At 38.1% G+C, this 60,948-nt stretch overlaps 6 protein-coding genes across 9 annotated transcripts in view; 5 read left to right on the top strand and 1 right to left on the bottom strand.

Annotated features, from left to right (window-relative positions):
- The window catches only part of LOC147862791 (OVARIAN TUMOR DOMAIN-containing deubiquitinating enzyme 4-like), a 3,206-nt gene extending 3,065 nt beyond the window's left edge, over positions 1–141 (top strand). For all 3 annotated transcript variants that reach the window (XM_087321900.1, XM_087321899.1, XM_087321898.1), the window contains exon 6: positions 1–141. This exon is cut by the window's left edge and continues 522 nt beyond it. The gene's annotated coding sequence lies outside the window, so the exon portion shown is untranslated.
- Positions 142–16,406: 16,265 nt separating this feature from the next.
- On the top strand, positions 16,407–18,946 carry LOC147862792 (uncharacterized). Its single transcript, XM_087321396.1, has 3 exons — positions 16,407–16,862; positions 17,098–17,454; positions 17,700–18,946. Exons 1-3 carry the CDS (start codon positions 16,434–16,436, stop codon positions 18,756–18,758), a joined length of 1,845 nt encoding a protein of 614 aa, XP_087177522.1. The 5' UTR covers positions 16,407–16,433; the 3' UTR covers positions 18,759–18,946.
- Positions 18,947–21,180: 2,234 nt separating this feature from the next.
- LOC147862793 (Thioesterase/thiol ester dehydrase-isomerase superfamily protein) lies at positions 21,181–29,625 on the bottom strand. 2 transcript variants are annotated; one of them, XM_087320816.1, is made up of 6 exons: positions 29,480–29,625; positions 27,381–27,795; positions 26,633–26,810; positions 21,917–22,395; positions 21,678–21,806; positions 21,181–21,499 (listed from the first exon to the last, which is right to left on the bottom strand). In XM_087320816.1, exons 2-6 carry the CDS (start codon positions 27,774–27,776, stop codon positions 21,308–21,310), a joined length of 1,374 nt encoding a protein of 457 aa, XP_087176942.1. In that variant the 5' UTR covers positions 27,777–27,795; positions 29,480–29,625; the 3' UTR covers positions 21,181–21,307. The 2 variants fall into 2 exon arrangements, with proteins under 2 accessions (XP_087176942.1, XP_087176944.1); XM_087320818.1 differs by having other exon boundaries at positions 27,381–27,784; positions 29,480–29,613.
- Positions 29,626–34,740: 5,115 nt separating this feature from the next.
- Positions 34,741–42,284, top strand: LOC147862794 (WD-40 repeat-containing protein MSI4-like). Its single transcript, XM_087321339.1, has 15 exons — positions 34,741–34,973; positions 36,238–36,301; positions 37,598–37,684; positions 37,776–37,838; positions 37,971–38,036; positions 38,819–38,893; positions 38,984–39,059; positions 39,267–39,459; positions 39,561–39,642; positions 39,824–39,897; positions 39,984–40,095; positions 40,517–40,591; positions 40,961–41,046; positions 41,211–41,310; positions 41,769–42,284. Exons 1-15 carry the CDS (start codon positions 34,855–34,857, stop codon positions 41,868–41,870), a joined length of 1,374 nt encoding a protein of 457 aa, XP_087177465.1. The 5' UTR covers positions 34,741–34,854; the 3' UTR covers positions 41,871–42,284.
- Positions 42,285–47,071: 4,787 nt separating this feature from the next.
- Positions 47,072–50,710, top strand: LOC147862795 (uncharacterized). Its single transcript, XM_087321880.1, has 7 exons — positions 47,072–47,781; positions 48,146–48,381; positions 48,596–48,769; positions 48,872–48,960; positions 49,052–49,101; positions 49,191–49,265; positions 49,843–50,710. The coding sequence occupies exons 1-7, from the start codon at positions 47,108–47,110 to the stop codon at positions 50,450–50,452; spliced, it is 1,908 nt and encodes a 635-aa protein (XP_087178006.1). The 5' UTR covers positions 47,072–47,107; the 3' UTR covers positions 50,453–50,710.
- A 1,926-nt stretch (positions 50,711–52,636) lies between these two features.
- On the top strand, positions 52,637–60,403 carry LOC147862796 (F-box protein 7-like). The gene is made up of 11 exons (XM_087321533.1): positions 52,637–52,820; positions 54,061–54,198; positions 54,896–55,008; positions 55,114–55,230; positions 55,355–55,451; positions 55,541–55,614; positions 56,219–56,272; positions 56,397–56,498; positions 56,595–56,653; positions 59,694–59,895; positions 60,103–60,403. The coding sequence occupies exons 2-11, from the start codon at positions 54,135–54,137 to the stop codon at positions 60,160–60,162; spliced, it is 942 nt and encodes a 313-aa protein (XP_087177659.1). The 5' UTR covers positions 52,637–52,820; positions 54,061–54,134; the 3' UTR covers positions 60,163–60,403.
- Positions 60,404–60,948: the final 545 nt, after the last annotated feature.

The raw sequence follows: 60,948 nt of genomic DNA on the forward strand, positions 1-60,948 counted from the left end.
GTCTGTAACCTCTTATGTTACCAGTATTAGCATATTATGGATTCAATAATTTTGGAAGAAAATGGGGGTCTCTCTTATCTGGGATGAAATCCAAGATAACTCTTTGAAAAAATCACCAACATCTCCTTTACATTCATTAAATGTATGTCATTTAGTAATGGTGGTTGTGAAAACTCATCATCGCATCAAAAACCCAAGTTATTGGGTTTTATTTAAGGTTTTTGTATAAACTTTCAGTAATACATGGTTGGATGTGCATGTGTTGCATGCACATAGTTTTTGAATTAATGGCATGATTATAATTATAAGTCAAAATGTGTAAGGACCACGATACATAGTTGTGCGTGATTGACTCATCTATTCTATTACTGTTTATGTAAGATTATGGATACATATATGAATAAAAGGATAATGATGTAAGACATTTGAGATGATAGTTTCTTAATCAATATGAATGCCCTTGTCTTCTTGAGTTTCCAAAACTTACAAGAATATTTTCGTTTAGTTCATTCAATTCCAAACACAGATGCACATCTGAAAATAAATTTGGATGGATTATATTTCAATACAAGAAAGGTATAGGTGGGCTTGCAAATATAGACCCCACGATTACAAATAATCTTTGGTTTTCGATGGGCTAGAGAAGATCGAACATGTTCAATGAGATTGAAGGTTGATAAAGGGTGCATATGCCTCAATGATCCTTTGCCTCCTTCAATCACTTTGGATTGAGACATAATCTTATCTCACATTGAATGTCAATCTTCCTCTCTGAGGTAACTTCCCTAGCCCAAACCCCAAAATTTAAAACGAACAAGAAAGGACCAAAACTCCTCACCTCTAAGTAACACAATAGTGTAATTCCTACCCAGAATTCGCTCTAGGCACCTTGTTATTGTACTTTGGTAAATATGGAGCTGGCTTTTCTAATAATGTATTGGAGCCTAGTTTGATGTTCCGAGGCTTCTATGTATTCTGTCCTCAACGATTGTGCATGTGGCAACAATTGTGGAACAAATTGCCCTTCATGTTTTCCATTGTCCACACCACAACATATTAATGTGACTTGCATACTTGACAAAACCCACAAATTCTACATGTCTTGCAAACACAACATATTCAGTAGTGAGATCAACTCCAATATTAGCCGAACTTGCACTCGACCTTTAGACACGAGCCATCTCCAACCTGTGCATAACAACAATTGACTTTACCAATTAAGCTAGCTCAAGATGTTATCCAATGTTTCTACCCATTCCTTCTTTAATTGTTCCTCCAATTGTTCAACTATTTGTTTTGAGCAGGAAACTAAATTCCCTTCATGTTTCCCCTTTTGAACACATCTCAACATGATAGTCTAACAAACATCACAACCCACATAGACAACAACCTTGCATGCCCAACCTCTACAATAGTGAGATGAGATTCAAACATAGAATTTGAAGTTGACCATTTTACATGAGGACTTGATTACATTGACTTACTAACCCAATATAGCAATTGAGAAATTTAGTGCAAGGAGCTATGAATGTGGTTTATGTCAAGTCTTTGATTTCCCATATGCAAGATTCCTAACGCACGTATCATTCTATCGTTCAGTGGTATCATGACTCTCCACAACAAAGTTGTTCACCGAAGCCATTTTGACTTCTACAATAATATAGGTAGTACTGAAGGGCCCGAATTATTCCTCCTTCCTTTCTTGAGTTTTAGGACTTCTTGAGCATGGTGGGAGAGTGAAGTCTTGGGCCACTTCTCGTACCTCGTTTTTTGTGTTGTTTTCTAAGGGTATAGTTTTAGAACTTGTGGGTTTACATTTCTTCTTCTTTTTCATTCAATCTACCATAGTGAGTTGGGGGTGAGTTTTATAGAGAGAGGCTGGATATCAATTTGCTTGGTCAAGGAAGGAAGCTTGAAGTGGCACAAGAACCCTAGCATGAGAAGAGGTAATATGTCCATTAGTCGTACGTGGGCCTTGTTAAAGATTGCAATCCTTACCGTGAACCTAATCTTTGTTAATCATGATTGTAATTCCTTTGTGGGCCTTGTTAAAGATTGTGATCCTTATACTGAGCCTAATCCTTGTTAATCATGATTGTAATTCCTTTGTGGGCCTTGTTAAAGACCGTGATCCTTATAGTGAGCCTAATCCTTGTTAATCATGATTGTAATTCCTTTGTAATTACATTGTACACATTGTAAACCCTATGTTGTAAGGAGATTACTTGAGCCTTAATCTAGAACTTATTGTGTTGAATGGGTGTAATTAGCCCTGATCCTGTGTTAATCACTTGAGTGCCACTATGGAGTGACAATGACATTGAGGTTGTGTCATGACATTAGCAAAAGAGGAAGTGATTTCATTGAGGTAGGGGGGATTCCTCGAATCATGGCATTCCTTGAGTCGGGACTTTCGTCGAGATCCAGATATTTCCTTGGGCAAGGGCTCTTCCTTGAGCCGAACATTTCCTCGAGTAAGGGCTTTCTTTGCGTCATAGGTTTTTCTTCAAACCATGGTTTTAAACCACAATTCCTGGAGCCTGGAGTTTCATCGAAAGAGATCATTCTCGAAACTGGATATGAGGGTTACACACTAAGGGTTTTAGGTCCTCTTTTGAGGCATTTATGTTTTATAGGGCTCTGAACCTCATGCAAATAAAAATAGTATATCTCCCATTATCATGTCAAACATTCGGAGAAGCATATGCCCTTCTTAGTCATGAAGATTTTTATATAAAATTACTTGAACGTACCAAAGACTATCATCCGAGCAACAATCTAGTGCTTTTAAAATTATTAATGATCCTATTATGGAACCCGATTTTGGAAGCCCCAAAGTACCTTGAATGTGATCAATTGTGTTGGGACCTTCTCTTTGACCTCAAGCGTAAACCCAAGTTGGTTGTCAATTATTGGTTTTTGAAATCCAAATATTGTCATAAACTTGGAGATTTTGAGACAATGGTAGCCACTTGTTTCTTTCGACTTTATAGCAAGTTTGGCCACTAGTTGTGTAGCCTCACTTCCAAATTGGTCTACAAATGAGTCGCCATTAACATTGTTGATTTCCTCTACTACTTCTCTAAACTCTCACAAAACCCATACATCTTACCACTCCTACTTGTTCAAATTCGATGATATGCACTCCCACCTTCACCTCACCTATATTTTAAGCATCACATACCACTCTCTGAGTCCACCCCCTCCTACACCAAAGTCTTAACTCCTTCCTTTCCAACTCCTCTTGTTGCTCCCGACCATTTTCCCCCTACAATCTTGGTTTCCACGTAAGCATTCCAGACCAAACATAGTGTGCCCATGTGGTTGTACTCATTAGGTTGGAGGGAGTGTTAACCTTACGTCAATCCCACACCTACCCAAGCCAAAAGGTTGAGTGACGATGTATATCCCTTTTAATATTAAGTTGATTGTTGAGTGCCAAAAGTGCTCTATTGTTGGTAGCATTGTGTTTGTTGATTTCATTGGTATTTTCCATTCTTTTGTTAAACATTCATTACAGTGATTAGTACATGCTAACAATTCGAAGCTCTTTGTTAGAAGTAAGCATGTGTAAGATCAAGAGAGAGAATAGGTGAGACCCTAAGTAATATCGGAATGCTCAACAATGATTGACACCCACCATTGTCTACCTTGCCCCTATTTGTCCAATCCCCACAACAATATAACATGAAGGAAATTGTTAATTATCATGTTGACCCCGTGAAAAGGAACATGAAGGCTAGTGGCACAACTTTGTCCTTCAAAAGTTGGGTGTGATGGAATAACCTAACCTTCAAGACTGGCAATAGCTAGTTGACAAGGTTTGATGAAGTTAACAACCCTTACTTCAAGTCACTCAAGTACCAAGTGGAAGCCAACTCAAGGAACACCATGATTGAGGCAAGAGTCTTGCCTCATGGGTTCTCTTAAATTTGTGCATCATAGGATAGGAAGGATTAGTATAACAATATAGCTATTGTACAATTCCACCTAGCACTCAAGTTATTTATTTTGCCGCTATAATGATGGAATTTGAACAAGAATGATTGATATGGGCTCCAAGAACTTAGCGAAAACCCTCAACTCATAATTCTAACTAATGTAGTTCTTATTGAACCTATAAGAAAATGAGAAAAAAACATATTTGATGCACAAAGAAAACTAACTGGCCAAATCTATTAACATGTCTAGAACCACAAACTGTAAAATTTTCAAGATTAATATGTAATTCCAACCCCCTAAAAGTGCCGAAATATCACAAAAAAGCCAATCAACCCCTACCACGATGGGTAAACCCAAAATAGTCCAAAAATACTTAGTCATCCACAATTGTTAAGCACAAGTGTCCAACCCAAGACATTGACAAACACCACGTAGGTTCAATTTCAACTTGTATCCCTATGTTCACAATGCACATTTCAATTTGCAACCGAGTTTTTTCATTTGCATGACTTAATTCAAATTCAGCTTGATAGTCCTATTTACTTTTTTATCAACTAATGTTTCTTGAAGTAAGAGACCTTGTTAGCGTTTGAAATTCAACAAAGCAGAAAGTAAGGTTTGATACCATAAACACAACCTATAGAACACTAGCATTCAGCAAACCATTTGCACAAGATTCATCAAATAAAGAATATTCATAAACATGGGCTCGCTGATTTGTTACTATCAAGTATCAATAGGACATCTCAAACCAAATGCAAAGGTCCATATATATAAAGGTTCCTCATAGGCACTAGGAAAACATTCAGAAAATCCTTAAAAGTAAAAAGATATAAAGGTAAATGTAATACCGTTTAATCTAAAACAAGTACAAAGGGGGGGGAGCCTATAAACCTTTTAGAATGACTTCCTTATTCTCTCATCTTAGCCAAATATTAAGCCTTTCATTCTCCTCTAAATCATATGGTACTCTTCAACTCTTCAAACCCTTCCTTAATTCTTGTACTCTTCCCAAACATGAATTGATTGCATTTGAGACGTTTGGTGATCTCTTGTTTATTTGGTCGTGTGATTAAGTGTGGTTAAGTCTCTTGATGTCTTGTGACAAGTTCTAATGATGTGATTGATGATAATAATGTTAATTTATAGGTCATTGATCAACATCATGTTGAGATGGAATTGGAGGAAGAACAAGCCTCTTCTAAGCAAGCAAAAATAGTCATTGAATGGTTTATCAAAACCCTTGTGGACAACAAACTCACATTTACTCTTCAAGGTAAAACCCAGTCAACCAATCAACAAGCTGAACCACATTATGTGCATCATGCTTTTATCCCTGAAATTTGCTTTTATCTCTTCAGGATGCATTAACACATGATCGTTGGGTTGAAGCCATGAAACCCGAACTCGAGTCTATCCATAAGAACGACACTTGAGAGTCACATGATCTCCTAAAGGTGGAAAAGCAATTGCCACCAAGTGGATTTATAAAGTCAAGCGTAATGTGGAATTTGTAGCCTTGATTGTTTTAAAGCAAGACTCATAGCAAAAGGTTGTTCTTAAAAAGAGGGGATATGTCATGAAGACACATCTTGTCTTATCATGACATTCATCTTGGCGAACCAGGAATCGAACCCATAACCTCTTGGTTTACATATTGTACTTTAACCATTGTAATAACATATGTGAGATGTAATCATAATAATTATATGTTTAGTTATTACGAGATATTTAGAACATTCTAGATTATTCTAGAATGTTCTTGAATATTTCATGATTATATTTATTATTATTATTATTCATAAATATCTAAAATATTCTAGAACATTCTAGAATACTCCATAAGGGCCTATAAATAAGAGTCCATACACTCATCACAACTCATTCGGTTCAACACCAGTCTTTAGCCCTTAGCCTACTCCTTGTAATCTTCTTTCTCATAATATAATCGCATTCCCATTTCTTATCTCTGACTTATACTTTTCTCTCTTTCGCACTCTCTCCCTCTTTCACTCTCTTTTGCTATCACTATCGCTATCTCTACCACTCTCGCCATCTCTATCGTTATCGTTATCTCTATCGCCATCGCTCTCTCTCTGCTTCCTACTCAAGAGTCACGACAGTTTGAACCGAATAATTCTTTTCCCTTTCTCCAATAACCCTAGCAAGCTTTCTTCTTTATCCTTCTTTCTTTTTCCCCCGCGGTTATGGAGTCGGTCAGCAAGCAAGAGTATATGCGTGTCCTTTCGGAGCTCGATATGCTCACCACTAAGTTTTTGGCATTAGAGCAAGAAAATCAAAGGCTACTCGGGGATCTTCAACAAGTCAGTACTGAGAAAGCTCATCAATATGAGGAGTTATCACAACGGGTTCATCAACTTGAGGCTACTATATTAACATTACGAGAACAAGCGGCGGGGGTTCAAAACTCCCCAAGGGAACCAAAGATTAGCCTCCCTGCCAAGTTTGATGGTACCAGATCTCTCTTTCGAGGTTTCCTGAATCAAGTTCGTTTGGTGATTCAGTTACATCCCAATCGGTATCCAACTGATGCTGCCCGTGTGGGATTAATAGGAACCTTGCTAAGCGGTACAACGTTAGCATGGTTTGCACCACTTCTTGAGAAGAAATCACCATTACTGGAGGATTTCGAGGCATTCGTTAAGGAGTTTCAAGCTAGTTTTGGAGATACGGATAGCACTAGGACTGCAATAAACAAGATTCGAAGACTCCGACAAGGAGATCGTCCCGCTTCAGCTTATGCCGCAGATTTCCGTCTCTTGGCATGCGACATCCCTTGGGATGAGGCAGCCTTAATGGATCAATTCCGTCAGGGTTTGCGTAACGATGTCAAAGATCTTCTTCTTACTTTCCATGAAGATCCAAAGTCTCTTACTGAAGCTATTAGCCGAGCTGTGCGATGTGATAATCGCCTATTTGAGCGACGTTCTGAACGTCAACAAATGTTACGCCGCCAACCGGAACAGACATACGCTTCTATAGTCGCCACACCGCCACAAGGTTCTAGACCCGTTACGAGGGATGGTCCCACTCCGATGGAAATAGAGTCGACACAACGTCGAGGGCCCTTATCAGATGCTGAGAAACAACGACGTCGGGCGCATCGCCTATGCCTCTACTGTGGTGGTCCAGGACATATAGCTGTGAATTGTCCACATAAACCCAGGCGTCAAGTTTACCAAGTAAGTGCACATGACAACCCTACATCAAGTTCTACTATCACTTCTAATAACTTAAGTACTAAGCCTAATAGCCCATGCCATGAGAATAGATTTGATGTCTTGAGCCAATTAGAGGATGTGTTAAACGAATAAGTCCGGCCAAAATAGGAGCCATTTGGTTGGACCATCCTAGTTATGTAGAGTCAGTACCTAGTTGTGGTTCCATTTCATCAAATCAAGTTAGTAGAGTTTTTTCTGCACAAGTCGAGCTTAGCACATCTACAGGTCATCGCGCCCTAGCCTCTGCCCTCCTAGATTCCGGAGCCAATTCGTGTTTCATGGATCGCGAGTTTGCATTGACTCAAAACATCATCTTGAAAAAACTCCCAAACCCAGTAGCTGTAGGAGTCATCGATGGTCGCCCTATAGCATCAGGAGATATAGTCGAAGAGTCTGAACCAATTCGTGTAGTCCTAGGTAATTTGGCTAGTGTCATCTCATTTAACATCATTAGTAGTCCGGAGCACTCTCTAGTTCTTGGTCTTCCTTGGTTTGAGTTACATAACCCAACCATTGATTGGAGAAAAAGAACTATTGAAGAGGTCACCGTACAATCCAAGTCTCTTGAAGCTCCAACTAAGGATCTAGGATCCCCCACAATTTCAACAATCTCTATACATCAATTACGAGAGGATGGAAGAAAGGAAGACATGATGGTATTTGCGGTTTTAGCAACTCCCTCATCTAGCTCACAAGAATTGGGGGTCCAACTACCAAAGAAGTACATAGAATTCTCCGATGTGTTCGATAAGGTGAAGGCTAATAGACTACCAGAGCATCGACCATATGATTGCCCAATTGATTTGCAGCCAGGAAAAGAGCCTCCATGGGGACCAATTTATAATCTTTCGCCCACGGAGTTAGAGGTTCTTCGAGAATATATCAATGAGAACTTGGCAAATGGTTTTATCCAACATTCAAAATCTCCTGCTGGTGCACCCATCTTTTTCGTTAAGAAGAAAGATGGTACGCTTCGTATGGTCGTGGATTATCGAGGCTTGAATAAAGTGACCGTTAGAAACCGATATGCTCTCCCATTGATCTCAAGCCTTCTAGAACGCCTCAGTGAAGCAAAGTATTTCACGAAGTTAGATCTTCGAGGTGCCTACAACCTTGTTCGAATTCGTCCTGGGGATGAATGGAAGACGGCGTTCCGCACTCGCTATGGTCATTTTGAGTACACAGTGATGCCTTTTGGCCTCACGAATGCACCAGCAGTCTTCCAACATATGGCGAATGATATTTTTCGAGACTTCCTCGATATCTTCATCATTGTTTACCTGGATGATATCTTGATCTACTCAAAAACTCAAGAAGAACATGATATACATGTTCGCCAAGTTTTGCAACGGCTACGAGAGTATGGTCTCTATGCAAAATTGGAGAAGTGTAGTTTCGACCAATGTCAAGTGGAGTTTTTGGGGTACATAGTCTCTTCAAATGGCATCTCTATGGATCCATCAAAGGTTCAAACAATTTTGGATTGGCAAACACCACAGTCCGTGCGAGATGTGCAATGTTTTTTGGGGTTCGCAAACTTTTATCGCAAGTTCATCAAAGATTATTCAAAAATTGTGTTGCCCCTCACTCAACTGACGCACAAGAATCGATCATTTGTATGGAGTATAGATGCGAACTCTGCATTTGAGGGTTTAAAGCAAGCATTTACATCCGCACCAATCTTAATCCATGTCGATCCAACGAGGCGCTTTATACTTGAAGCTGATGCATCGGATTTCGCACTCGGAAGTGTACTATCCCAAATTGGTGATGATGGTGAACTGCACCCGGTGGCTTTTCACTCACGAAAATTTGAAGCCGCAGAAATCAACTATGAGATTCACGACAAAGAGCTTCTTGCCATTGTGGATTCTTTTCAACAATGGCGTCATTTTCTGGAGGGTTCTTCTCAGCAGATTATTGTCTACAATGATCATAAAAATCTAACATACTTTCAAAGTGCTCGAGTCTTGAATCGACGACAAGCTCGTTGGGCGCAGTTCTTAACTCGTTTCGATTTTGTAATTCTATATCGCCCTGGGATGCAACAAGGAAAAGCAGATGCTTTATCTAGACGTTCGTATATGGAACTTCAACCTGGAGAGGCCGCATTTGAAAGCCAAAAGCAAATCCTCTTAGGTCCTGATCGTCTACGAATAATGGCAATGCATACCATCAACACACCGGGAGATTCAAGGCTTCTTGATTCCATTCGTGAGCAGATTGCGACTGATGCGTTCGCCCAAGAGGTTTTGAGCCATATTATCCCAAATCGTGCATCTAGCTCCCAAACTCAAAATCCTCGTCTAGACTACACCCAGTTTAGTTGGCATGATGGGTTACTTTTTCGACAAACTCTCTTGTATGTGCCTGACGGTCCTTCTCGACTCAAAGTCATGCAACAATGTCATGACACACCAATGGCGGGACACTTCGGCATCCACAAGACTTTTGAGTTGATTTCTCGCCGATATTGGTGGCCACGGCTTCGCCATTTTGTTACGGATTATGTTCGTAGCTGTGATACATGTTGCCGATCAAAAAAGCCTCGACATCATCATATGGCTTATTACAGCCAATGCCTATTCCGGAGAGCCCATGGAAATCTATTTCCTTGGACTTTATTACGGATCTTCCACCTTCCAAGGGATTTGATTCGATTCTCACGGTTGTCGATCGTTTTACGAAGATGGCACATTTCCTTCCATGCACAAAGACCATTACTAGTCAAGAGACAGCTGATTTACTCATGCGGGAGGTGTTTCGCCATCATGGTCTTCCGGATGATATTATCAGTGATCGGGGTCCCCAATTCATCTCGAAATTTTGGCGGCACATGTTCAAACTCTTACATACTTCTTGTAAACTCTCTTCCGGCTACCATCCAGAGACTAATGGGCAGAGTGAGCGCACCAACCAAACAGTCGAGCAATATCTACGTTGTTTTGTCAACTATCAACAAGATGATTGGGTGGATTTACTACCTTTGGCAGAATTTGCTTATAACAACTCCGAACATTCTTCTACTGGATATTCCCCATTTTTTGCAAACATTGGGTACCATCCTCGTTGGACGATGCTTGAACATCCTGAACTCCCAAAAAACCCAGCTGCTGAAGATCGGCTCACTCGACTCCAAGAAGTTCAGGATATGCTTTTGCATCATTTATGTGAAGCCCAAAACACTCAAAAGAAGATTGCTGACCGTCATCGGCGTGATTCATCGACTACATTTCAAGTAGGCGATCGTGTATGGCTCTTACAAGGTAGCATTAAAACGACCCGACCTTGCTACAAATTGGATTATCAACATTTTGGCCCATATGTCATAAGTGGTAAGATCAATGATGTGACATTTCGTCTTGATCTTCCTCCTCATATGCGTCTTCACCCGGTCTTCCATGTTTCACTTTTGGAGCCCTACACAACGAGCTCTATTCCGGGTCGTGTTACACCTCCCCCACCTCCAATTGACGTTTCCAATGGCTCTGAATATGAGGTTGCCGCTATCCTCGACTCCAAGATCATTCGCAACAAACTATACTACTTGGTTGATTGGTTAGGCTATACACCTAATGATCGAACATGGGAGCCTGCCGAACATCTTGCCAATGCCTCCGACATGGTTGTTGCATTTCACAACCAATATCCTCATAAACCAAGTCTGAACTCTTTTCTTCCGACTCGTGCAACTCGTCATCGAAAAGGGGGGATAATGTCATGAAGACACATCTTGGCTTATCATGACATTCATCTTGGCAAACCAGGAATCGAACCCATAACCTCTTGGTTTACATATTGTACTTTGACCATTGTAATAACATATGTGAGATGTAATCATAATAATTATATGTTTAGTTATTACGAGATATTTAGAACATTCTAGATTATTCTAGAATGTTCTTGAATATTTCATGATTATATTTATTATTATTATTATTCATAAATATCTAAAATATTCTAGAACATTCTAGAATACTCCATAAGGGCCTATAAATAAGAGTCCATACACTCATCACAACTCATTCGGTTCAACACCAGTCTTTAGCCCTTAGCCTACTCCTTGTAATCTTCTTTCTCATAATATAATCGCATTCCCATTTCTTATCTCTCACTTATACTTTTCTCTCTCTCGCACTCTCTCCCTCTTTCACTCTCTTTTGCTATCACTATCGCTATCTCTACCGCTCTCGCCATCTCTATCGTTATCGTTATCTCTATCGCCATCGCTCTCTCTCTGCTTCCTACTCAAGAGTCACGACAGGATATACTATAAACCATATTACGTAAAATTCGTGTATGTCTAGTATAACATTCGTTTTCCTACGTTGGAAAACGAATGTGAATGTTATTCAAACATTCTTGTGTTTTTTTTTTGTTTTTTTCCCACTTTTAAATTATTATTTTTTGTTTTTTTTCATTTTTTAGGCTTATTTACCTCATAATAAATAGTTAATCCAAAAGTATGGTATTTATCATTCTTTGAGGGTGTTTTTCTTACGCGAATGATTCAATCATTTGCGAATGCGAATGCACATATGGTACGTATGGCTCATACTATGCTATGAACAAACATTCACCCCCACTTCAAGGATGGTTGCAATCATATCTATGGTTTGCTACAACCACAAATAAAGGATGGAAGTTTCACCAGTTGAATATTAAAACCACCTTAAATGGAGATTTAGAAGAAGAGGTTTACGTAACTCATCTTCCCAGTTTTGACATAAATGGTGTGCAAAACCTAAAGTTTGTAGGATATTTAAAGCTTTGTATGACTTGAAGAAAGCACCTCGAGAGTGGAATGCAAAGATCCATGCTCATCTTCTTTTGTGAACAACTAAGCTGAAAGCACTCTCTATATCCAAAAGGATGGAGAAAATTTACTCATTGTTGTGCTTTATGTTAATGATTTGCTAATCACAAGACCTAATGAGCCAGAAATTGTTGATTTCAATGTTGATCTTAATAAGACAATTGAACTTACAGATCTTGGTCATCTCCATATTACCTCAACATTCAATTCATTACCATTGAGGGGTGGCATTTTCTTGAGTCAATGAAAGTATAGCAAGAAGTTCCTACAGTTATTCAGGTTTGAAGAGTGCAAGCCAATCTCCATTCTTGTTGAAGTAGGTTTCAGATCATCATATTAAGATAGAGAGTATATCAAGTTTGATATAGGTTGTTTGATATTTTTGTGCAACACAACCTGACATCCAATATGTTGACAACTACTCTTGCCAACAAGAGAGTAAATCGAGTTTCATCAAAGGTTCCAACACAACTTATACCTTGGAGTGTTGCACTTCAAGGATCATTATCGATCCTAGAGGGGTTGTCTCCCTCATAGTGGGAACCAAGGGATTGGGAGGGTCACTTTCCAATTAACAAAGACTATGAAATCATACATCAACATATAAAAACACTTATCACTTAACTCCTTGCAACCATGGAGGCCTCAAAATGTTTGCTAAGTTTAAGTACTACACCAATACATCAATTAAGACATTTTTTGTGGATTAAGTAGATATTTAGTGGATAAGAAACGACTAAGATATCTTAATTCAATAAATAACTACAAGCATGTATAGAATGGAAATGCTACTTATAGGAAAGTGTATCTTGGTTGATGAAAAGGAGAAGAGAATGAGGACCAAAAGGTGGCCTCAAAGACCTTTTGTATATGAGAGCTTTCACCCTTTTATACGAGTTAGAATCCCTAAATGGTACCTTTCACATAAATTGAAAGGGGACTGCGTTTCTTATATATCTTTGGGCATTAGCCATTACCACCTAATTGAAAAAGGACCACGTTTCTTATATACATTTGATCTATATTACAAGACCTTTAGCAATTACCACCTAATAAATGGTAGTTCCGCATAAATTGAAAAAGGACCACGTTTCTTATATACATTTGGTCTATGACCAATATTCTATATTAGAAATATTGGGTCTCATAGGGTTGTTAAAATCAAAGAACACTAAATTATTTCCCTTAACAACACCTCTAATCAATAATTGTTAATCCGTATTTATGGGAGTCTGAGGGTAACTAGCTCTCTTCATTAAAGCTATGAACATTACTAGTTGATCATCTCTTGATTTATCCAATCAATTCCTACATATATAATACATCATAAAGAGGGAATCATCATCATCAAACAAGCCCCATGCTAACCAATTTCGGTGACGTGCATTTCACATAAAACTATTAGGAATAGCTAAGAAACTTCTACACAAATTATTGGTACCTTTTGGGAGACATCCATTTGTTATTGATCTTCACTATGTATATCAAGTGCCATATTCAATTTTGTATTGCACAATATAGTGCACTTTTAAAAAACTCGTACTCCATGAGTAGCATCTTTGTCACCAATTGTTTCTTTGTCACCAAAATAACTTTCATATTAGTTAAAGTTTCGTCATTTTGTTTATCCGCCTCATTTGGATACTTCCACGAATCCATTACTTCAAGGTCTCCAAATATGCAACTCCATCTAAACTTCGTCCTTAATCAAAACCTTCCCTTCTAGAGTAAAGAGTTGGAACAATTTGACAATGGATATGTGATACTTCTTGTATCTTTTTTATGCTTCATCAAGTTAAATCTTGAACCCCATATGTGAACATGACAAGCAGAGGTTTCCAAAAGTTTTGACAATGCATTTTGTAGCGATAGTTAATCAGTTGCATGTGTTAGAATCATAATCTAAGATCATTCACTCTTTCAAATTTGAATTTGTAGGTGGTTATGTCGTTAACTTGAATTCAAATTCCTTTCGTCATGACCAGAAAATTGATGTTTCTTTGTCGTTGTGTCACTACGGGTAGGTGCATAGTCAATTTGAATTTGAATGATATCCATCTCAAAAAGATGATGTCTTTTAACAAGCAACCTTTACGAAGAGATAAAAACAACCAAAATAAAATGGTAAACACACGAAAATAAGGAAAAAGTTGTTATCATTGTAAGGTGAAAAAAGCTCTTTCCCACACTACAGACAATACATAAACTACTTAAATGCTTTTGTTGATGCTGCATTTTCATTTATGAATGTGGTGGTTGATGCTACATTTTCATTGAAGGTGCAAAATACTCTATACATTTTTCTAATTAATATAAATTATCTGCACACGATTGAAATATGATTAACAATTTTCTAAGCTTCATCTTAAGCATAAAATTGTCCCTCGAGGAGAATAATTGGTTTAAAAAATTATGCACTCTATTTACATTTGGCTTATCCATAGAAACTTTTGCAAGCATAACGTTCAACATATTCTATAACTTGCTACCCTACATGCGGGCGACTCAAATCTAGAGGGAAACTTAATATATTCTATGTTCCTAGAATCCTAGTAAAACATTGAAGTTTTCAGTTCACATGAGAAGGAATAGTTTTACGTGCCACCAAATTCCTATCCTTTAAAATTGCTTGGTCTCTCTATGAAATCTCATAAAAAAATAAAAAAATATGAAGATGAGCATGTTTCTTCGCCATGCAGCTACCACATCATGTTTCTCAATTGTCTTCTTACAATAGCCTAAATCAATAGTGTGGGCTGCTCCTCAAAAAACATAATCAAAGCATTCGGGAAATGATAGAATAATGTGTGCAATGTTAGAGACACCAATGAAAAAGTTCTACATATTGCCAGTCAACTAGGCTAGCAAAAATAATACCTTTTGTTTATCACAAGATCCAGACTCCCCCACTCCCCACATGATTCAGACTCTCCCAAACCCCCACCCCCACCCCTCATGAAGAAAATAATTGACCACACTTTTCACAAAGTGGGAGGTCTCCTACTTAGCTACGCAAGAAAAGTTGTAGCTGCCACTTCTCGTTGGAACCAATGATCCAAGGGGGGGGGGGGGGGGGCAGCATCGGCCTGAAGATTCGGATTGAAGCATGGGAGGGAAGTGGGGGAGAGAAGAGATGAGAAGGGGTGTGTGTATAAGGCTTGAAGCGCATTACTAGCGAATCGGTATGGGCGTGCAAGGAGACCGATGCATGTGTAGATGATGGATGGATGATATTGGGTACCCATGTTCAAGTGGTTGGTTGGTTAGTTATTGGGTACCCATGTTCAAGTAGTTGGTTGGTTAGCTATCGGGTACCCATGTTCAAGTGGTTGGTTGGTTAGCAATTGGGTATCCATGTTCAAATGGTTGGTTGGTTAGCTAGTTCTAGTTTAGTTTTAGTCACTTGAGTGAGAGTAGAAGGGAGTTAAGTTTAAGGGGCGAGCTCTTTTTCTTTTAGTGTTTTAGGGGGGGGGGGGGGGGGGGGGGGGGGACAAATATGTAAATAAAAGTAGATAGAAAGATCATACATACACGTATATAAATCAAAAAAGTAAATACGAAGGCGGCCCTTAAAAACGCTGCAGGCGGTCAGGGGTACGAATTCGGCTCAGCCCCAGCCCCCCCCCCCCCCCCCCCCCGGCTCCGCTAAAAAAAAGCCGACGCCGTCACATTTGGCGGCGCCGCTAATTGTAGCCCCTGGCCGCAAAAAAAAAGAAACGAGCCGAAGCCCTCAGATTTGGCGGTTGCCGCTACTTGTAGCCGCCGCCCCCTCCCCTCCCTCTGCTACATTTTAGCGACCAGGCGCTTAGCCGGACGGACGTTAAATCTAACGGTAGGATTTTGACGGCCGGGGGGGGGGGGGGGTCTTCAGTCCTGACCTATGTATTATGTACATACCTAACCTAACCTACCTACATTCAGCCTTTTGGAAGCGCCGTCAAATGTAGCAGAGATTTCTCCCCCTTCCTTTTCAATGCCTTTCAATTTGCTTTCCTTTCTTTTTTTCATTCATTCATTCGTTTTGTGTGTATGTTATAAACTTTATATATATATATATATATGTATATACTCTGCTCCCCCATCCCTGCTTTTTAATCTTCGCTTTTTCCCCCTTGCACTCTGTCTCTGCTTTCTTCCTGGTGAGAAGGAGACAGGGTGTTTTTTTGGTCTTTCCTGTAGACAAAGAAAGAACACAGCTAACTGGAGATTTTCTTGATTTATGCACATTCACATACATATATTGCCTTTCAAGCAAACACAAAATCAGCAGGAGGAGGAATAGCTTTTACTTGAAGGCCAAAGCTTCAATGGGCCTCTCTCTGTCAACAACCCTTCTTACCATAAAAGGATTCCCGCTTCTTTGTTATTAGCCCCAAGGAAAAGCTACCTTTTTGGGTACGATTAACTGTGCTGATTCTAATCTCAGCAACCCAATGGCTTCTCGAATGATGATCTTGAAGAAGAAGCAAGCAATTGGATTAGAAGAAGAAGGGGAAGCAGAAGAAGAGTTTAAGATCATGCAAAGCTACTGTGGATTCAGTACTCCTCTGAGTCCGTTAATGGAAGGTCCAACCCCACAGAGATTTGAGAATGTGGGTGTTATGAGAAGAGGTCAAGGGAGGTGGGGATGGCTGAGATTGGGGCAATTGCTTGGATATCCTCATGGTAATAAGCCAACCTACTTATCGACTTCTCCGAGAGGCTTATCAATCAGCTTGAGAGGGATATTATCGATCCGAGGCACACCTCCCGACCGCTCTGATCTATGCCTCTTATTGGGTGTTCTCGGTGCCCCACTCGCCCCAATGCCCACCTCCTCATCCCATCCCATCCCATCCCTTTCATTCAAGACCATTTCCATGGTAAGGACCCCATTATCTTCATTTACATACATTCAATGGACTCAATTATCAATTATAACCATCATCATGTATGCATATTTAATGGGCTTCCCTCATGCATTTTAAACTGACATTAATTTCGTTTCAACTGGCACCCATTTCATGCTTATTAAGATCCTTTTGTACACTTAGATTAGTTCAATTACTAAGAAAAGCCCCACACATATTGATTTGGTGTTACGGACCCTCCCCTCAGGCGACCTCATCAGCACAATACATTATCCAACAATACATTTGTGCAACAGGCGTTTTGAAGCTCGGTAATGTGCAGAATTTGTATGCCATGGGAAGAGTGAAGATGTTGGCATCAGAGTTCGAGGCTGCGGCAGCAGCAACCATACACATGGCCAAGGCCAAGAGCTCGTGGCGTGCGGCTGAATCTGGATGTTTTGTGTTGTGGCAAATGGCCCCAGACATGTGGAATGTAGAAATGGTAGTCGGTGGTAGTAAAGTTGTGGCCGGGAGCGATGGACGGCTCATCTGGAGGCATACTCCGTGGCTTGGCTCGCACGCTGCCAAGGGGCCCGTTAGACCCCTCCGACGAGCCTTGCAAGTAAGGGAATCTCTTGAATTAATCGACTCGCCAGGCTTAAATGCGAGAGTGTCATGTTAGAATAGCATGGTTTTTGCTATGAGGATTGTGAGTGGTTAGATTGCAAGATTCTAAGTGTTGAATTTACTGGATTGTTTGTGGGTAAATTCATTTGGAAAAACCAAGTGAGGAATTAAACTGGAAACCTTGGTGGATAATTTGATGTGGGAAGAGTATATGCTTAGATGGATTCTGATTGTTGGCAGGGGTTGGATCCAAGGCTGATAGCAACCATATTTTCGCGGGCGCGATGCATTGGCGAGAAAAAGATACGGGGAGAGGATTGCTTCATCCTGAAGCTATCAGCCGATCCAGGAACTCTATCAAGCCGGAGCGAGGGACCTGCCGAGATAATACGCCACATAATGTCGGGATATTTCAGCCAAAAGACTGGGCTGCTGATCCAGTTGGAGGACTCCCATTTGACCAAGATTCAGGCTACATCAGCTGAGGAGGCTGTATTCTGGGAAACCAACATAGACACTAGTGTAGAAGAGTACCGAGCTGTGGACGGCATCAGTGTAGCACACTCGGGCCAGACAACAGCTACCCTGTTTCGGTTCGGCGAGGCTGCAATGAGTCATACCAAAACACGGCTTGAGGAGGAGTGGGTCATCGATGAGGTGGCTTTCGGCGTGCCCGGCTTGTCGTCCGACCTTTTCATCCCACCTGCTGATATCGTTCGCATTGATCCACGTGGTGACACCAGGCCTGATGAAACGACCAACCGTAGACGGGCTCGTGGTGACAACAGGCCCGATTGTCCATCGCGTGTTAGGCGAACACGCGGTGCTGGGCCCGACCCATCCAGTGAGAGCTGTACACGTGGCGTTGAGCTCAATACATCCAACGAGGGGTTGACATGTGGCAATTGTGGGGAGGTGAATGAACCCGATTTGTGCAATGAGAGTACAACATGTGTCGGAGGGAACAATTTCGATGATCCGAAATCCAATGAATGGCGGGCATGCAGTAATCGGAAAGAGGTCTTGGGTGGGGCGGTAGCATCGAATGAGAAGTTGTTGACGGGTGGAGGAGGGCACCGGGAATTTTTAGCTTGCAATGAGAGGCCAGCAGTTAGTGGACATGAGAGACAAACACTTGGGTTTGCTCTGTCTTCCGGTCAGAGTCGGACGCGTGGTTACGAAAACAACGGCATTAAGGCATACAATGAGAGATCAAAACTTGACAAGGTGGGAAATCCTTGCAAGACCAGACATGGTGACCTTTGCCTTGACAACATCATTTGGAGGGTGGAGGTCTGAAGGTGACTATATACATACACCAAACACATACCCAACACACACACACACACACATATATATATGGCCACTTGGGTTTTAGGATTTGGAGAATATTATTAATGTAAACCAGAAACAAACATTTGAAATCTCTTCATGTGGATACATTTTATTTCCATATTGTGTAAAATATATGCTGAATTGGATGTGTATTGCCCCAAACTTTTGACAAAACTTCCAATAATTTTGAAACACAACACCATACATGTCTCTAAGGACTTGCCTTCAACCCACAACTTTCCAATTGCACAAAGCTTTACCACTACACCACTATGTTTATATATTTCAATCTTAGAATTTCAAGTATATTTAACTTATAACTTATAAGGTGACACTCTCACATTGTGTGCCATCAACATGACATGCTTAGCTATTCATTGGCTTGCTACAAACTAACATACTAACCTCTCCTCTCAAGCAATCAAGCAATCAATAGTTTCTGCACTGTGTATCAACATTACATGCTTAGCTGTTCATTGGATTGCTCTCAAACTAACATATTAACATCTCTTCTAAAGCAATCAACTGTCTAACACTTCCACACCAAATGTTTCGTTGCCAACAACAATTAGGACATAATAGTGGAAGTGTAGTACAAAAGGCAAAAAATGGTGATGTTGCTTTTGTTGCCTAGTGTGAATGGACTTCCAAAAAGCAAAAAACTTTAGTTGGATAACTTTATTTTTCTTCTCATGCCTAAATATGATTCATAATGCCAAATTTACTATTAAATGAGAATTCAATGTTCTTTGAGTGCAAGTTTTGCGCTCAAAAGGATATTCAAGGTTATGTCCATTAGTCTATTTGTTTGTCCTGGATCATATTAATCATTTGTTGGATTACAAGTTTTGTCATTGTCTCATCTTTGTCATAGCCTATTATTTTCTGTCATCATCCGAAATCCCCAAGTCTCTTATTTGAACCAAGGTTCCTATGGATTTAGGCACCATTGGTAGAAAAAGGTGCACATTGAAAACATGGTTGAAAGCTACTTTTTATCATCATAGAAATTGGTAACAACAATTGCATTCCTATCTCTCTTTACCTTTTCACATCGAATAAGTAACTAATCAAAATACCAGAAAGCTATGACTCTTTCACCCGAAATATTTCATCTATCAAGGTACTTCCCTAGGCATAAAATTGCGTGGCCAAAGCTACACAACATATTGTTATTGATAAAGAAATGCTGTACTATCTATCACATCTCTTTATCTTTTTCACCAATAAAGAAATGATGTACCCTTTGTCATCTCTTTACCTTTCTACATTATCTTTTCTCCTTTACATAAAGAACTAATCAAAACAAAAGTGATGTATCTTCTATTCTACCTCGAGGGTACTTCCTAGACAAAAAAAATAGTGTGTTAGGAGATGTAAAGACGAGAAATTATTACTCTACCTAGAAGCACTAGCCCACATGTTTACTGTAAATCATTCCAAAGTTTTTAACATTACTTAAATGTTTGTTTAAGTAATTGATAGCCAAAAGATAATATTTGACCCTTGGTACTTTAGCTTCATCAATTTAAGTAATGGATAAATAAAAGATAATATTTGGCTCTAGCCTAAAGTTGGAAAAATATTTGAAAAGATCAAGAAAACGAAAAGAATTGGAAGTGCCAATGGTCAAGCTAAAGACCATGGTTGCTTCCATAATTCATCCATTGAAATTCTTGTAAGTAGATTTAGGCAATGTGGGCTCAATCCTCATTGGGTGCACCATGGATACAAACATTATGTTCACACTAGTTCATGCAATGAAGGGGATACCTCCCAATAGAACGGTTTGTGAAAAGGACTTCACATTTGTCTATTTCTTCAAAAAATTGAAGTGCTTACAAGCTACAAAAAGCGGGTTAAATAGAGCACTCTTGAAATAACCAAAATATCAGTTTGCCTTAATCTTGGAATTTACAAGATGCATTTCCTACTCTACGATAATTGAGCAAACCAAGAACAGGGGTAAAAATACCCACAACATGACCATGTGATTATACCTACAATACTAGATAATTGTGTTCTTGATGACATACCTAAGGTACATTGGGTCCACAAAATATATATATACATATGTCCAAAAAAAGAGCAGTTTCAATCATAAAGTTGCCAAGTGGTCATACAAGCCAATAGAATCCTTGTTTGTAATTCTTACACCCAAGCTCATTTATTATGTGAAAGAAACATACACATGGAACATATTGGAGAAGAAAAAGAAATTTTACTGTCATGTTCACATAAGCATCACGCCATCACCAAATTTCATTTTGAGCAGTTTCAAAACCACTGAATTAGGCAAGACAAATATTGGGCTAACCAACCCACAAATTATGTGGCTGACCAAAAATTGTATCACCATCCAAACAGCACAAATTTAAAGGCGTGATAGATCATCGTATTGATTGTATTTGTTAAGAGATTCTGTATATATAGTATACTTAGTAGCTGTTCGAATTCCATTTATTTATATTATACAATGTGGAGGTTGTGTATGTGAAAACAAATACAGACCATCAAATATTTCCCTCTAAAGGAGCTCTCTTATGACTTGCTGTAACAATTTCTCCATCATGATCAGCATCATACCGTTGAATAACACGGCGAGCCTCTTCTTCAGTAGCAGGGACGACTTTCCGAACCATGAAACCAGGCTCAGTTGTTGCCTCAGAGTGAAGCGTGAAAGTAAAATAGAAAGTGTTTGATACCTGAAACAGCAATAAACCACATACTAAATATGCCTGAAAACTAATTTTAGAAGTGTAAAGACAGTAGGATATTCTACATAAAGAACAAGTTTTTAAATGGTTAGATACTACTAAAATTCTTAATATGTAGACTATAAACTTAATATAAGTATGTGAAAATATGTGATGTCGCTCTAACCTCACTTGTCCGACCCTCTGGACGAGTAACATGTGCCACCACTTCGACATTGATGAGGGGTTTATTTGGATCATCCAGTTCAGTATACAGGACACAAGACTTGAAACGAAGAAAGTCACCCACATCCACCTGAGGTACATTTTCAACAATTCACATTAAATATCTAGTTTCTTCCTACTATTTCCTTTAACTTCTTATCATTGGACATTAACAAGCAGCTTAAATTCCTTTTCACTTACTGGCCTAAGAAAGTCGATGCGATCAACCTCTATAAACAGTGGTCGACGACCTACAAATAAATAGCAAGTTGAAAAGGCAAGTTGATATGCCATTCGCATAAGGAACCCTCCAAATATACGACCATGTATATTCCTTTGTTGGGGCTGACAAATGTAGACATTTTCAAGGATAGTGTCACGAATCAATATATTATTTTTGTCAGCTAACGCTGGCATATCCGTCAAGACTCGACCTTCAGCTAGCAATGCTTGTTGCCTCTCGAAATCTTGTGGAGATTTGCCGCCCTTAGTAGTAGCATTATCTTGCATTCTTCGTTTCTTCTGCCACTCATCATACTGTTGTTCATCAGCATATAGAATTTTTTCTTCTTCAGTCTGGGGAGCTAGCTGATTGATGGGTGCTGCTTTACCTGTCTTTGAGTCACGTGCTACAAACCTGAAATTTGCCACGAGTGCAACAGCGTTCTCCTCAAGGCCCACTGTTAGGTCAAGCTCCAGTCAGAAAGAAACAGTATAATCATGTATTGTTTTCTTACGTTGGTTTGTCATCTGGCACCGGCATTCTTGGCATTACTCTTGGTCAAGTTCCATTTTCATGCATGAAATAAATGCTTGAGAATATTTTCTTTACCAATCAGCTGGTTCTTTCACGCATAAAATAATAGGAAACTATGAGAAAAACACATCTAATTTATAGATGAAAGAACCGAAAGTTCCTATGGAAAAAAGTATATCAGAATCAAAGGTGGCTCAGGTTTCGTTCTAGGATTATTATTCTTTGTGGGTCAAATATGGCACGTGGGAAGGGTTCGTGCACCTGCAGACGAGTTTGACGAAAGGAATTGATCTTGATACCAAACTCGTCCTTTCAATGACTGCCCTTAATCAAAGAATCAGACGCCCATTTTCTGGATGCTGAACACAAATGGATGGGTGACATTCTATTGGCAATAGAAGCACATCACATTATGGCACCAGGAATCTAGTAGAAAATGTAAAATTTCTATCAGACTTCATTTCCTACATAAATATTTACAACCACCAAGTTCAAAACCAGTACTTCAGTGAATTGAGGCCACCTTTTCCTGAAAACTAGCTCTAACACATTAAAAGCCTTTTGTTCTGGTCTCACTATCTAAGATGTACGATTTCAATTTGAACTTGTGTTTTTCCTACATTACATCCGTGAAAAGTTGAGTTGGCCAGCCCAGACTCATATTGGGTTCGCCTCCGTCAGCCTTAACCATATGGTCACTAAGCCATTTGCCAACTAGTTGGAAATATTCATCCTGATTTAGAATTATATATAGCAGATTACATCAGAATCCTAATAGAGAGTTTCATAAGGACTGCAAATGAATGGCTGGTTCATCCATCATCAATGGGAGTCTAAAATAATATGGACATGCAATTAACGGTGAATGTGGAAATTTCTTGATTGCTTAGTTGCATTTTTTCTCTGCTTGGTGAAACATACCTTTATGTTGATGTATCCCTTCTCACATTTATTAATGGTGAAGATGGTCAATCTCCAGAAGTTGCAAGAAAGCATATAAACCAAAAAGACGCACCAATATGTACTCCAACCATAGAGAGAATGAAGAGGCAGAGATTCTAACAGCAAAACTCTTACTGAACCAGCAGCCATAACCCTTAGTTGTCTGATGTCGTATTTGCAAGGAAGTGCAAGGGGATAATATAAGATGAATGAATAGAAAAAAAGGGAATCATTGCAGGCCTACTGTCTACTCATCAAACTTACCAATATAATGAATTGGCAATTTGCTGCAGTTAGCCAGCAGGTGGGGAATGTGATAGGTTAATGACAGCAGAACGAGCATCAAATTATTTAGACAATTTGGTGTATCTAATCAGTAAATCATCACACATCTAATAGATTGATATATTTGAACCAAAAAAAGAGATTGTAAGTTGACACTGAACACAAAAACTCGTTGATAGATAAGCCAAGGTGGTTGATTGCCTATAAGGATAACTAAATCTACGTGAAGCTAACCGGTTCAATGATAAAAGCACAGAGTAGCTCTGTAAGCTACCACAAAGAACAATGATAGAGAAAATACAATGGGAATAAAGAGAATCACATGGTGTGCGCAATTAAGTACGGTTTGGGCTTGCAGACATATCTGCAGAATGTCTAGAATTTACCTAATGAGAAAAATGGAACACGAATAATTCAACTTAAGAGTGATAAAAACCTGCCTTTAGAAGATTAACTTGATTTCATCTTTCATAGTTTTCAGCATAGTATGAACTATACGTACCATATGTGCATGCGCATTCGAGAATGTTTCAATCATTTGAGTATAGTAAACACCCTCGAAGTATGGTAAATACCATACTTTTGTATTCATTATTTATTATAAGGTAAAAAGTGTAAAAAAAACCATAAGAATGTTTTGATAACATACACATTCGTTTGAATTCGTATGAAAAAGAATGGTTGCCAATGCATTTGAGTATATTAAGTACTATGGTTTTAACCATAGATTGACATATTCGCATTCGTGGGGCCTGCACCACGAATCCATACGAATAGGAATACGAATGCATGTAAATGTATTCATTTTCTTTTTTTTAAAAGTAGAAATAAAAAATAAAAAACTGTTTTTTTCCTGTGAGCGAGTGAGGAAGCCTCACCCTACTCCCTCCCTGTCCGTGCTGCCCTCACTTCCCTCTGCATATTGTTCTCGGCCAGAAAATTAGGGTTTCGGCTGAAAACCCTAATCTATGTCTTTCGACAATATTATTTCTTTCTTTTGAGCCCACGTCCGTGACTCCCTCTCATGCTCTATTCTAATCCTACATCCTGTTCTCAGCTCCAAACTCAGGCTTTCACTAAAACCCTAAGTTTAGCTAAGTTTAGTAGAAGCCCTAATTAATTAACTAATATTTTTCAATTAATTAATTACTTTTTTAATGAATTAAGATATGTCTACAGTATTAGTAAATTAATTAATGTATTAGTGAGTCAATTAATGTTTAAGTGAATTAATTAATTATGATATTAGTGAATCAATTAATGTTTAAGTGAATTAATTAATTATGATATTAGTAAATCAATTAATGTTTAAGTGAATTAATTAATTATGATATTAACGAATCATTTAATGTTTTAAGTGAATTAATTCATTATGATATTAGTGAATTAATTAATTATGATATTAGTGAGTTAATTAATTATTGATGTATGTGTGTATATACATATATGAGTGATATATGTGTGTGTATACACATGTATGTATGTGTGTATATGTATATATCATATACATATGTATGTATGTATATGTATATATCATATACATATGTATGTATGTATATGTATATATCATATACATATGTATGTATGTATGTGTATATATATATATACATATATCATATATGTATGTGTGTACATGTATATGTAAACGAATGGTTTTATAATATTCTTGGGGCCGTTTTATATTCTCGAATATTGCGAATATTGCGGATGTCGAATACCACGAATATTACGCATGGGTCAATCTATGGTTTTAACTTTTCAGTATTATCACAATGTCATCATTCTGTGGCGGTTACTGGGGAATACTTATACAATGATGATTGATTCAAAAACTTCGTCTCCTGCAACCTTTTACGTTCATTCCCTCATTAAAATATGTTTTACCTTTTTAAACCTCCTCTATCTTCAATACTTATCATTCAATTAGAAGATCTGTTTAAACTTATGTCAGTTCATCCTTGTAGTCTCGGGCATCTCTGACAAAACATCGTTACTTCAGTCTTTCTGTACTCTGCAGCTACCTTCTGCAGACTGCTTTGAGTTGCATCTATAGTCAAAGCCTTAGCATGCCATCTTATATTATCATTTCCTTGTGTTCATCACATCAGACATTATGTTCACTCTGTTGGGTCATAAGGATGAGGAACTACATTAGGTCATGTGGAATAGAGATGGCTCCACTGCAGTGCCTGGTTATGTGTCATCCTGTGCTGAAGCATTTTGAATCTACCTCCTTTTCCTTAACTCTTGTGGCCATCCAATCTCTCTTTCTGCTGTGCTATACCATCTAAACTTCATCGCTGTCCCACTGTGCTTATTTTTATGGTTTCTTGCATTCACACTTTCTCTCTTCCTAAAAATATCAGCCAATAGTGTTGTCACTGCTAATTTGCAAGAAGTCATAGGGTAAGCAGTCAAAATTGCAGTCTTTTCTAGTTCATTGCCAATATTTACCTGGTAAATTGTGCCAGAAACAAAGAAAGCATGAACCTCGTATTCTTACTCCTGAAGATCAACCATGAAAATAATGCATCCAACAAGATCTCTCAATTGGGACGTGAGGGCAGCTCAAGAAAATTACGTTAAGCCATTTTTAACTGACCGTTTATATATTTTGAGACTGCTCTTTTTACTTTCCCAATTGCTTTCAGTTTATTTTGCACCCTCTTGGAATTAGTCATGGCTACATAATTAAAAACAGATTAAAATATGGGGCATTGGGAGTACGGAAACAATGCCTATGTGGCATGGGGTTCCTGCAATATGCAATATAATCAGGCATCTATAATATCCTATGTAAATTTAACAACTATTCTTTAATCTTTCAGCGAATATTGAAAAGTAATAACAAAATTTCAAATGCTTGTCATAAATATTTATTTCTCATATATGACATCCACACAAGTCAAGAAACATTGTAACTACTAATGTACCTGCACTTGGCTGCCGAATCTCCATTCTTATCACCATAGATGAGCGTCCTACCCAAACGACAGAACCAGACATTTTTACATCCTCATCAAGTGTTATAAGTTTCCTCAAGTGAATCTTATCTACTGATGCTGTCACCAACAAAAGTGGTCTCGTTGTTGAATCATTATCCGAGCAATGCTATCATTAGAAATACTTGGTCATGATATGTTTACAAAAAAGTAATAATAACAATGATATGAAATCTGTCACATGAATGATATGAAATAGACCACCAAAAAAACACTCGACAAATTAGAAATCCACAGATATATGCAAGTCCAGGAAAGCAAATCCATAGAAGGTGTGGGGCCACCCATAGATGAAAAAACGCTAGAGTTTATATTTTATATAAGACAATGTTCCTCTAAGAGGGATTTTTTTGGAGAAAAATGTGTTGCCTCTCTAAAGAAGCAGATTAATGTTTTCAAAACCGTAGTTTCATTATTGTAAAGCAAATCTTCCAGGATGAAAACTGGCTGTTCTTGCATTATAAAAAACTCTCTCTCTCTCTATGGATGCTAAAAATATTTATCTATCTTACACACTAGTTTATAATTCATCAAAACTTTTGCAAGGGGCAGTTCATTACGTTCTGCTATACAGTGATGCACAGAAAATGTATTTGGAAGTTTTTCTTTAGCTCAAAATCTCTTCATTTACAAATATATTGAAAGTTTTATTTTTATTTCAAGAGAAACACCTTGTTACCTTCACAGCAATTGTTCCTGCAAGTGCGTCTAGGTCTTCCATAACCCTACCAATCTGGCATTCATTCCAAGCATTGCGATACTGTTCCCGGAGGATATAGTCCGAGGTGAAATTATAGGTAATGCTAACACGGCTTTCTTCAGGGGTACGGGTAATGATTTTTTGCTGAGGCGGACCATCCAAGGAAGGAGGTGGCCACAAAGACTCAAATATGCTAGATCTTGCCTTCCAGAGGGCATCAGTTACAGGGGAGTGGTACATACCAGGCCACATGCTGAGTGGTTTTCGATGTGGGCTCTCAGGTGGTGGCTCAAAAGGTGAGGCCACGGTTGGTCGCACAGGGATAGTAATTGATGAAGCTGATGGCGAAACATTGAGAGGAGTAACTGGATCCATTGGTGAGCCTGCAGGACCGCTGTAAAAGTTGGGCATATCTCATTGTTGAAGTTGGGCAATTCTTCTTTCTCTTATTATTACAAAACTCTCTTTAATCTTCACTCCTATGGATGTTAATATACCATCACGGTCGTGGTCTTCATCATCATCTCTCCCTCTATTTAGAGAGGAATTTTTGTATTATAAATGATAAAAATGCAAAGTGCATCAGCTGCAATAACTGTAACTAGAAACATGGCAATATATAAAAACCATTACAAAGATGACAAAAGAGTCTCTACATGGTGTATACGAGAAGCTATTGTGGAGGGCTATAATGTCATTCCCTCCCTTTGTTTCATATTAGGGTCCTAACCTAGTTGCGAGCCAAATTTTTACCAAATCATGCACCCTGGTTCAAACTATATTACATGCCCTACATTAGATGCAGAATGTAGCCACTGAATGCATAACAGTTCAACCTGTCAATTGAGCTACAGCCACAAATTTGTGGGCCAAGTCTGGACAATGGATCTGGAGACATCTCTGATGGATGGGGAGTTCTCTTATATCCATGATCTTCAGAATGATATAGGGCTAACCTGACCATACCGAACAATGTTATCCCGGCTGAAATGGCTGCACCACCAATGGTTGTAGATGTTCTGGACGGGTCAGTGTTCTTTCTTCATGGTATATAAAGAGCTTCCTCGATGTAGATATTTGGCAAGGGAGAGCGATGCTTCATGTTGGCATGCCTAAATGGCATTGTGGTTATGCATTTGTAGTATGTTATGTTCTGAGGACACTTCCACTACCTCTTTAGGAAGGGATTTGGATCACTCTTCTGGGTCATAGGCTTCTATAACAAAGATATTCCAGGTTGTCTCTACCAGAGATCCCATACGAAGTTTGGATCCATGGGAACCTTTGGTGGTCTGGGAGCCTAATGAGTTCTACAATATTAAAGTGAACAGCTACTCTCTCTAGAACCCCTTTTATGAGCTTGATTGGCATTCATGAGTTTTGGGTACTCCCAGGGTAAAGGTAATCATGATAATGATTTCTTTCAGCATAAACAGAGCATAATAAGGGGATACTCAATGCCAGTATGTGGAAATAAAAGGATGATGTCAGTCTCAGGCATGAGTCTAGATGTCTCTTTCCAATGCAACATGGATTGTCCCCATCTAGACATTGCTTGATCAAAGATAAATAGACTGATTAGAACAAATATCATTCAAGCTGTACACGAAGAGGACATCTATCGACCATTATCTGCCACTTGGTAGAAACAGTGCTCACAGACAGTCCCTCTTTGTACACCTGTACAGAGATGATTTCGTTGTCCAAACCCCTACCCACCCATCTGTCCCATGCTCCTATTAACCTTTCTGTATCATATTTCTTTCATTGTCCATGTGTTAAACTTCAGCGATTCTCATCACTTTTCTGTATCACTAAAAAGGCTTCAGATATCTAGCTACCCAGCTCTCATCCAATTCACGCTCCCACCAGGTCGAACTATTATTGATTCAACTTTCTGTTCTATTCAACGTAGGCAGGGTTTCCTTCCGCCTTTCTGTTTTCTCAGGTAATACCGGCACTGCATCAGATCGCGCAGGTCAATGTAATTCCTTTTCAGTCTTCTTGTAGGGGTCATTTAGGGGCCTCTCGGTGGATCGCTCGCTCTCATTCTCACTCTCGCTCTCGCTCTCACTCACCTTGTTCGACAGAAGCTTCGTGAATCCTTGGCTATGGAGGAGTGCGCAGGGAGAAGAGCGCGATGACAGAGTATTATTGGCGCGATTGATGACGATGATGAACACAGAAATGCGCTGCTGCTGCTTCCTCTTCTTCTGCGTAGTAGATGTGGTAGTCGAAGTTGAAGAAGAAGAAGTAAGGCCATCATCAATGATCATCATCTTCGTGTGAGTAATATTTTGACCTAATTTATATATATGTACATATCAGAATGTATGTATGTATGTATACAGTATAAATTATCATGTATGTATGTATGTGTATTATTATTATGTATTTATTGTCACAATTTCTGGGAATGGGAAAAGCATGAGTGATTTTGAATGAGTCCCGATTCTCGTTTTGCATGCACCCGACACTTGAAATTTCAGGAAACTTCTTTTGCCCGATAAAAAGGTCCATGTGACACGTAACGATTCCGTATAAACAATGGCCTGAGAACTGTGTGTGTCACTCGCAGAAAACATGGCTGGAGAACTGTGCTCCGAGAGACTGGATTTTTATCGCAAAGAAGTTGTTCTGATGATGACCAGTGATCATCTGGTGAGCATATTAAACACCTTATTTGAGAAGAAATTGTATTTTTCTTGCTGACAAACATTTGTGGGATGTCCAAAGGCAATGCTTTCGTGATTGTCAGTTGTTGAACACAATATGCCAAGCTTTTTGTCCATTGATGCATGTATCAACATTTCTAGCCTTTCAAGGGTACATATTGCCCCCTCAGCCTTGAAACACTTTCTTGTCGTATTAATTAGCCCTTGACCACTAGAGATTTATATGAGGTGTTATGTCACACATATACAAGTCTATGACTATCTTTTCCTTGTATCATGCCTATTTACTTAAGGATTACACATCGTTATTTGAACATTCCACATGGTTGTCAAATGGCAAACATGTATGTCAAATAGGTGGCCAATTGTATGTTAGTCAATTGGTGAGCATAAAATACAACTAAATGATGAGCATGCACAAAACAATAGCTTTTATATATAAAGAAGTTCCAATCTAATCAAACCATTTTTGTTTTAATCGTATTGGTTAAAGCCAATAAAAAAACTAAATTGGAAGAAAGGAAGGAAAAGGACCCCTTATTTATGAATGAGAAAAACAATAGAGTTACAACATGTTCGAATACATTAGTCAGAAAGAAAGAAAGATATATTAATGTCTTCGAAGACCAAATTTGGCCCATGAGACAATTGGGTTACAATAAAAATGGGGTATTTACCCATTCATCAGAGATTATTTCATTGTTCAATATCATTAGCAACCATTCACGCGTGCATTCTTGCATCGAGATATAAAGATCAAGGAAAGGAAAAATAAATAAATGTGTGTTATAATATCAACAATTTCAATGGCTAATTAGAACATCGCCCAAATGTTGGTCTTATAAATAGTGCTTTGAGTCTAAAACTACTTTTACTTTCGTTCAATAAAACCAAATTCTTTGGCTACCCAAGATTCTTAACCATTTAAAGAAGCTAGAGGGATAGGAATTCAAGTTTATATCAGATGCAACAATTTGAGGATGTTGTGGTTATCGTTTAAATCATATTGGTCGTACTAAGAATGTGACGGGTCAATTACATAGGGAGGATGGATCATTAACATCGGATCATGCTAAGACTCTGTTACGGGCATGACCATATAATATCCCGTGGTAAGAATTTACCGTAGTATTCTATACACGTGGATAAGTGCGGGCACTTATCCACGTGTATAGAATACTACGGTAAATTCTTACCCCGCACTTATCCACGTGTATAGAATACTACGGTAAATTCTTACCACGGGATATTATATGGTCATGCCCGTAACAGACGAGGAGAATTGTATCGTACTTTTGTAAATCTCTGCTAACTAGATTGTCCTTCATGCATGAGCAATTAGCCTTAAGTCTACATTATGGTGTGTTATCAAGAAGAAAGTTAGTTAAGCCTTTTAATGTTCATGAGGTGTATGTTGCAATTGAGGCCTTAGGTAAAAATGCATGTTTTTGGCGTGGATGGTTTCCCTCCTAAATTTTTTCTATGTTATTGGGATCACATTGGAATCAATGTAATAGAAGCATTACAATACATGTTTACTTTGGGTGACATGCCTTATCAATGGAATGCAGGGTTGATTTTTTTTATTCCTAAATTGGAGGGAGTGGTAGTTGACATTAAGAAGTGGTGCTCGATTACTATTCTAAATATTATTTATAAGATTTATGCTAAAATTCTTTCATTACATATGCAACCCTTATCGAATTATATTATTCATAAATCACAAACGAGTTTTATCCAAGAGCATACTATTTTTTATAATATTTTCATGTTCTGGGAACTTACAACTTTGGCAAAAGAGAAGGATGTTGATCTAGTGGTGCAATTGTTGAACTACGGAAAGGCCTATGATAGAGTCGATTGGTCTTTTCTCGAGGAAGTTATGTTACGGCTAGGATTTCCAATGGCTCAGGTAGTGGCAATAAGAGACTTGTGCATATAAGAATGCGTCTAGCTTCGTATATGCGGTGGGAGAAGTTGGTACTGTTGGGAATGACCGTCTAGTGTGGAACAAAACCAACGATCTTCTCATGAAGATCTTTAAGTAGACAACATATAAAAAATGTAATAATGAATTTAATACCACAACAGACAACTAAATCAAGACAAGATCGAGAACACAAGTGCAAAGAGAAGGCAATAGAGTTAGGCGCAAGACTATATAACTGTATTATTGCTCTCAAAGTTACAATGGCACAATATAGCAATGAACAAGGTTACAAAAGTCAATTTAAATACTAATTGACTTAGGGCAACTGCCCTTTCCACTATTTTACAGAAAATCATCCAAACCTAGTATGTCAAATGGGACAATGTGAATACGTCCATTATTTTCCCATATTCAACAAGTACACCCTTCTCTATTTAAAGGTTGGTTAGGCAAGGGTGTCCCTTGGCCCCTTTCCTGTACTTATTAATAGTTGAGGCTTTTCATGTGTATTTTAATAATCATGGTTTAAGAATTGAAGGTTTGCAATGGGGATTAGATAATAAGCACGTGCTTGATAATGAATTTGTTGATGACACGACATTATATGTGGATGGGGAAGAGCAGAATTTGCATAATGTTCAACGCGTGGTGCAAGAATTTTGTGAGTTATATGGTGATATTATCAATTGGAATAAGAATAAAGAATAATGGAGTTCCATATTGGTTGCCCCATCTGGAATTTCAATGGCTTCAACATGGGAGGTCAATACGATATCTTGGTTGTCAAGGTTATGTTGATATTTCACACGATCAACTTATTGCCCCTCTATTGATGTCATTGAAAAAGAAACTGTTTTGGTCTTCTAGGCCTTCATCGTTTGTTGGAAGAATTGTAATTGCTAGGCTCAAATCAGTTGAATATAGATGCTACAATATGGGCTACTTTATCATCAATGATTTTGTGGAATATGTATATGGATAGCTAGATGCAAAAAAGTGTTTTGGCAAATAAAGCAGAATCCTTTTCATTGTGTGAAGGAAAGTTGGTTGATGCTTATTTCAATTTTAAAATGTCAAAACGACTCCTTCACTATGTTATATTCACCTCCACTAGATTGTATGCTTTGTATATGCTTATTGGATTGGTAATGGAAACGAAGGTTTAGTTTGAAAAAAAAAACACGTTTATATTTGATTTTTTTTCTCTTGTCGTACAATAACACAATCAAATCTATGAAAAACATGGAGATGCCATGCTTTTTTATCTCTAATAGTGAAATTGTGTTGATTCTTTATGTGAATCGAACCATTACAACTCAGTTTTGGACACATTGTCTTAAATACAAACTTCAATAAAAGAGTACGCACAATGCAACTTATAGTCCTAATGGATGTGATTCTCATTGGCAAATTTCTTTCAAAATAGTTTGAAACTTCTTGCTTGTCAACTCAAACAGGCCATTAGGGTGCAAATAATGTGTTGTCTTGCCCTTATGGAATGCGTATTATTGTGCAAGGTTACGAGTCATGAGTGATCAAGTGGTTGCATTGATTACTAATCAAGTCAATAGAGACACAAGCGTGCACCAAATGCTTTCATATAAGAAGCACACCACTAAAGTAACTACATTGTCAATGAGCAATTTCATAACCCATTTTGTACAATAATCCATCACGGATGTTGTTATATACCACTATTCATGTGAAAGGTTGATGAAAATAAGATCCTTTTTCACCACCTCTATCAAATGGTTGTTTGCTTACTTCTTTGGTCATCTTCACCCATGTTTGCATTTCCTTATTTACGTCACCTTTAACTATGGACATGCATTTCCACTACTTGTCCTTTATTTTGAATCAACTTTAATAACTACCCCTTCAACCGTATTCAAGAATATCTCATCATTTAGGTATTGTTGAATCTCATCCTTAAGTTTTTATGTTCAATTTCTTTAGGAAACTTGTGATATCGTTATGTATGGCTTCTAATAACTCCATCTTCAAAGAGGCATGCAAACTTGTATTTCCAGCTTTGCTTATCTCCTTTTCAAGGATCTTACTGTATCACCTTTCCTCCATTCAACATGTTATGCAACATGCATTTTTAGGTGTCTTATGCACCCCTCAGGCACTACTTCCATCCTCTCCTTTTCTTCAATGCTCTTTTCTCGGGGTCATCCATTGATTTGGTCCCCATGTTTAGGGGTGTCAAGATCCATATCATCCATTCGAAGTCCATGGTGTTTCGTAGTTAGGAAAGTGTGTACAAGGATAAAGTATAACTAAACCTTTCAGAAAACCGGACAGGGCAGGAAAGCCAAGGTTAAGCAACATTGTAGAAACATAGAGATTGGGTCAAGAGTTTTAATTAGAGATCGGGCTAATTAAAACGAACAGAAGGCGGGACACATGACAGGAATAACGGAGGCTAGGCAAACATTGGAGAAGACACGAGAATTCATCGAACGAAGAAACAATGCACCAATATCGGAAAACACGGGGAGCGGAACAGCCAATCGCATCGTGCCACGCCTACACAACGCAACGAGTTCACAGCGAATCACATCGTGCCACGCCAACGTAACGCAACGAGTTCGCAGCGAATCAGATCGTGCCACGTGGGGAGAGGAGCACAGACAGAGAGAGAGAGGGGGAAGAGAGAGAAAGAGACAGGTTTTAACAAAAGTCCCGCCTGCACAATCATTTCCTGGTTGAGCAAACGAGAACCCTACTCTTGGATTTAGGGTTTCTGATTGTGGGTACCTGAGAAAGTCTGTGAATTTTGGGGTTTCACCTTCCTCACCTTCTCTCTCCTCCCTCTCTGTTAGAGATATTTGTTTCTTCTGAGATGCGGAACAGCGATAGTGGACCTGTGGAAGAGCGATATACTCAATGGAAGTCTCTTGTCCCAGTTCTCTACGATTGGCTTGCGAACCATAACCTAGTATGGCCATCACTCTCTTGCAGGTAAGCAAGCTTTCCTTTGCTTTTCAAGCAGAAATTAAACGAAGTTTTTATGCTGTGCTAAAAAGGCCACGTTAGAAAGCTTAGTAAAGCTACCATCATTTCTAACTGAATGTTAGAAGGCCATGCCACGAAGCTTAGTGATCGTTTTCCATTCTTTGAAGAAGAAAGCAATATGTTTTTTATATGTGGAAAAGCCTTGCCAGGAAGCTTAGAAGTAAACTTTATCCATTCCTTCATGAAAATATATGTATGCAAGATGATTTGAATCTTACATACATGTTAAATTTCAATGCCAGTAAGATAAATTTTGCAAGTTCCTCGATCTGTTTTTAATAATATATTTTCTGTCGCTAACACATATGTAGCTTGAATCACTTTCCTTTTCCTAGTCCTTTTCATGGGGAAAGAATCTAAAATGCAAATTGGGGATCATGGCAGTTTTGCTAATGGAGATATTCAATGAGTTCATCTCTTCAAATTACATAATCATATATCTTTGTGTATACTTTTGTTGCATACCTCCACCTTGTCCTAAGCATTAATTCATTTCATCCTACACTGGTTTTCATAATTTACAAGTGATATTTTGTATTTTATAGCTTGTTACTTTTTAAGCTTTATTTCAAGTATTTGCAAGCGTGAAATTTTAATTAGTGCACTGGAATGCTTTTATGTACTCAAAAGTGAAATACTTCAAACAATAATGGTAATTAGTAATGTATCTTTGAACTTTAGAAAGCTAGGAAAACTTCATAGACATTATAGATAAAGCTATGTTCTAGGGGTCTTTAAAGCTGCCTAGTTTATTCTGCTGAAAATTATTGGCATGGAAGATAGAAGTGTGTGGAGTAAGGACATTCTCTATATTTACTATAGAAAGGTATCAGGTAGCATGTAGGGGATGATTTTTATGATCACTTTGAAGCATATTTTGTTGTATATATCCAAAAGATACAAATTTCTCCTCTTTTCTCATTTATTAATTAATTTCAACATTACTAGAGCTCACTTTTCCACATTTGACCAGAGTCTTAATTTTCAACATGACTTTAGACATCTATTTCAAACTAGCCCATTTGCATCTAGAAACAGATCATTGCAAGCTAATTTCTACCCCAAAATATAATCATGATAACTTTTTTAGCAATCTTTCAACTTGAATTTAGATGCTTATTTAAACTTTTCATTTGCATCTAGATAGCATTGCAAGCAATGTGTTCATGCAAAACTATTAACGAGCTATTATCTGATAACTCTCTTGTAGATGGGGCTCACAATTGGAGCAAGCAACATACAAAAATCGTCAAAGACTATACTTATCTGAACAGGTAAATTAAATCATATTGAAAATTAACTAATAAAATAATTGTAGTCTCCTTTTGGACAAACATGGTCAAATAATTGAAGCCGTATCATATTTCAATTTATACTGCACAGATGAAGTAGTAGTGGTTGAGCGTGTCCAATATTTTGCATAATTGTCACATAGAGAACAACCATGTACTCTTTTTCTAGAAACTAATGGATTATTTATGTGGGAGTAGCTTTATCCCAAATTAGATGTTGTTCTCAAAGATCACGTGACAATTATGTAATTAGGTTATTCGATAATTCTATACCAGGAACTAGGTTAAACAATGATGACTTTGCTTAGATAGATCATGTGATTATGTCAGAGCATTCAGCAAGGGAACGGGGAATAGGGAATGTAGATCTAGTATTTCCACACCCCAAGGTTTAGAGATGGAAAACTGGTAACTCTGCTTAGGGCTGGATGAAATGTTTTGTAGGATTTCAACCTCAAACTTTATATATCAACTGTTTGAGCACTGACTCTAACTTGTGATCCCTAAATGCAAAAGCAAAGATATTTTATACATAGAGAAACACTAGGAAACGAAAGAACTACTCTTCTTTGATGGAAGTTCTGGGAGTTGAATTTACAAAACAGTAATCAAACCAATAGAAATTATATGGCTTTTAACAAGAGATTGTGGAGGATTTTTGAGATGAGGTCGAAGTCGAGGCATAAGTCACAAGCATGATCTAATGAGGACTTATTTGTCAAATAAAACTTGTTTAAATCTCTTCAAGGGAAATTTTAATAAAATCACAAGTCTCCACTAGGAAATCTTCTTCAAAACTGTTGGCCAGAATATTAGGCGTCAGTCTTCAGCCTCATAAAACAATGAGGCCTTTGCGTTGATTGTGGCGGTGAAATCGAAGGAGTCTCTTCTTCCTGTGTCCTGAATTATTGAAATATTGACAACTTTAAACTCTAATTGGCATAACTGGTGCTTTCATTTTTTTTCCTGGTAGCATTAAAAAATGCGAATTTGGTTTTTCATCCATCAGACACTTTTTTATAACATGATGTTTTTATTTTATATGTGTGGTTCGGGTTTTGTTTCTGAGTGGATTCTAACTTTTTATTGACATTTTATAGTTATTATTTCTCATATTTTGATATCAGGAGTCACTAATGGTATATCACATACAATTCATGAAATGTTTGGCTTTGTATTACGTGTTCAACTTACATGGTTTTCCATCTTTAGCATGATCTTGACAGACTTAAGCATATGTAGTGTAATCTGATTTTTTTCTTGTGGATATTGTGACAGACAGATGGAACAGTACCTAATACTTTGGTAATTGCAAATTGTGAGGTTGTGAAGCCAAGAGTAGCTGCTGCTGAACATATATCACAAGTATGGAATTTTATTTTGCATTGATGTTCACTCCTGCTTACAGGAATGATCTGAGAACTTTTGAACCTATTATTTTTTTGCCATGTCAAAGTTCAACGAAGAAGCAAGGTCTCCTTTTGTGAAGAAACACAAGACTATAATTCATCCAGGAGAGGTGAGGTAAAATGGTGCATGCAAAAATGCAAAAAATCAGAGATATATCTCTGTGATGCACTTTTGTCTTACCCAGGTTGAGAAAGCCTTCAGTGTATGCACTTTTGCTTACTTTCTGCTTTTATTAAAATAGGTAAACAGGATCAGAGAGCTGCCTCAGAAAAGACAAATTGTTGCTACCCATACAGATGGTCCCGAGGTATGAAAACTTTGAGTTGTCTTAGGTCCAAAAAATGGACTTAAATTCATTATTATGTAAATCATGGTTATTAACTGTTAGAAAAACTGTGTTTGGACTTTTCTTTGAATAGCTAGATACAATTGGGACCAATTTGAAAGTTGAATTCAATCTGTTTTACGAGAGATATAACTTATTAGGATGTGATTTTTAGAATTTAATCAGTCAAGTGCTGTCACTTGTTTCGGCCACGGCTGTATTACTCGGTGTTAATATGATCAAGCTTGCTAGGGCTTGGCAAGGTCACAAATGGGCAGTCCTTTGTCAGCAAAGAGCAATAATTGAAGACTTGCGTAGGCCCTAACCTAGTTGAATATAACATTTCCTTGCGATATATTGTAGAAAATACTAGTCGTGTAGCATTCTAGAGCTTCTCATTAATTTCTCACGTCAAATTATGAGTATAGTTGAAAAACCCAGTGCTTTTATTAGTGTAGGCACCTCAAATGGATGTGATTGCAGTCTGTTCACACATATGGTAACAAAACCTTTCTGGCATAATGGTGAAAAGATCTTTGCCTGATTTGATTGTAGTCTGTTCACACATATTGTAATGATACTTTTCTGGCATGATGGTTAAAAGATCTTCACCTTTTTCATTTACCACTATCAAGTGTCTGCATGCATCTACATAAGTCTAACACCTACTGAGAATGTTTTTCAATATTTTCTACTTTCAAAATTTCCAGGATAACACATGTTTTGCTAACTTTCTGACCTTATATGCTTTGTGTTTGATGCAGGTCTATGTCTGGAATGTAGAAAGTCAACCAAATTGCCAAGTAGTAGTTGGAGCAAGTGTTTCAAAACCAGATTTGGTAGGCCTTTATCTTATATTTTCAGTTCTCCGCTTATTTCCTGAATTCCGTTTCCATTTCTAACCATGATACACCCATTGAAATTTATAGACCTTGACTGGACATACAGAGAATGCAGAGTTTGCACTAGCATTAAGTCCAGCTGCACCACATGTTATCTCCGGAGGTAACACTGTTTTAACGGAGATGCCATCTCTTTTTTTGTCTGGATATCTTTCTCTCCTTGTATGATTTGCCTCATAGGACAAATTTGGCATCTAGCAGATCTTTAAATATAACTTAAAATTTCTTTCCTCTGTGTTGATATAAATATGTTTTATGTGTCTGGAGCCTGCCGACGTACTAAAAGAGAACACACATTTGTTGTCTTCAGGAAAGGATATGTGTGTTGTCCTGTGGAGTATAGAAGACTTCACCACATCGGCAAAAGAACCATCTCCTTCCAAACCTGTTACTCCAACAGGAAGCAAGCAGAAAGGCGTCGCAGATTCTACTAAGGTTGCTCCCCGAGGAATTTTCAAGGGTCATACTGAAACTGTGGAAGATGTACAATTTCATCCAACCAGGTAATTTCCTGATCCGTCCTTGAGGATATGCAGAATCATTTTGAGCGTGCTCTTCTTCATGAGCTTATGAAGGTTGCTAATGAATGGACTTTCTTTTTTAGCGATCAAGAATTCTGCAGTGTTGGTGATGACTCTTGTCTGATCTTATGGGATGCTCGGATTGGAAATGAGCCAGCGTTGAAGGTAGATATTTATCTTAACTACCTGTTTATATCATAAAAAGTATTGGCTGCTGTACATAGTCCTTCCAGTGATATAGGTGGTACAAACAATAGTGTCTCTATTTGGCCAGTGCATTTCTACAAGTACTTCAATTTCAGACTTTTTCATCCAAGTAAGATGCTGGTTTCATCTTTGTGACTAGGTTGAAAAAGCTCATGATGCTGATCTTCATTGTGTTGATTGGAATTCACTCGAGGATAACCTACTGCTCACTGGGTGTGTTTTCATAACAGACCTCTCATTTTTTAAAATTATGTTCTGCGTAGAGTTTGCATGAGTAAATTTGTCGTTAATTGTTACAGATCAGCTGATAACTCAGTAAGGATGTTTGACCGACGTAAGCTTTCTGATAAAGGCCAAGGGTCACCCATATACAAGTTCCAAGGCCATTCAGCAGCAGTTTTGTGCGTACAGGTACATGTGGCAATGCATCTTCAATTAATGAGTTCAATGTAGATCATAATCATTGCATCCCCAATTAATGAGCTGAATTTTGATCATAATTAATATTTGAAATACAATGCAGTGAAGCTCAAAGTTTAGTTTGCATAGGCATTTTCGATTGTAGATTTTTCTGAAAGGAATTATATTTTGTAGATGCATAGATTTATGTCTTTATTATTTCTTGAAGTGTTCACTTTTGTCAATCAGTTTAGCGATTGTACTGCAGAAAGTTTAAACTTGGACATTTCAGTGTTAAATCAAAAATCTGCTTCAAACTTTTGTGTCTTTTCTCTGTGCCTCGTGTATGCTAATCATGAAAAAAACATGGATTGTCAGATGCTATGTTACCCTGGATGCCAGATCTTAAACATATTGGTGTTTGTGTTTGTAGTGGTGTCCAGAGAAAAAATCAGTGTTTGGAAGCTCAGCTGAAGATGGGTTTGTAAATATATGGGACTATGAGAAGGTGATCATTTCAAGAGATCCTTATTTACAGTTAAAAGTTTTTAGCATTTTCTTATATACTTTGTATCACTGGAAACAACGGTTGCGTACATAAACTTAAACATTAAAAGGACTTGCAAATGCTTTTTAGCTTAATTGACATTCCGAAAATGGTGTCACTGGAATATTTTCTTAGACTTGTTCCTGAGGCTCAATGTTTCTGTTCATGTACAATTTTGTTGTGAAGATTGTACATTTCATGACTAGAGGTCAAATTCCAAAGCACTACACAACAAAAATGGAATGTTATGCTTGATTATCTTTGTAAGATGTAGATACAAAATCAGTGTTGGGCTTTCTGATGACTTTCATTCGATCTGATTCATTCCAGGTCGCTCAAAAGAAAGAGGAGCCCAAGACAACAAAGCGTGGGGGTTGGCCTCCTGCAGGGCTTTTCTTTCAGCATGCAGGACACAGGTATTTCAAGTGTAACAAATAATCTCATCAACTTGTTTGATTTATGAGCTATACTGTATTTTTCACAACTCCCAATTGGAAGTCTAGAACCTATAATCATGTAAATGTTATTTGATTCATGATTTATATTGTATTGTTGAACGTTGCTTTTAAAAATGGAACAGAGACAAAGTTGTGGATTTCCAGTGGAATATTCTTGATCCGTGGACGATCGTGAGTGTGTCTGCAGACTGTGAAAAGACAGGAGGCGGAGGAACTCTTCAGGTTAGAAGGATGTCATTTGCTTTGTGTTTGTGTTTAAGATTGTCATTCAATGTGGTTAAATACTGTCTCAGCCAATTAAAAGTCATGACCCCATAAGGGCTAGCCTAACTGGACCAGTTGGCTCAGTGGTTCATTGAAAATTTTCTTTGCTAATCACTCAAGCTTCCTTCTGTTTGAAGTAATAGTGAGGAGGAAATCCCAAAGATATATAGAGTTTGACAGTTAATGCATTTTTTTTCTGTTTTTCCCCTTCATAAACATTTCTAATCGGCAAAGTGTTTTTCTGTACATTATCTTGCCTATAATTCATAGATTGGGGACCCCCAGATGGAAAGAACCCACTGATGATTGATGATGTCAATGAATAGGAGACTGTTTTTTTAGTGTGTTATCATAGGGTTGAACACAAGAAAAGCATGTTTTGAACTTTAAAAAACCAACATATTATGGTATTTCAGATTTGGAGGATGAACGATCTGATCTATCGACCAGAGGAGGAAGTGCTGGCCGAGCTTGAGCAATTTAAGAGCCATTTACTCTCTTGTGAGGATGAAAAATGAAACTGCAGAACTTTTACACTGTCTATCACCTAAGGATACGAAGGTGAGGTACTAAGAAAGATTTTGGTGCCTTGTGGGGTAAGATTTTGTAGCAGGATTACACAACTTGTTCACCTACAATGGTTTTATGGAGTGTTTGCTACATTTGTTTTGGGCATTGTTATGAAGATATGCATAGCTACACTATAAAGGTAAAGGTTTGGAGGATGCCCATCAGCAATAGATGGCTGTTGTCTGAGCATGAACATTAGGGTTTATGAGCACTTCACTCTTTGTATTTCTTCCTATATGCTCTAAGCGTCTGATCTCCTTGATGTGAATATTGTGCACACCTGTTGCAAGGTATGATGTAGGTGTGTTATGGGGTGTGTCTATGATACTCTCTAATTATCAATCTGCTCTGTGGTTAATTTACTATCATCTATGTTGTGCACACCAAGTGTTATATGATGTGTAGGTGCTTCTTATGCTTAGGTATCATATGGCTAGTTTCAGTCAGGCATTTAAATTAAGTTAAATGTAAACCACAGTCGTGTGAAGAGAAGTCTTGCCCTTTTAATAGCATTTGTGTGAAAGATAATTTGAAATAAATATATTATGCAAGGTTGATGGTCATCTTTGAATGTTTGAATGTTGTAATGCGGATTTCCTCAAATTGACAATAATTCCATTTGTTTATTGTAGAAAGTTATCCTTTGATGATTAGAATCACATTGTTGTACAGATTACAAGTTATCTTGCATGAGGTCATAAGAAAAGGCCACTTTGATGCGAAATTACTTTAGAGGAATGACTAGTTTGAAAATGAAAATGTGAAACCAAGAGTAAATGTAGAAATGGTTTAAAAATATATGTAGGCATGCGTAATAAGATTGTTCTTGATAATTAATCACCTCTTGGCCTTGATAAAATTTGTCCCCTTGGGTTTCTTTTTCTTCTTTTATCCAAAAAAAACTCTTTCCATTAGGTATAAAATTTTACATATGAGAGTATTATATACAAATTCTTGTAGGGACATGATTATGTGGATGCCCGTAGACTCAAGAAAGGGAGAGGATGACCATTGTTGGATAAAGGCTAGTTGTCTTTCAACTCTATCGGAGCTGCCCTTGAGGCCATCATATTGGCTCTTTAGAGTGGCTATGACTTCACTCTATATCTCTTGCATTAACATGATTAGATGTCGGTTTGGTTGGAGAAGACTTGTCTACATTGTTCTTTCTATAGAATCCAAAGAATTATTGGGCAAACCAATTCCAACAGAACACATCTTTGGTTTCTTGCCAATGCTTATATGAACAATGCTTGAAATTTTTCACTTCACCCAAATTTTGCCCCTTGAGAGAATATCTCGTTGACTCTCCCTTATGAATGTTCTTTATAATCATTGGTTAATCTCATGAGTCATTGGTTTGTATAAGGCACTTTCGTAGAGGAAATTTGATGCAATCCCTTTGTCTTGAGGTTATTGCTTGTATTTGCATTTAGTTCCACATCTTATTAAGTTGATTGTTCTTTCATTTCATGCACCAAGTGAGGTAGTGTCACCATGTACTTCCACTCCATGCATGCTGAAACTTAACCTCACTTCCGACCCATTAGTATAACTTTAGTTTTATTAATTCTTGTATAATTATTCTAACTTGTTTGAAGTTTAGACTCATAATATACAATCCATTTTGTTTGTTGTCATGACGCTCAAATACTCTCACTTTTGTAAAAGTAGGGTGTCTCTTGGTTGAACGACATTTATTAGTTTCATTTTTGTTTTGTCCAAAATCAAAGTGTTGGTCCATTTGAGAAGAAAGTTGACTTCAAGGAAAAACACTCTTTTTGTTTTGTGGACTTGAAGAAAGATTTGAACACATTACCAAGAAACAAGTTTTGGGAAAGAGTATAGAGCAATTGTGGCATGAATGTTCAAGTTTGAGTATTTATGATTACATGTTGTGTGTATGGGCAATGACGACACTATTAGTGGGAAAGAGTTTTTAAATGTAGATCTAAAAGCATTTTCTTACAAAGTTTCGCCAAGTCAAGAAAGCAACACTATACACTCTCCAACTTCTTGAGAAGGGATCACTTCTAGTGGAGATTGTGACCATAGAAAGGGTTGTCAAATACATGGTTATGTTTCAAAAAATCCCTTACATTGACTTCCAAGCTCTAATAGGAAGCAAACAAAAAGATCCAACAAACACATGAAACACTCTATTGTTGTTTTTTGAACTTCAAGAAAGCTATGACATAGTACTAAGAGGAAAGTTGGGCAGAATGATAGAGATCAAATTACCATCACAATATGACACGATTGTATTAGCATGGTAAAAGTCAATTGAAAATGAATGACGCTTATTATGCTCAAATATTTCCTAAGTAACTCATTTGTGTATCCCAAGGTTGTCAAAAAAGAAGGATTAAATAGCCTTATGTGATAGCTTATTGTATTATTGTTAGCCAGTTAGATCAACCGACTAGGCTATCCAAAATATACACAACAAACTAGGTTGAAATAGGAGTTGAAGTAGTGGTCATAATAGAATAAGTGTGGAAGGGAATAATCGAATAATTATTATTATTATTGCCAAGTAGGAAAATAGGATAGTTAGTTATAACTCTAGGTTCTTGCGGAATGACAATTGTATTATCTTGGTAATGCCTTTCGGGTCGCCTATAAAAAGGGACTGAGAGCATTGTAACATCATCGATTTGTATTGCTATAGCTTTTTAACATAATTTTTGTTAGTTAGAGTATATTTTGTGTCTCTACCATTAAGAATTCTTTTACTCAAAATACATATAACTAACACAGTAGATCATAGGTAATTCGATGTATGTGTTATGTTTAATTGTGTTTAAACAATCATAGAGCAAAGTCGATTGACTCCAATGTCCAACCACAATCCCATTGATAGAACGACTTGATAAGTAAGTTGTTCGACCCTTTGTGTTTGTCGACCAAGACAACAAGTATTTTAATGTAAACGATGTGCTCCTCTCATTTAATGATACAACACTTACTTCGTGTTTTTGGAATGTTTTATCAAATTAATTTTAGTCTAACCAAATGATCAACAATGAAATGTTGGGTACCAAGAGTACCAAGGCATAGTCCTACGAGGAAAGTTGGGTAGAATGATAGAGATCAAATTGCCATCACAATATGACATGATTGTATTAGCATGGTAAACGTCAATTGAAAATGAATGAATCGTCTGTAACTAAGTATTTCCTAAGTAACTCTTTTGTGTATCCCAAGGTTGTCAAAAACGAAGGATTAAATAGCCTTATGTGATAGCTTATTGTATTATTTTAATGAAAACAACGTGCTCTTCTCATTTAATGATGCAACACTTACTCTGTTTTTTGGGAAAAAAAAAACACTTACTTCGTTTAATGATACAACACTTACTTTGTGTTTTAGGAATGTTTTATCAAATTAATTTTAGTCTAACCAAATGATCAACAATGAAATGTTTTGATCTAAAGCCCTACTTGCATGAGTGACGGTTTGTTATGCCATTCAACCCATGGGGTAATATTTTGCTCCATGATAGTTTTATATTATTTGAATTTTGACCGTAATTGAGTTAGCTATGATTGCGTGATAATTGGACAACCAATTCATCTCCTCCTCTGTGAATTAGTTAATTTAATTTATGAGCCAATTGTTTGGAAAACCTTGTTTTATAGCTTGAACCATGATGGTTCAACATCATTGCGGCACACGTATCATTTCCTATTTCAAGTCATAGCATTACCGCATCATGCATACATAACTTATGTACATGTTGTATCTCTTATATCTTCCTTTTTGCCCCTGAGTTTTGTCCATGTTGGTGTCAAACATGTGTTTTCTTCCCTTCTCGCATTTGATAATATCACCTCTTCTTTCTCGTCACTACCTTTCAAACATTTTATCTTTTGTAAGCTTGAACAGTTTGAGGTGAACCTTGCATTCCTCATAAAAAAGCAACAATTACGTGTGGATTGAAGTGTTTGGTATCCTAGGTTATAAAGTTTATGCCATGGTTCAAAGGGGTTCTTAGAATTATCTATTCCTCGTAGAAAGATGGGATCACCCTATCTTAAATTAGGCTTGATAATCATATCTCGAAGCATTTATAGTAAATGTTGAAGCCTCTATTGCTTGTAACACTCTTTTATGCTAAGTAATTCTATGTATCTAGTTGGTGTAAAAGTTAGTATGTTAAAATACAAACACTTCGAATTCTATTCCTACATCACTTAAAGTTTTTATGAAAGTTAATATAAGTTGTAATGGCATTACACAATATCACGTGTATACATTACTTAGGGTGGATTCACACTCGAGCAATGATAGAATGGCATAGAGAATGTTGCAATGGGTTAAATGGAAATGTATTTACGGGCTTCAAAATGAAACATTATGCAAAGCAAAGTAAACCAAGTTGCAACTCACAACATTTGCTTCAGCAAGCTTAATGGGATACACAACCCATCAATAGCAATCAATTCGGAAATATCACTTGTCTTACATTTATTTAAATTGCTTATATGCTATGTTGGAGCCTATCCCGTCGATAACACCATTACAACCCACAAAGAGGCATTCAATTGTACATTTAGCCATATTAATACATACATCTAGATGCAATTTAATAATTGGATTAATCAAATTCAGAATCACTTTGTAATGGTCGTTACATTTGCATGACACATATGATAGTTATAAACTTCTTCAAACATATTCATAACATCTGCATCGTGATGTAGTTATCTATACGTTAAAACGATCCGTGTTTCTTGCCATGAGTTGTACCTAGCTTTCCATCTCTTTGTTTAAAGTTCCACATACACAAAGAATGTGACCATAACACTCCGAGCATTTGTCCTCAAAACTCCACACGACGATACGAATGTCTTCTTGTAGAGATTCAAAATGTTTTGAACAACATCGCAAACGTAGTAGCGAAGAGTCTTTGTCTTTGCGACTTATAGAAACATTTTGTAGGTATGTAATGTACAGAATTGATCGAGGGAGGGATAGATAGATAAAGTCAAGTCGGAGGGAGGGGGCCATCCGTCCGGGTGGTCTCAGGTGTGAAACCGGCCATAGATCCGTTGAGCTCTCTGTTTGAAAGCTACCTTGGATATGGCGGGAGCTTCCATAGCCTCTCTTCTTTCTCTGGATCTCCATATCCCTCTCTCTCTCTGTGTGTAAATTTTCCTTCTTTTTGCAGGAAAACGAAGACATGCTGTCGCAGAAAGCAGATCACACAATCGTTCTCGATGTTCCATCGCCTTCTGCAGCTTTAGAGAAGGAGGAGGAGGAAGAAGAAGAAGATAATTCGTCTTCTTCTTCGTCTTCTGATGAGGATGATGATCATGATGAAGTCGGGAGCTCCGACCAGGGTTCTTCTTCTTCTTCTTCTCCTTCTTCTTCTTCTCGAAGTGAACAGAATACAGAGCCCATTGCCATCGATTCCTCAACAACAACATCTTCTTCTTCCTTCTCTCAGGAACGTCCATGTATCATGAAAGGAGGCCATGGTCCTGCAAATAGTAGCGACGGCTTCTCTTTATTCGTCACTGCGCGATCTTTTCTCCTATCTGAAGCTTCGCTCAGTAGGGAAACCACGCTGAGCCCAGGGTTTCGATCTGCTGCAGCTATGGCTGGGTGGGACGATGAATCTCTTCTGATGGCAGCACTTCAAGAAGAAGATAATTGTTTACCTGTCGGCCTCATGGTCGAAGAAGAAGGAGGAGACGAAAAAGAACACAAGAAAGAGAACACAGATATGCAGGAAATGTCTCCGATATTTGTCAAGAAAATGTCGCAGATAGATTCGATCAGAAACGTCCGCGATAGGAAACGGGACCAAAGAACTCCGCAGCAAGCTGCCACACCATTGAGCGCAGGAAGGAGGTGCTTAGAAAAAGACTTTACTTTACATTACTTTCTCTTCCTCTTTTTCATTCCCGTAATGTCAATCAGACTGTCTCTGTATGGAGAAAATTGGATATTTGTGAGTGATTGTTCTCCAAGGAGTAGAAAACCAAAGATCGATCGATTCAGTGTATCTTTATGATCAATTAATTAGATGTATATTTTTGTGATCAATAAATCAGATATGCCAAACTTTGATTTTTCTCTTTGGCGGCGTGGGGAAAATGCTGAATCACTCTCCCCGATGGAGTGGAACGACAATAGCTTCTGTTTTCTGTAAATGGAGAGAATTGTAATAAAAGCGCATTTTTTTGTCGATGAACGGTTCCTCTTCTTCTTCCAGGAGTAGGAAGCCGAGGAGGCAAGGCATCCATGGATGCTCTCCAGAAACTCTCCCCATCGGAGACCTGAGCTTGAAAGAAGAGTTCCGAACAGGAATAAGCAGCGAGTTACGACGCGGAGATGGAGGAAAAAACCTAGAAGAAGAGATGAAGCGAGAAGCAAAGAAAGCACCTCTAGTAGTTGCATCGTCGTCATCATCTTCATCTTTACCTTCTTCTTCTGATGCTGCAGCATCAGGTGATGTAGCTTTTTCATCGTCTTCGTCATCATCATCATCGTCTTCTTATGATGCTGCAGAAAGGATGTCGATGAGATAATTGCATCACCTGATAGTATCAGGTGATGAAATTATCTCATCGACATCCTTTCTTTTCTGTGCTGAATCTTCTCAATTCTCTAATCAACCTAGAGTCATCAAATCGCTCTTCTTCTATCTCTCTCGTTTGTGCAGGAAACGGCGTGGCTGCATCTTTCGTCAGCTTGAAAGAGGCATTTCGAACAGAAATGAACAGCGATGCTGTGCGATGCATAGATGGATCGAAAAACATGCAGGAGGATCTGAAGGGAGAACAAAAGCAAGGAACTGTAGCTATTATGCCGTCTTCTTCTTCGTCTGATGCATCAGGTCAAGTAAAGGCATTTCAATTCTGCATTGCCCGTTTTCTTGCCAGTCTGTATCTATGGATTCTTCTTCTGTCTCTAAGTATGTTACAAACTATATGTGCAGGTCACGGCGTGGCTATTTCTGTTCTACCAAAGCTCCAGGACACAAAACCTGCCTGTTTGGATCAATTAAGGGATGAACTCTCATGCGCAGTAGGATTTTCTTCGTCATTTCATTTATCATCATCATCCCCATGGTTTTTCCATCCTTAGCGTGCTCTTATTTTCTTCTTCTTGCGTTCAGGTATGCTTGGACATCTGCTATAAACCTTCATCTACCTCCTGCGGCCACAGGTAGTAGAAAAACAACCTCTCTTACCCAGGAATGTTTATGTTTGTCATGCAGGAAATATGATTAAAAAGGTATTGTCTGTTTGGTACAGTTTCTGTCGTGCTTGTCTGCAATCTGTGCTTCAGAGGTGTGGACTTCGATGCCCGAAATGCAGACAACAGCTCAAGTAAGAACGCATTCCATAGCGAGGGTCAGGTTTGAGATGCAACCAAGGCACAATAGACATAGATTTTACAGACAACTAGTGTTAGGCTCATGCTTGTATCACTAGTTAACAGACAGTAGGGTTTTGATACATATATTAACATCAGATTGTTATATGGCTTTATCGCAACCTAGAACCCTAGCTCGCATAGGTACAATAGCTAGGGTTATGATTATGATACAGCTACAGCCTTAATATGGCATTGTTATACCGGCTGTTTCTAAATGCAAATCCTAAGTCACGTCAAAGTAGCAACCAATGCTAGGGTTGGGTCCACACTTTATCATCGCAACAAGGAACATGTTTCTTTAGGTAGGGTTAGGTTTTAAATAATCAAGGCCGCATAGCTTCAAATAAGAGTGCATGCCATAGCCATGTTTAGCTTAGATTCAGCCATCGTTTGACATCCTTAATGTGACACCACCGCTTAACTTATTGTAGTTAAGAGTTAGTGTGGCAATATATATATATATATATATATATATATGGATTTGCAGGCAGGTTTAACGAATGTGGGAGTTTGCTATAAAAATTGCAGAGGCGAGACATGGAGGAACTGCCCTGTGAATGTGGTGCTGTGGAACACGGTACAGCTGCTGTTCCCAGCGGAGATCGAAGCGAGAAAGGAAGCATCGAGAGCAGGGAACAAGAAGGATGATGAGGAACCGAGGAGGGCAACTGGATCAACGGCCGTGCTCATAACAAGTGGGCAACAGCAGCAGCATGGGGGGAGCAGCAGTGATGCTGGAACAGCTACTGCAAATTGGCGGAGTGCACGGCCGCCTGCAGCCGGGCTGCTTCGTAGGAGAGGAGGAAGCAGTGGTGCTTTGGGCAGTGGCCACAGCCGGAGATTATCATCAGTTACGACAGGAGTGACTCCTCCCGCTAATTTGTTGATTGCTGGTGATGATGCCGGTTCTTCATCCACGGCTGAATCGAGGCGGCAGCGCCAGGTTCGTGCCGATGCTGCATTCGCTAGGCAGCTCCAAATGCAGCTCATGGTGCGGTCTAGGCAAGAGGCCGAGGATATTGCCGCCGGTTCCGGTGGAAGTGGAAGAAGAGGCTCCTCCTCCACCAACCTTGCCAGCGCCGCCGCCAATCTCCGTGCGGTCGCGCAACGTGTTGCTCGGTACCAAACCCGGCATTGATTAGTTCATACAATCCCCCCCATACCAAACCCCCGGATGGACGGACATGCGCCATCCATTGGGAGGCGTTTTGGACTTGCGTGATCTTGATCGGTTCTCAATTGTCTGGCCAAAGCAAATATGCCAATGACAAGCCACACCAAACCCTCTTCTTGTTGTGGGCGGGTCAGAAGGACATTTCATTGCAAAACTTCTCTATGTATTCAAAAACATGAAACTCCCTCCCCATCCATATAGTTTGCTGCATTTTGTGTTGGATTTTGGATGCTTCCTCGGGATCCTCGATGAATATTATGGTGATGTTATGCCGTGGTTGTTGAATAATGGAGTGAAAAGAACTTTAAAGGTTATGGATATAGATGTATGGCGATTGAAGTATTGTCTATATATACAAAATAGAAGGCATATCATATGGACAAGATACAATTTAGAAGGATTATCATGTTCTTTCTGGAACCAAGTACTTATATTGTGTAAATTTGAGGAATAACAACGTGGTTTCTTTAAACCGTCTCATATGCATGAGTTGCTTCATCTTAGTAGACTTATATTTGGTTGATGCACCTCCTAGGTTGGTAGGGATCCTTTCTTTGGAGAACTACATAGTGGTAGGTGAACTTATCTAGGGTTAAAGTGGTAGGTGAGCCAACTTAATTTGGGAAGTGAGGTTTTTGACTCGGATCAGCAAACTTTAATTGTAACATTAACATGTTCAAGACTCGTGCATGATCTCTCCAAAATGTATCCGTGACCATATATTTTCCTAATTATGCAGTTTTCACAAGATGGTATGAACATTTTTATAACCTTACATTATATGTCTGCATATCCATAATACAAGCATATCACTTTGGTGTACCTGATTGAGAATCAAACATTTTGTGTGCATTGGTAGTGTTTTGATTAAGATTGGTCGTGACACAAAAGCTAACCACGTATCATTGTAAACCTACTATTAACATAATCTCACCATTGACATGAACCTCCATCATTGTTATAGTAAAACACATAATAGTAAAAGTACCCCATCCCGTTATTTCAATATTGTTGGTAGCAATCCTTTATTTGAATACATACTTTGTCATTGACATGGATAAACAAACCCCGAACGATAGGAACAAAATGCCTTTAGTAACTTTGTGATTGTCCAAGTGTTCCTTGTTGTTGATGCCAAGAGGTTTAGGAAAGATTGCTCTCAAAAAGGGATGATGTGAATGTGCCACACTATTTTCCATAGTGACACTTACCACTTGATGATATGTTTCTCAAAGGTTGTGTTTTTGTGCATATACCAAATAACAACGGGCAATTACTAGAGTCCCAAACATACAAGCATCCTAGAAGCACAATAGTACACCTTCATATGAAAAGAAAACATATAAGCAAAAGCTTGGTTGGTTGTTTGGATGGGATGGGTAATGCAAGATAATGGGTTGTGGGTCAAAGGGGGGCAAAAGAGCCAAAAGTTTTCAAAGCTCACCATCCATCGTGGTAAAAAATTCACTTTGTTGCAAAAAAAGGCCTACTTGTTGATCAAGAAATGTGTTTATCCCTTGCATGCCAAAAAGGAACCCTAGATGTATGCATAGATTAGATGGGCTCCTTCTCCCTCCCTAACCACGAGGTTTGACTTTGACGTTAAATTGATTTTCTTTATACTATATGGGAGAATGAGGTGGATGTGAGCCCCCATACGCTATATCTATTTCCCGGGGCATTGAAAAAGAAGCGTAGCGAGTGAGAGAATGAGTGACACACACTTGACGTCTCATCATAATCACGGCCCAGGAGCGGGTCAGGTCTGCATTCTAATGGAATTGAAACTTGATACATGTCCTCATTCGAACGGAATCTAGACTCGATACACGTCCGCATTCAAATGGAATCGAAACTCGATCCGCGCCCGCATTCGAAAGAATCGAAACTCGATATGCGTCCACATTTGAACAGAATCGGAACTTGATATGCATTTCACATTCAAACAAAATCAAAACTCGATACACGTCCGCATTCAAATGGAATTGGAACTCGATATGCGTCCGCATTCGAATGAATCACTCGTGGATGAAGAAGTTTTCCCAAAGACAAATAAAAATAATTCCATGAAGAATAAGTAGCACGATGATGATGATGATCTCGCGGAGTAAAAATATGTTGGAAAATTTGGGTTTTTTTATTTTTTACATTCTTCTGTTCTTTCATTCACAATCTCATTTTGCTCTGTTTTTTTTGCTCACTTTGATTTCCATTCTTCCTCTTTTTCCTGTTTCTCCGGGGAGATGTTGTGAAGTGCTTTTCTGAAGAAGGGGGGGGGGGGGTGTGGGAGGTTTAAAGAGATGCAGATTCATATCCATCAGATCACGTACAGGTAGTATCTCTTCCTTTCATCTCTTTCAGATTCTTTTGGAGTTTAAATGAAGGACGGAAGAGAAAGGAAGGAGCCAGAGAAATAATTACGAGTAAAAGATATCCGCTTGTCAATAATGGGTTTCCTGCAAATGGGGAAATTGAACGCTTTTAAGGTTGCAGAGTAAAGATGGGGCTGTCGGGTTTCATAGTAAAACGTGTTTTACTTTCTTTCTTCTGTAAAAGAAAATCACATAACAGTGTCCAATTCTGTATGCCAGTCTATAGTTCAAATGGATTGTGAATCTGTTACCATTGTTATTTGGTTCTGAATGCACGTTTCGGGCACTATAAGAATTTTGAACTAGAATAAACATGCTACAACAATGATGTTAAATGTTGTGAAAGGTTAAGCTTGCCTGGATTTCTATATGGTTCAATGGTGAATGTGATATAATCAATGATTTATTGTTGTTTCTTGTGTTTTGCATGGTCTGATCAAGATACATGTTAGTATTTGAGTGAAAGTACATATGCCAAAATGGTGTGAAACATTGTGGAGGATATCTATGAACCTTAAGGATAAGTATGAGCAAAATCTTGGAAGCGTGGTAGCATCCCCCTCAAGTTACACCATTTGTATCTCAGTTTGGATCCTAAGAGAAACTTGCAAATCTTGATCAGACTGACAAAATGTAATAGCATGCCAAAGATTGATACTGTTGATTCACCATCTTTCAATAGAATTTCTTAGCAAGTTCATCCCTCCACACTTGTGACATTATTTCGGCAGATGTATTTCAGTTTGGATATTGCCAGGAACGTTTGTTTGTATCATAATGAGAAAGTGCCATTACGTGAGAAAACAACATAAAATGAATTTGGTATCAGATACCGCCTAGATATAGAACTCTGATTATCCAACAAATCCTTTAACATGAGAAACAAAAATAAAAGACTGATGATGTGATTATAGAACTGCATACCAAGTCCAATGCGGATCTTCCTTCACTTAAATAACTCATGTCTTGTTAGGGATATGCTCACTTCGGTGGTATTTTTATTTGCTCTATCTCTATGGGCAATTCTATGGTTATAAGCAGCAAATAAAAATGTGTGAACAAAGGTCATGGAATTAGTACAATCTCCCACTTATCTCTTTCATTCTCTCTCTTTCAATATCCCATGCTGTTTCTGATTTCCATGGTATCATTTTAAGTTATCCTCTTATTAATTAATTTTGGCTGTAAAACTTGTTTCAGCATACTAAATATCTTGAACAAGGAATCATAAGGTGAAAAATTCTGTCGCATTACTTGACAAGCATCCCGTGTCAATGCCAACAAATGTAATGGTTAGGAGAGAAGTACAATACTTACAAACGCAACGACCTTGGCTGAGTGAGTACTTTCTGCATCACAGTTTCTCTTAATGGACTCATTGACAAACTATAATGTGTATTTTTTGCTTATGACGTGCTTTACTTATACGTCTTGCTCCACTTGCATTCCCAATTTGTGCAGTGAAGTGCCTGTTTATAACCTCAGATAAAATATGGCTTGTATACGTGATCATACATTTAATATATCATGTTTGATAATCTGACGGGGAAGCATATATTCTTTAGGTTCCACGTTCTTCGTCTTCTTTATTAAAGATATTCAGAGAATCTATCTTTCCTTAATGCAATGAGGAAATATACTTTTGAAGATGGGAAATCTGGCTGACCAACTAATGCTTCTCAAGTCAGTAGAATTTCAAAGGTTATAGTCAATTTTGTGGGGTGACAAGAATTTCATGTTATTGTTCTCAAAATCTCGATCCACTAGCATTGAATAGGATTTGCAACTGAAGAAGTCTGGACTATTAGTTGGAGAGTAGGATTTCTATCTTTCCAAGTAGAATTAGAATTAACCATTAATTCCTTGATATTACTAGTCTTTGTTATCTGTTTGTGATTTTCTAATCTTCAACTCTTTGTTAATATTAGATTCAGCAAATTACATTAGGTTACCAGATTTGTTATGCACATGAAAACATGTGAATAGATCACAATATGTTTTGTGGAATCTAATTCTTTGTTTTCATTTGTTGTAGGCCTCTATGGGACAAGGATTAGACCTGTTGCACCATTTGGGAGCCTTAGCAGTAATCCTCCCATTGATCTTTCTCTTATACATCAAGCACTCCCAGATGAACTGCTTTTTGAGGTTCATACTGATATTGATACATCTATATCGCCTCTTGTTTCTGGCTGATATCTAAATTATTCCTGCTAAGAATCTGTCTTTTCTGTGTTATATAATATAACACAGGTCTTTCTCCGGATGACACCTTACAGTTTGGGCCGTGCGGGATGTGTATGTCGGAAGTGGAGATATGCTACCAGAAATCCATATCTTTGGCAAAATGTTTGCCTGAATGCATGGCAGGCAAGTGCTTTTTGTCTTCATTCTTAAGATGTGCAATGTTCGTCTCAAAGCTGGATAATTCCTCTAAATCTATGCGCAAAATATTTCTGTTATTCTTACTCATATGAATGACCATTTTTATCAGATGTTTGGACGAGAAGAAAATCAGAAAATGGTGCAATCATGTTATGGTGGCTCATGGCGTAAAATGTGGATATCGAGGCCGAGACTTCGTTTTGATGGTTGGGGAATGTTGTTTAAAAAATCTGGTATATTCTGCTCCAATGCATTAGTACCTATATTTTCCTGAATATATGTGGATATTCTACAGGTTTGTTTGTGAGCCGTAACACATATATTAGGGCAGGTGTTGCAGAATGGAAGGTGACCAATCCAGTTCATTTAGTAAGTTCCATCACAGCTTTCGTTTTCTTTAGTAACAGTCACTTATCCCGAAACATCTTGACAAAAAATGGGGTAAAGAGACGAATCTCGTTGTATTGGATTGGTTGTTTGGTCAAAGTGATTTTCTCTTTTCCACTGCGAGTTGCTGAAGATAAAAGGAATAAATTTCATAGAAATTTTGATTATTTTATTTCTTCTTTTGATTGGAATTTGCTGTAAGCATGTTCCACAATGGGAAGCCTTTTTTATGTACTCGTGCACATGCATACAAATAGACATGTATGATATGATATAGATGAAGAGATTTTATCAATGAATCTTAAGGAGGCTAGAGTGGCCTCTGAGACCCAAAATAAGACACAGCACGAAAACATGCATTGTCTGAAAGAGCTCAAACTATCTTAAGCATGCAAACCTTTCCCTGCTTTCCTTGTGGTCTGACTATTGCATTAGGGTTGTTTGACACTATCAGGTTTATGCCTCTTTTCATTACCTTTTCTATAATGTCCATTTGTGGACTTTTGTAACTCCTGGCTCTGCACCTAAACCTGTGCCATTTAGAAAATAAAGAGAGAGGTCATAACTTTTGTGATTATGATTATAGGTTTGCTACTACAGATATATAAGATTCTACCCAAGCGGGAGGTTTCTTTATAAAGTAAGAAACATTCAAGTCATATAGTTCCTCTGAATGATGTGAATTGCTTTTTCTCTTTATCAAAGCAGTGCATTTAAAATGGACTTCAAGTCTTCTGTCTGAGGAAAAGTTCCTTTGAATGCAGGTATCTCCTCTGAGGCTGAAGGAAGTTGCAAAGATATTTCAAGGGAGGGGACTGAAATCCGATTCTGTATATTCAGGGAAGTATACTCTTAACCATGATCAGGTATGATGTTCACTGCATGACCTTTACACAAGAATGAATTGTAAATTTTGTTTTGCACAAATAACAAATGTTTTCTTCATAATTATCATATGTCAGGTTGAAGCTGCAGTCTTGTATCCAGGTTTGAGGCCTACAGTCTTACGAATCCAGTTGAGGTTGGTTTTAAATCTACTACTTGATACTCTTGAATCCTAAACAATAAATGTGGGAGGAAATCCTTATATGTTGAAAGTGGATTTCTCTGATTGGACGTGATAATACTATGATGTCTGCAGTAACTCTTAGATGTCTTATGCATCACACATAAAAAGCTAGATGCGATTTTTCCATGGTAGATTGAGCTGTTGCTAAGGATGCCAGAAGCAGCTTTTGATTTTCATAAAGTTACTATGTAGCCGATATTGTCTGAGACAGAGATAAGTATGCAAAGTTTGCCTTAGTAAAAACCTGAATGTTTGATATGGGTCGGAAGTAGATATATTCATGTTACACTTGGTTGTGAGATATCTCCATTCTGTCCATAATAACCAAAATTATACCCATCCAAATAAAAATTTATTGGCAAAAGAGTCTGAATTATGAAACCAAATAGCAAAATAACTTACTAACACTATAAGCAGGAAATATTAACATAGAGTGTGGCACAGTTTGAAGGGGGTATTTTGTCACAGGAATAGACAAGTGCATGTGAAATGTGATTGGGATCACCAGAGTCGTGAACAAAGGAAGACGTGATTCTAGATGTTGTTTCTACTCTCAATGTGTGGGAACACTTCCGCATGAGAACGTGTGTGGATGGATGCACAATTGTGAAGTTTTTCCGTTTTAATGAGTGCTTGGTATGGTAGTAGTGCATGTGATATATGTGTGAATGTGGCAATTTGCAAGTATGCATGAAGGATGTAGTTGTATTTCACTGTTTGTATGTTTATATGCGGACAAGTGTGTAAGATGTTCATGCATTTGTAATCATAAGAGTTTGTGTGTAGGGGTTTTGTATATATGAATGGGGTAGGGATGGAGGGAACTTATAGTTTAAGAGCAGTTAGGACTTCTGTCCCAAATACCCATGACATTCTACCCATGATGGCTACCCACGGTTGGAGCTACTTGCTGGCTTTTAATGATGGCTGTCCACAATGAACAGCTGCTCACGACGGCAGTTGAGCACAGGATGGTAGCAGCTTGCCATAAGAGTTCCTTCATGCAGAGCTACATGAAAGGGCAGTTCACGAGAGAACTTGAGTTTTCTCGTGTTCAGCTAGATGAGGAATGATTTCTTATTTGTAGCCAGGCATGGAAGTTAATTCTCTGCTTTCCCCAACTCTTCTTTCTTTGGTTTAGCATTCACAATGGGAGAACCCCTTTAGAGTTCACACGAGGAAACTTCCACTTTTCCAATGAAGAAGAATGATCCCATTAATGTAGCGGCAATTTTCGGAAGGAACGGTCTGAAGTGGCAACTTGGGAAGAGGCTCATGGGGCCCACTTGTCACTGAAGCCTAGATGTTAGAATTCCAAAACTTTCAAACCTGACAATGAGTTCTCTTTCTTACTTTAGGATTCAAGAGTTCTCTCTTCTTAGCATGTGCCACTACTTTTTTGCTAACATGTAGTTATTTTTACCCGGGTTTGTTAGAAATATTGAGAATCGATTAGATAGACATATAGAGTTACAATGTCAGAGATGGATATATGAAAACAAACTTTCTATTACTTCCGAGAGTAGCTCACAATGGTAGTTCACCCATGTGCTCACACCTTAGAGCTTAGATAGGATCTGGACCAGCTCACCACAAAATTAGTGGGGACAGATGATAGTCTCAGCCACTGTACTGTGTAAGAGAGTGGATTATATTCTCTGTTTGGTCTGAGTGTAACATTAAATGTGCAAATCTGTTGATAGTAGTGGAGATATTCCTTTTCTGTCAACTGACTTGTCATTTAATATGACCTAGCTCCCTAGATACAAGCTAGTGCTAGATAGTACTTATCTTAAAGTCAATGCCACATACTTCAAGACTAAGTACATCATAACTTACCCACAAAATATTCTTCTAGTTGACTTGATTAGTCAATCCTATTAGTTCATTTCGCTCTTTCCTAAATACATTGTGTCCTACTCATCTACAGTTTCCTAGATTGACAACTTATCAACTCATATGGTCGGGTTGCACAATAGCTACTCATTTGGGGCGCTATCACAAAATGTACACTCTAAGAGTACATATGGGGATAAATTGACAACTTGGGGTTGATAATTGATTATATCTAACAGGTTCAACTAAATGTGTGTCGATCATCCCCGTTTAGCATGCTTCCTCATCTTTACTAATGCATTATAATTCCATTTTCCTTTCTGGTTGTTATTATTTGCATTTCTTGACCCCTTCGTTGGCAGTGATTAGCCTCACCATTTAAGCAATCCTTCATTGTTGAGGACAGCTACATGCTGAGCCTGACTAAATCAAAGTGTAAAAGGATGAAGATCCAGGAAGCCTGACGCTGGCACCTGTTTTGTTTCAGCGCTCTCGAAACACGTTTCATGGCAGCCTTCTTGGAATAATGATACAGAAAATATCCCAATCCTACGTGAATCTCTGTCATTGAATGAAGTGGGGGTGTGCCATAGCCTATATACATGATCTGATATGACCTTGACAGAAAAATTGCAAGGAGTTCCTCCAGGAGATCAATGGGGATTATTTAATCTGCTGTCACAAAAGCAATCCATTCATTCATTCACAGTGTCTAAATTTTCAGTTTACAAGTGTGTTGTTGGATGACTGTAGGTTACAAGGACTCATGCGACCTGTGCCCTATTTCTAGCTTCCCTATTGTTAGTTTCAGTCACTCTCCTGGTATCACGCCTTGTAGAAATTGTTTATAAATTTTGCTAGTTTGTAGCACAGAGAGGCACCCCACATGTTTGTTTGAATGGGGATGTCTATAGTAGGGTACATGGAAAACTAGTGCATCATCTTGTTTGCTCCTGTACTTTTTTTCCACATTATCTAGGCAGAGTCTTTTGTTTAATCAGAGATTTTATTATAGTAGAAGGTTGAATAATGTAAATAACATAAGTTTTCTAATGTCTGAATCTCTTTTGGAAACTGAATGTTTATTCAAACATGTACTGAAATGCAATAGATAGTATGCTCTTCTATATCTTATGGCATCAGAATGTTCATGCAGGATACGGGGAACTATACTCGGTGCATACAACCGGATGGATTTGGTCTCACTAGTGACAAGTGGGCTACATGAAGAGTTACGGGACCACGATGAGAATTTACTCGAAATGACAAGTAGATTGGATGATGAGAATCCTGACGACATGCCAGCTATCTCACATCGAAGAGGCCTTGCTCCATTTGTATTTGTACCATTTACGGAAGTGAGTTGATTCTATTTCTGTGTTGTTAATGAACTTGGGTAAACCTTACTGTCTCTATTGGTATTTAGCGTACATGTTTGAATATTGCTCATGAAATGAAATGGGTATTACAGTAATGCTGCTAATGAATTGAGTGTATTACTATTGAATATCATCATTTTCCTAATGCCAATATATAATGAAAATTTCTTACTGGTTTTGTCATAGGTGGACACATCAGATTTGAATTTACCTGTTGATAAGATGGACTACTTTGTACCTGGATGAACATCCCGTTCCGATATCTGTAATATTTGTTTGTGATTGTTGCATCGTATCATTCTTCTTTTGTTTTTTATTTATTTTGGTTAAGGAAACTTGTATATGATTACTCTTGTAAATGTTTTAGAGGGTTGGTCAGTGTGGTAGTGGATTGTTGATTGATTCACAACACCAGGGATTTATTTCATGCATGTAAATTATGTAGTTAAAGTTTCTCCGTTTGAAATATGATGTGCTTTTGGTCCAATGTTTATACCAGGATGTTTTATTTATAATTATCAAGTGATGGTTGAGATTTAGATGGGTGGTGGTAAGAAACATGCCTTGAGCTCTTGTAGTATTTTCCCTAGGGAATTGGAATATTTCATGTTTTCATTCACATCTAGTTACCATTTCCTAAAGAGCTCACTATCTAAATAATGGCAGTAATTTCCATCCCTAACCATGAATTGGTAGGGTTCTTGTAGTTACTCCACGTCTACAAATGGGGTTCTTCTAAAAGCAAATAAAAACAGAATTAGGAATTGGTATTTATGTTGGTAAAGCTAGGAATAAGTCAAGAAGCATTTCCTAGAGGCATAAATGACCTCAAAGAACTCCCATCTTAGTGATTGCAAGGATAGACTAGACTTTGTCCCCTTCTAGTTGTGAATTGATGTCTTCATGGTTTTATTATTCCTGCAATTGAGTAGCAATGTATGTGGATCACAACGATAGGGATATATGAAATAACTTAAGTGTTAGTAGTTCCTCATCTAATGTTTATTAGATTCAATAAACCCCTACTAAATG

The sequence above is a fragment of the Azolla caroliniana genome, unplaced genomic scaffold, assembly GCF_043228905.1.
Source record: "Azolla caroliniana isolate FFs.n. ecotype wild unplaced genomic scaffold, voAzoCaro1.0.p SCAF_6, whole genome shotgun sequence".
Taxonomy (NCBI): Eukaryota; Viridiplantae; Streptophyta; class Polypodiopsida; order Salviniales; family Salviniaceae; genus Azolla; species Azolla caroliniana.

Bases quoted from the DNA above. Each gene is read 5' to 3' on its own strand.
- LOC147862792 (XM_087321396.1), top strand. From the start codon at position 16,434: ATGGCTTCTCGAATGATGATCTTGAAGAAGAAGCAAGCAATTGGATTA. The intron at 16,863-17,097 runs GTAAGGACCCCA...CCCTCCCCTCAG, and splicing joins CATTCAAGACCATTTCCATG to GCGACCTCATCAGCACAATA. The intron at 17,455-17,699 runs GTAAGGGAATCT...GATTGTTGGCAG, and splicing joins CCCTCCGACGAGCCTTGCAA to GGGTTGGATCCAAGGCTGAT.
- LOC147862793 (XM_087320816.1), bottom strand. From the start codon at position 27,776: ATGGATCCAGTTACTCCTCTCAATGTTTCGCCATCAGCTTCATCAATT. The intron at 21,807-21,916 runs GTAAGTGAAAAG...AATGTACCTCAG, and splicing joins GCATCGACTTTCTTAGGCCA to GTGGATGTGGGTGACTTTCT. The intron at 21,500-21,677 runs GTTAGAGCGACA...TTGCTGTTTCAG, and splicing joins CAGAGGGTCGGACAAGTGAG to GTATCAAACACTTTCTATTT.
- LOC147862794 (XM_087321339.1), top strand. From the start codon at position 34,855: ATGCGGAACAGCGATAGTGGACCTGTGGAAGAGCGATATACTCAATGG. The intron at 40,592-40,960 runs GTGATCATTTCA...GATTCATTCCAG, and splicing joins ATATATGGGACTATGAGAAG to GTCGCTCAAAAGAAAGAGGA. The intron at 41,047-41,210 runs GTATTTCAAGTG...AAAATGGAACAG, and splicing joins TTTCAGCATGCAGGACACAG to AGACAAAGTTGTGGATTTCC.
- LOC147862795 (XM_087321880.1), top strand. From the start codon at position 47,108: ATGCTGTCGCAGAAAGCAGATCACACAATCGTTCTCGATGTTCCATCG. The intron at 47,782-48,145 runs GTGCTTAGAAAA...TTCTTCTTCCAG, and splicing joins CCATTGAGCGCAGGAAGGAG to GAGTAGGAAGCCGAGGAGGC. The intron at 49,266-49,842 runs GTAAGAACGCAT...TAAAAATTGCAG, and splicing joins AAATGCAGACAACAGCTCAA to AGGCGAGACATGGAGGAACT.
- LOC147862796 (XM_087321533.1), top strand. From the start codon at position 54,135: ATGCCAACAAATGTAATGGTTAGGAGAGAAGTACAATACTTACAAACG. The intron at 54,199-54,895 runs GTGAGTACTTTC...CATTTGTTGTAG, and splicing joins AACGCAACGACCTTGGCTGA to GCCTCTATGGGACAAGGATT. The intron at 55,009-55,113 runs GTTCATACTGAT...AATATAACACAG, and splicing joins CAGATGAACTGCTTTTTGAG to GTCTTTCTCCGGATGACACC.